Consider the following 72,089-nt stretch of genomic DNA (forward strand, 5'->3'; position numbering starts at 1 on the left):
TGCTACACCTCGTTGTGCATGTGTGCCATTGTGCCATCTCCCCCATCCCCCCAGTCCCTGGTTGTTACTCACCCTGTTGATGTTGTCAGGTTCTCTTGAGCTGTGTCCGTACTTCCTACTCCTTGCATCGCCTCCACACTGATGACTGTGGCCTCCATTTCCTCCAGCTCCGCCTGTGGCGCAGGACTTCCGCCTCCTGTCGCTATTGCTGCCTTCCTGTTGGCAGCGGGTTTGTGCCTGGTTTAGATCCGACTGCATTCCTGGTGGTCTACTTCTGGGTCCGTTGATGGCAGTGTTCTGTCACCTTCGTGACGCAGATATGGTTTTGCTGCGGACTGCACCCCGTCTTCCTCTGCCTCTTCTCCTTGGCCATCTCCGTCCCCATTGTTCCTTGCTGGTGGTCTGTGGGGGTTTTGGGGTTTGCGTTGGACTCTGCGCTCGGTCAGGGTGCACTCATGTTGCTACGCGCTTTGCATTGTTTCTGGTGTGTTGTTTCTGTAGTTCTTATAGTGCATTTTCCCGCCAGACATGTGGGATTTGCAGGCCTGTCGCTGGTTTTCGCTGCTTTTTGTACCGCAATTGGCCTCATTGCAAGATTTATTTTGTTCACGTTTCGCATTTTTGCAGCCAAGTGTTGATTTTAACGCGGCCATTTGATGCGTTATCTGGTGACTATCGCATGGTATCGCCGTGAAAGAATGCTTCGTTAACACAACATAATTTTCCTGCATTAGACTGCGATGTTGGAAGCTGCGTTAAGTCACTTTTGCAATGGTTATCATACGTTCTTGAGAATATGCCCCATAGATTTGATAATGCCAACACCACTCTAACTACTCCCCTTTCACAACTTCAATGTGATGAGCTGGCTGAAAGTTTTTTTAAAAACAAGTCCGCCATTCAGACCTCTTTCTCAGGTACTCTTGATGCTGGTGCACTCTCAGTGTACTCTTTTTCTCCTGTGTCCTGAGTTTTCTGTGATAGACTTGCTGTCTTTTACCTCACTGCTGGCAGCTACAAAATCAGACTCTATCCTCTTGATCCATGTCTCCCCTCAGTATTTAGCGAGCATTCTCTCCCAGTGATGGGGCAACAAATTTAATTGTTAAATGCTTCTTTGATGGAGGGCATTGTTCTTAATTCCTGGAAGCTTGCCCTTGTTACTCCTTTGCTAAAAAAAACACACATTTAGATCATTTGATGTAGTTGAATTACAGACCTATATCTCTCCTCCCTACTCTAGCCAAAGTGTTAGAAAGGCATGTAAACTTGCAGCTCACTTCATTTCCTGAACAAAATAGTCTTCCACACTCCTCACAAATGGGGCATTTGAACCAGCCACAGTACTGGTCTGCCCTCCTTGGGGTCATTAAACACCTGAGACATCAACTTGATACCGGGGTACAGCAGCATTGATCCTTCTAGATATCAGTGCTGCTTTCGACACTGTAAACCATGCTACTCTGCTTTAAAGACTGGGTGAAATGGGAGTACAGGACGCTGCCCTGGCTTGGCAGAGATCCTTTCTGCATAACCATAATTTCCATGTCCACATGCACTAACATAGGTCTAAACCCCACCATTTAGTCTATTTGGTGCCTCAAGGCTCTACCCTCAGTCTGTCTCTCTTTAACATTTATGTTTGACCTTTAGCTGAAATTGTAGAATCTTTTGGATTTACTCTCTTTTAATATGCAGCCGATACCCAAACTGTGGTATCCCTATCTGAGAAGGACAGTCGCAATGCAGAAGCTTTAAATAGCTGTTGTGTCCAAGTTACACTCTGGATGCCACTTCACTAAAATTAAATGGAGACAAGATGGAGGTCCTGCTGGTGGGTAACCTCCCTAACCTGTATGGTCTCCATGTATGGCCCGTGTGGTTAGGTAACACTCCCTCTCCAGTATCTGTTGGAAAGAACCTAGAGGCCTGGTTTGGTGACAATCTTTACATGAGTCATCAGAATAACAAAGTATTTGCTGCCTCTTCCTTTGGCATTCTTAAATGGCTAAGGAAAATTCTTGGCTCTATGCCACTTTCAGCACAGAGGACTGTAGTCCAGATTCGAGTCGTTTCTAGATTATGGCAATGTTCTCTACCTGGTTGTCTCAAAAGCTCTGCTCAAACAGGTTGAGACAGTTCAAAATGCCACTGAGCGCATTCTACTTCTCCCTCCCAAATTCATTTCTGTAGCCAGTTTGCTCCACAAACTCCATTGGCTGCCAGTAAAAGGTTGCAAACAATTCAAAGCATTACGCTATATGCATAAATTTATTTTCAACACTGGGCCTCTGTCCCTTGGATTTCCAGCGACTTGTTATGTGCCCATTGGCTTGATCCACTCAAGTAGTCGTGAGCTGACAGTGGTTCCCAGATTTAGAAATCCCAACAAGGAGGTCAGGCCTTTGCGTCCATAGGCCGAAACTCTGCCATACCATGCCTCAGTAAATGAGAGTTTGTAGCTCTCTTAAAACTTTGTGGGAACTGCTAAACACCTGGCCGTTTCAACCACCTTAACGCTTGGGTGTGACTTTTGGGGTTACCTGGACTGGACCTATGGTTTCCTAGGAGCTTAGCGCTGGGAAACATTTTTTAGATAGACATGAGCTCTACAAATCATGTATAATAATAATAATAATAATAATAACAGACCACCCATGTGAACTGAACCACAATAAGAATGCATGTGGAATTTAAAATAGGTTTGCATTGTGTGAGCTCTGTGGAAGCCTCAGCAGTGGAATAGTCATGCAGACTGAAGTTCATCTGTACTATGCATAAAATGTTGCAGTACGGGCGTACCAGTGAATTGAGCAAATCAGAGGATTGTAAATGTCTCGGGAATAAGAAATCTGGGCATGGGAAAAGTCATTAAACACACAAACAATGCATTATACTAGCAATATTTAAGGACAAGCAGCCTGAAGCTGAACAGGGTTTTTAGTTGTAATCTCCTTAAACTCCCCTGAGCTAGGCTTAGATCAGTCACCTCAACACCACCAGCTCCAAACACCCTTGCACAACTATGCCAACCCATGCTGACATGCCCCACAACCGTTCACATTTCTTGAAGGTTCTTGAAGGTTACTTCTGCAAAGTTTAGAAGGGTAGCAACAGCTTCAGCTGACTAGTTAAAGTGCTTGTGGAATAGTAAAAGACATAGGAGCAACTCCCTCACTTCTGTGTTGTGGGGTATTTCAGTCTGCCACTAGAGGTAGCTCAACGTTCATGTTGTGTACCAGTCCAGTGAGAGGGGGCCCTACAGCCAGAAGGATGGAGCACAGATGTCAAGAATACGTTTATACTTGTGTGGCTTGTTTATTTATTTATGAGTTTTTATATAGCGCGGACTTTACCCGAAGTGTCAGAGCGCTTCACAATAGGAACAGTAATGATACATGAGGAGAAAATTACAAGTGAACAAATTACAAAAGCAAACGTTAAGTTACATGAGGCAAAAGCAGGCCCGGACTGGCCGTTGCGGGCACTGGGCAATCCCCGGGTGCGCCGCAAGGATGGGGGCCGGTTTTGGGCCCCTGGGGGCCGTTTTTGTTACAGGGCCATTTCTGCAGCTCGGGTGAATTCTACCACAGTATGCGTGCCACCCGACAAGATGGCGGCCTGCTGAGTGAGCCGTAGTCGCAATATCTTTCAGTTTTGCTCTTGTACACAGGATAATATCAGACTCAAAAGAGAAGAGGGAATGAAAAATAGTGTCTGTGCTTGCTGTGCAACGGTAAGATGGGAACACTGCCATGGTACTATGCAGGGGCATAACAAAGGCCCACGCAGCCCACGCGGTGTGGGGGGCCCCGCTCTCCAGTGGGCCCCCTCACTCTGAGCAGAGCCTGCTAGCGAGGAGCCTAAATGGTGCGCACTCGGCCTCGTGAATTAAATGGTGGTATGCCGCACAAGGCATCTCTTCATCATCAATTAAGGGCCCTGGCCTTTTAATTACATGATGGCCTCACGGACTGCAATAGACAGTGTGCGTCCCGTGATTTGGCCAATGAGAATACAGAGAGAGAAGTTGTAGGCGGGCCTAGTGCCTGCGGCGTAAGCGAGCAAACAGTTTGTGGGAGCAGGAAGTTGTCGGAGCCCTCCGCTGTTGCTTGCACCGCTATTTACAGTGCAGCGAGAATGTTGGTGTCACGGCCTGCAGATTTTCATTAGATGGCACGATTCATCCCCCACAGCCTAATGACGCTGGTGGCCAGGATCGTGGCTTGCCAAACTTGCAGTAGACTTTAGACTTAGGTAATTATTTCCCTATATTTCTCTGACCAGAGACAGGATGCGCAGTGGTATGTGCCTCGGCGGGGCTGGGAAGTTCTCCTGGGGTTAGTAATTTTTGGTAGCAGTCACTAAAGTTCTTCAAAATATTATTGCAATGAACTGTATCCCGGTGCGACCACCCATTATGTGTGCAATCTATTCATAGAAAAAGGGAGGGCAAATTTACGTCATGGCAGTATTGGTCCCTCCGTCCTCGACACCTTCATACTTACAAGTGGAGATGATCATCTCCTGACAGAAAAAAACAAGAGGAATGCTGGGATACTAATACTGCCCCTCCCCCGGGAGTACATAAGCAGTACGTACCCAGCAGCCCTCCTGTTCTTTTTTTCTGTCTTCGACAGAATGGACTGATGGATGCTGTTGATGGTGCTGCACCTGCTCCTGCTGGGCTGGGGTGGCGTGCAGGTTGTTCTCTGCTTCCTCTGCCCGGCTGCCTGGCTTCGCGGGCCGTGGTGATGTTTCCTGATGTGCCTGCCTCCCGGCCTGCCGGGCTTGCTGGGAGGCATGGCTTCTTCCTGGCCGGTTTTCTGGATTCTTACCGGCCCTTTGCGGCTGGTGCGCCACCTCCCGGTTGCTTCCGGGTCGCTGTGCGCGTCTCCCCGAGCTTGGCCGGGTGGGAGACGCGCTGCGCTGGGTGTTTGGATTCCGGAGCCGGCTGTTTGTGTGGGGGCCTTGTTCATGATGCCCTGGCCCCCGCTGCGGGTGAGTCCCGCTTTGCGGTGTTTTTTTCCCTACGTGCGGATTCCTTCCTTGTGTGGTCCACAGCTGTTCCGGCTCTGGGGTGTGTTGCTGCTCCGACCGGTGCTACCATGGGCCTGCTTCGGAGATGGGTGAGCGCTGCCGATGTGCCTGGGTGGCGTGGAGCACTCGTGATCTTTCAGCCTTGGCGTCTGTGTGTTCTGGACCTGCAGTGTGCCAGCTTGTGCACATACGTGCATCTGGATGGATGGTTCATGGAAAGTTTGTCGCACACGTTGATCGTGATTTTTGACATTGCCGTATTTGGAATGTGATGGTGCTACTGCCTTTTTCAAATATGTTGCTGTGTCTTGGGGGGCCCTCTGGGGGGTGCACGGTGTTTTCTTTGTGTTATGCTGTGTGCTTTGCTCTGTGCCTGTTCTGTATGGGGCACTGTGCGGGCGTGCATACCCCGTTGGGGCTTCAGCCCCCCCCCCTCATTTGTGTCGGCACCCTGTTGCCCCGCTGTTGGAGTGCCCATGCGCTTTCCGCTTGCATTTGTAGCGCTGGGGTGCCGTGTTTCTTTCCTGCAAATGTCGCACGGGGCCGGTGGTGTTTGTGCTGTTTTTTTTTTCCACCTGGTTGCGGTGGGGGCCTTGTGCTGGTTGGCCCCCGCTCTGGATGTTTTCTCCCCCTTTTTTTCTTCTAAGGGTTCCTGTTGGCCTGCTGGTGTCTGTCCTGCTGTGGTGGCGGGCGGTCCTTCTGTTCCATGCCATGTTCCTGTGTCTGGTGCCTACTGGGGTTTCCTTCCTGTAGGGGCTAGGTGACGGGTGCTTCTGTGTGCCTATGGTCGCTCAGCCGCTCTGGTGTTTTTGGAGTACAGACTGCCCTTGCTTGAGTGTCTTTGCTTCTTTCTGGTTGTGCATGTCCATTTGTCTTTGTAGCATGCTTCTGTGGCGTGGTGCGCTGGAGTGTCTTGTTCCTTTGCTGCACGTGTGTGTGTTTTTCTCACATTTGCGGGGGGGCCTTGTTGTGTTGTTGGCCCCCGCTCTGGCTGTTTTCGCCCCCATTTTTTTTTCTTCTAGGTGCTGCAAGGCGCTGGGCTCCGTGCTCCTTCTTGTGCCTCTGGTTTCGCTGGCGCTCGTGGCCGTGGGTTCGAGTCCGGTGCTGGTGGGTCCTCTGTTCGCCTGCTGGTGCCGTTCCTGGGGTGATGACCGGTGTGCCTTCTGGCGTGTGTCTTGTCCCTGGGTCAGTGCCTCCTGGGGGTGCCGGGGTTTGTTGGGGCCTTGCGTTCGGCGCTGTGCTGCGTCCCGTTTTGCTTTTTGGGGTGTCCTGCTGCTGTCTCTGGAGTCCCCGCTGCTTGCCTCCTATGGGGCTTGTTCCTGGTCTGCGCCCTTGCTGCTGGCCCGCCCCGGTTCTTGCTGTTGTTGCTTGGGGGGCGTTCCGGTGGTCTGCTCCCTTTGGTTCTCTTCTTCTGGATGTGCCCGTGCTCTTGGCGACTCTGTGGGCGTTCGCCCTTTCTGTTTGTGGCTTGCCTCGGGTTGGCGTGGGTTCCGGTCGCCTCTGTGGTGGCTGGTTCCTTTTCGCTGGCTCTGCCTTTGCTTGCTCCTGGGGTTCCCTGTGTTGTTGGGGTTTTCCTGCGTGCTTGCTTGCGCCTTGCTCTCTTCTGCATGGCGTTACTCTCTTCTTCGGCGGCGGCCTGTGGGAGGTGCGTTCTGTTCTCCCTCTTCTTCGGGCTGCCTGCCCCGCCTGGTGGTGGGTCGGTGTTCCTGCTCCTCGGGCCGCTGCAGGGGTGGGGTCCTGTGGGCTCCCCTGGTTCAGGTTGGCCTGCCATGCTGTTCTCCCTCTGTGGCCTTGCCTCTGAAGCGGGCTGGCTGTTGTGCCTCTGCTCTGCTTGGGTGTCCTGGTTCTTCACTTCCTGGCTTCTGTGTGGTTGGTCGCCTTTGGGGCTCCTGGTTCCTGGTCCTGTTCCTCCCGTCCCTTGGGCTGTGCCTGGTTCCGCTCAGGGGTGCTTGCCTGTGTCTTGCCGGGGGCTGTTTGGGGTGGTCTGTCCTCTCTGCCTGCGCTGGGGTGGCTTGTGCTGCCTTGGGTTCGGCTGTTCTGTTTCGGCTCTGCTTGCTCCTGTTCTCGTCTGTTCCCTGCTTGGTGCCTGTTTGCGGTGCCTACCTGGGTCTTCCTGTTGGTGTGGGCTTCCCTTGCTCCCGCTTGGGGCTTCTGGTGTTGTCCGGGGGCTTTTTTGTGTGCTTGGCCTGGCTGCTTCTAAGCTGGCTCCCCCTGGGCTGGCCTTTGGCTGTCTGCCCCTCCTGTTTCTGCCGGGGTGCCTGCCTGGTTTGTTCCTGGCTGGGGCCTCCGGGCTGCTGCCGGTTCCTGTCATGCCTCCTGTTCTCCGGGTTGGTGTGCTGTCCCCGTGCTCCGCTCTCTGCTCTGTGTTGTGCTTGGTCGGGCCGGGTTGGTCCCTGCCTGGCCTTCTGGGGCTGCTGGGGGCTGTTGGCTTCCGGGTCCATCTCCTGTTGGGGGTGTTTGCTCCCTGGGTTGTTCTGGTCTCGTCTGGTTCCCCTGGTGGGTGCCTGGCTGAGGTTTTGGCTGGGGCGTGCCGCTCCTGCTTGTTGTGCTCCTTTTTGGGCTCTGCTTCCTTGCTGGTGTCCCTTTGGGTCCTGGTGGGGTGTTCTGCGTTGGGGCCGCTTCCTGGTGGTTCCTTCTGGGCCTTCTCCTGCTGTTGGTTCTCTTCCCGGGCTTGTTTTCCCGGTGTTGTGGGCCTGTGTGGGGTTCTGTGGCTGCGGTTCTGCCGGCTTCTTGCTGGTTGTGTGTGGCTTCTGGCTGTGTCTCCTGGGTTTTCGGGCTGTGCTGCCCTTTTTTGGCCTGCTCTGGGGGTTTGTTGCCGGCCTCTTCCGGGTTCTTTCCTGGTTCTGTGGTCCTGGCTCGCTCCTTCCTTCCTTACTCCCGGGCTTTGTTCCCTGTGTGGGTCTGTTTGGTTGCCCCTCCTTCTTTAGTTGGGGTGCTGTTCTGTGGTGCTCGTGCCTCTGCAGGTCCCTTCCTCCTGGCTGCGGGTTTTCTGTGGTTTCCTGCTGCTTGGTCCTCTGCTCTTCTTCTGGGGTTTGCTTGGGCCTGCTGTTCCTCCTGCGTGGTCGGGTTGCTTGGCTCTGGTCCTGGCTTCCCGGTTCTGTTGGGGTTTGTTGGCCTCTTTTTTGCGGTTTGCTTGGCTCCTCTCCGGCGTTACTGGGTTGGGGCCTTGTGGTTATGGTCTGGGTGCTGTGCTCCCTGGGCTTTCTTTTTCCCGCTGCCCCTGCCCTTGCTGCTTGCCTGGCCTGCGTGTGGGGTTCCTGGGCGGTCCTGTGTCTTTTGGGCGCCTTCTTTGTGCTGCCGTCTGTGCCTCGTTGGGCGGCTGCTGGGGTTTCCCAGTTGCTCTGTGTTCCCCTCCTGCCTTGTGTTCCTTCCCTTTGGGGTTGGGGTTTTCTGGGCTTGTGGTCGATTTCTCTGTTCCCGACCTGGTTGAGTTTTCTTTGTTGCTGGTTTCCGGTCTTGTTGGCCTCTCCTTGTTTGGTGGGCTTTCGGCTGGGTTCTGGGGTTCTTCCCCGTCCCTGTCTTTTGGGTCGGGTTCTCGATCCTGTTTGGCTCCTGGGTGCTTTTTGCTTCCTGGGCCTCCTCGGCGGGGTTTCCTCCTCGGGTCTCTTGGGCTCGGGTCCTTTCTTTTTGGGAGTTTGGCCGTGTTTCTGGCCTGTACTTCTCCTTCCTTTTTTGGCTGGGTGCTTGTGCCTGCACTCTGTTGGCCGTTTCTTCTTTGGCTTTCTTCCGGGTTGTCTCGTCTTCCTGGTGGGTCTGCCTGGCCCTGTGTGCCTTCCTGCTGGTTCTGACCTGGGCGGTCTTTTCCGGTGGGTTGTTTTGGCTGGTCTTGGTGTCCTGCTCCTGGTCCGGGTTCCGGTTACCGGTTTCTCGGGTTGGCGGCCTCCTTTTCTTTGGGGCCCTGGCCTTTTTCTCTTTGTCTCCGGTCCTTGTCCCTGTTGTCCTGTTCTGGGTTGCGGGCCGGCTGTTTCCTGCGGTCTTCCTTTCCTCCTTCTCGGTGCTCCCTTGGGTGGCTGCTTTTGTTGTGGTGTCCTGGGTGTGCTTGTGCGTGCGGAAGGCCGGGTTTTCTGCTTTGGTATTCTCCACTTGTAAGTATGAAGGTGTCGAGGACGGAGGGGCCTGGGGGTAATGTCCTATTACTTACCGGTAATCTACATTACTCCAGGTCCCGTAGTCCTCGACACCTTCATGCGCCCCTCCCTCCCTCCCGGGCGGCCGGCCTTCCTGTCTGGGCTTGTTAGTACAGGAGGGCTGCTGGGTACATACTGCTTATGTACTCCCGGGGGAGGGGCAGTATTAGTATCCCAGCATTCCTCTTGTTTTTTTCTGTCAGGAGATGATCATCTCCACTTGTAAGTATGAAGGTGTCGAGGACTACGGGACCCGGAGTAATGAAGATTACCGGTAAGTAATAGGACAGTACTCACTACTCCACTGTGACAGTCCCGAAGCTCTGCGCTTAACATCTTCTCTAAAGCAATCTCTTGAAGAGTGCCATACAGTACTGGCCGAGTGAGCAGTGAGTCATGTTCAGACCCGAGGGAGGAAGGGGAAGAACAGAGGTGTATAGGGTGCACCAGCTGGAAAGGCGTTGCTGCTTTCAATTGCACAAAGCAATTTATGACCATTCAGGACAGCAGTGCCGCACGAGCCGCCCGCCACTGGGTGCCCCAGCAGTGACTGCACTTCTGAAAAGCTAATGTTGACCAATGGCCTTCCCTTGAGAGGCTGGGACTAGAACCCACGCAGAAGGCAATGTCGAACTTTAATTTCGCCATTGCTGGTCGATATGCATGTGCGTTTTTGTGCTTTAAGTTCTTGCAAGGTTTAGGTTTGAAACTAGCGTGACCACCTCACTCTGAGATTAAAAGCATTGCCCTTACAGATTATTGCTGACGTCTTCTTCTACTTAGTTCAGTGGAAGACATATGTGTAGGAAGGATTGGGGTGCTACGGGACCTTAAAATAACTAATCTTGACTTAAGAAGGTGAATGAGCATTATCGTGTCACGTTGTAACCTTCCTAACGTCTCGGGGTTGAAGAAAGACACTACTATAGTACGAAATATGAAGATACACAGGTAATCATAGAATACTGATTTATTATGTCTGATGATCGTAAATAATAATGCAAAAGAAAACAATAGTAATCCGCTAATTCGCAGTAGTATCTCAGTCTTGAACACAAACAAAAAGGGAAGTTATTACGATACCCATAAGCAGCGAGCTACGCAAGTCTTGTGCGTTCCAACCATCCTCCGCATGAATACCGGTCCCGGTATTCGCCAATGGAGGGCACCATGCTCAGTAACGGCCGAAAATGCCGTTCGAATGCTGTAACCGCTATGGTGCTCTGTAGTATATAAGGCGTATCTCCCAACACAAAAGCGCGATCTGGAATGCCCAGCCGGGCACTCTCGCACGTAATTAAGGCTGCCTGTCTAGGGAGCAGCCGCTCTACCCAGGACAATGGAACCTTAGGGCAACGCACCTCCTGCGTTCGTCTTGTGCCCAATAAACAATGCGTGTAGGGCGGAGACGCGGCAGGCACCACCTTGGTTTGCGTCTACACCTTCCGATCACAAATGCCCAAAGTGTCCTTCCAGACGTGGAAACACCTCCTTGGTGTGCGTCTGAACAAAGCGGGTAAGGTCAACCCGTAAACCAAGACGCGGTGATCACCTCCTTGGTGAGCGTCTATACTTCGCGGGAAAAGCTTCCGCGATACGGGACCAAGACGCTGCCTTCACCTCCTTGGTGAGCGTCTAAGTCAAGCAGGGTTTCGGCGTAGAGAGAGCAGCCGCTTCTCTTCTACCAGGTTCAAAACAAGAGTTCCTGGAAACACGGAGCTAAACGGCCGGCGTGTATTCAAAATATCCGACGCCTTTCCTCCGTCGGCCATCCTCTTTATGGGCGTGTCGGCGAGCGTCCTGGCGCTATGCATGCTAGTACATGTGGTCCAGCGCGCCGCTCGTGATTTCTTCGCGTAAAAGTTAGCGAACCCGATAAAACACTGCACGCCTTTTACGCTTTGTGGTGTGGGCCACTCCTCCACCGCTCTCACCTTGCGTTCTGCCATTTCCTGACCATCGGAGCTGAGCATCACTCCGAGAAATTCGACCGAATTAACATGAAAGTCGCACTTGCTGAGCTTGCAAAACAGCATATGTTCTCGGAGCTTCTGGAGAACTGTGGATACGTGTTGCACATGTTCTTCCTCAGAGTTGGAGTAGATGAGGATATCGTCTATGTACACTACCACGTATAGGTCCAAGATGTCACGGAAGACCTTGTTCAAGAAGTACTGGAAGGCCGCAGGGGCGTTGCATAGCCCGAACGGCATGACGAGGTACTCGAATAGACCGAACCTGATCTTGAAGGATGTTTTCCACTCGTCGCCGCTCCGCATACGGACCAGATGGTATGCCCCCTTCAAGTCCAGTTTGGTGTAAATACAGGCTTTCTTTACCTGTTCCAGTAAGACGCTGATGAGCGGCAAGGGGTATCGGTTTTTGACCGTGAGTGCGTTCAAGGCCCTAAAGTCTACACATGACCTCAGTTCGCCATTGGCTTTCGGGATGAAGAAGAGGGGCGATGCTGCAGGGGACTTGGATGGTCTTATGAACCCTAGCCCTAGAAGCTTGTCTAGGTAGGAACGCAAATGTAGGTTCTCCGGCTCGGTTAGGGCGTACAGCCTCCCACAGGGTATGCATGCACCAGGAACCAGATCGATATGACAATCGTACATCCTGTGTGGGGGAAGTGCTTCGGCACGGACTTCGTCAAACACATCCTGGTATTTATGGTATACTCCAGGAAGGGAAACAGCTTTCTCAGCTGCTGTGGCGACCATGTGAACAGGGTCTGGCTTGTCGGTAACTTGCTTCGCCTTGCAATGCTGAAGGCAGTGCGCAGAGGACATACGTACGTCATGTGTCACCCAGTTGACTACTGGGTTGTGCTTTTGGAGCCATGGTAGACCTAGTATGATCCCATACTGCGGTGCTCGTATGACACTGAAGTCAATTGTTTCTTCGTGACGTTCCCCGAACTTCACAGGGACTTCTCCCGTGTGGTGCCCTATAGGGCCTGTAATAAGCCGTCTCCCGTCCACTGCATAAACATCCTCGGGGAACTCCTTGGGTATGAGGGTTATGCCCAGTCTATGTGCCTCGTTTTGATCCATGAAGAGACCGGTGGCCCCTGAATCGACCATGGCCACCACTGGAATCCACTGCGTGAGGATCCCCACATATACCGTGATGAACAAATGTTGTTGCAGCACCCTGTCTAGGCGCGTTAAGGAAGGGATGCTTGTGCGACTCCGAGAGGCCCCTTCGTTAGTCTTGGAGTCCACTAGTTTTCCGCCTGCACTTCCACTGCAGCGGATACAGTCCTGTTGGGCCGAAAGCGACTGGTTCTTGGCTTGGCTGGGCACTCTCGCACATAGTGCCCCTTCTTACCGCAATACAAGCACAGGCCTTGTTTGCGGCGGGACTCCTTTTCAGCCACGGTCAGACTGGCTCAGATGGCACCAATATCCATTGGCTCTGCTTTCGCTGCCATGCTGGTTTCAGGTGCTCCTATCGACACATAGGAGGGCAGTGGCTTTCCATTCCTTTTGTGTTCGCCTTTGCGCTCACCCATCCGATGGTCCAGTCGTAGAACTAAATTGATGAGCCCCTCGCATGTCTTGGGCTGGGGGTCTATCTGTGCTACCACATCTTCGAGTTCTTCGCTCAGTCCTTGGTGGAAGAGCGCTGTTTGTTTTGCGATGGGCCACTTTGTTTCCGCCACTAGACGTCTAAAGGCGTTCAAGTACTGCAAGAGGTCGTTATTCCCCTGACGGAGTTCCAACATTTCCCTGTCAGCGGTGTAAGAGTCGGCTCGACGGTCAAACACCTTTAGGAATTCCTCACGGAAATCTCCCCAGTCGCACAGAAGCAGGTCATCTCTGCTTACCAACGGAACAGCCCATTGGGCTGCGTTCCCAGCCAGATACGAGATGAGGAAGGCCACTCTTGCCTGACTGGTGTGGAAAGCCTTGGGCTTACAGGACAGATGTAAGGCCACCTGCGTCAGGAACACTTGGACAGTGTTGGGGTCCCCGCTGTATCTCTTAGGGCGTGGCCAGTGGGATGGCCACAGGCATTTCCACTGTTACCGAAGGAGAGGGAGACCCTGTCGGTGGTACCGCATAAAAGGGAAGCCTTTGCATATTATCCAACCGGGCCTTTAAGTCCGAGGTTTCCTGTCTGGATGCCGCAAGTTCGTTCTGTACCAATGCTACGGCGGCCAGGACATCATCCAGGGTAGCCATGGTGTCCTCTACCAACCAGGAGAAAGTTTGTAGTATAGGTTGGATATTGTGTAACCTTCCTAACGTCTCGGGGTTGAAAAAAGACACTACTATAGTATGAAATATGAAGATACACAGGTAATCAGAGAATACTGATTTATTATGTCTGATGATCGTGAATAATAATGCAAAAAGAACACAATAGTAATCCGCTAATTCGAGGTAGTATCTCAGTCTTGAACACAAACAAAAAGGGAAGTTATTACGATACCCATAAGCAGCCAGCTACGCAAGTCTTGTGCGTTCCAACCGTCCTCCGCATGAATACCGGTCCCGGTATTCGCCAACGGAGGGCACCGTGCTCAGTAACGGCCGAAAATGCCGTTTGAATGCTGTAACCGCTATGGTGCTCTTTAGTATATAAGGCGTATCTCCCAACACAAAAGCGGGATCTGGAATGCCCAGCCGGGCACTCTCGCACGTAATTAAGGCTGCCTGTCTAGGGAGCAGCTGCTCTACCCAGGACAATGGAACCTTAGGGCAACGCACCTCCTGCGTTCGTCTTGTGCCCAATAAACAATGTGTGTAGGGCGGAGACGCGGCAGGCACCACCTTGGTTTGCGTCTACACCTTCCGATCACAAATGCCCAAAGTGTCCTTCCAGACGTGGAAACACCTCCTTGGTGTGCGTCTGAACAAAGCGGGTAAGGTCAACCCGTAAACCAAGATGCGGTGATCACCTCCTTGGTGAGCGTCTATACTTCGCGGGAAAAGCTTCCGCGATACGGGACCAAGACGCTGCCTTCACCTTCTTGGTGAGCGTCTAAGTCAAGCAGGGTTTCGGCGTAGAGAGAGCAGCCGCTTCTCTTCTACCAGGTTCAAAATAAGAGTTACTGGAAACACGGAGCTAAACGGCTGGCGTGGATTCAAAATATCCGACACCTTTCCTCCGTCGGCCATCCTCTTCATGGGCGTGTCGGCGAGCGTCCTGGCGCTATGCATGCTGGTACATGTGGTCCAGCGCGACGCTCGTGATTTCTTCGCGGTGCTCCCATATGCTCCGGGAGGCGGGGAGATCATGACGTTTACTGTGTTAAAAGACAGCAGGCCAACAGTGTAAGGCAATCTCATCTAACAAATTACTGCTTAAACTTTAAACATGGGCCCCCATGTCTGGTCGGCACTGGTACGGGCGGTGTCCGGGTGTGAGGTACAAGCTGAGTACATTTGACTGCATATAACATAACGGGGGTACACACACTTTAAAATGAAAGACAATTTAAATATTCAGTATGAAATACATCCTTTTACATAACAAAGCCTTTACCTTTCCCTGCACGGAATATTTTATTTTATCACAGGCACCATACTGCATAAAAGAATCAGAAGAAAATGTACATCATCTGTTTTTTATTTTGTTTTACATCTGAAATGTCACGTCATTCGGAAGGTTATGAAGTGTTACAATCAAGTGCTGGCTGCAGAGCTGCCCCGATCTTCGTGACGTTTCTCTGTGTACTTTTAGTTAACATTTTTAATAGCACTAATGTGCACACTGGTATTGTTGTGAGCATGGAAGATGAGACTTACTACTATGTAGCCTGCTTGGGGCCACAGTTCTCTATGTTTCATGTTGGTTAGTGCCCTTCCATTTATGGTGCTTTGAAATTTTATTAAGATCTTTTTAGGGTTTCTGGTTGTTTAAATGGATCTCATTTCTGATATTTATATATTTCCCTCATCTTCATTGCTTGATGTTTGCTCGTGAGAATGGACTGATGGATGCTGTTGATGGTGCTGCACCTGCTCCTGCTGGGCTGGGGTGGCGTGCAGGTTCTTCTCTGCTTCCTCTGCCCGGCTGCCTGGCTTCGCGGGCCGTGGTGATGTTTCCTGATGTGCCTGCCTCCCGGCCTGCCGGGCTTGCTGGGAGGCATGGCTTCTTCCTGGCCGGTTTTCTGGATTCTTACCGGCCCTTTGCGGCTGGTGCGCCGCCTCCCGGTTGCTTCCGGGTCGCTGTGCGCGTCTCCCCGAGCTTGGCCGAGTGGGAGACGCGCTGCGCTGGGTGTTTGGATTCCGGAGCCGGCTGTTTGTGTGGGGGCCTTGTTCATGATGCCCTGGCCCCCGCTGCGGGTGTGTCCCGCTTTGCGGTGTTTTTTTCCCTACGTGCGGATTCCTTCCTTGTGTGGTCCACAGCTGTTCCGGCTCTGGGGTGTGTTGCTGCTCCGACCGGTGCTACCATGTGCCTGCTTCGGAGATGGGTGAGCGCTGCTGATGTGCCTGGGTGGCGTGGAGCACTCGTGATCTTTCAGCCTTGGCGTCTGTGTGTTCTGGACCTGCAGTGTGCCAGCTTGTGCACATACGTGCATCTGGATGGATGGTTCATGGAAAGTTTGTCACACACGTTGATCGTGATTTTTGACTTTGCCGTATTTGGAATGTGGTGGTGCTACTGCCTTTTTCAAATATGTTGCTGTGTCTTGGGGGGCCCTCTGGGGGGTGCACTGTGTTTTCTTTGTGTTATGCTGGGTGCTTTGCTTTGTGCCTGTTCTGTATGGGGCACTGTGCGGGCGCGCATACCCCGTTGGGGCTTCAGCCCCCCCCTCATTTGTGTCGGCACCCTGTTGGCCCGCTGTTGGAGTGCCCATGCGCTTTCCGCTTGTATTTGTAGCGCTGGGGTGCCGTGTTTCTTTCCTGCAAATGTCGCACGGGGCCGGTGGTGTTTGTGCTGGGTTTTTTTTCCACCTGGTTGCGGTGGGGGCCTTGTGCTGGTTGGCCCCCGCTCTGGATGTTTTCTCCCCCTTTTTTTCTTCTAAGGGTTCCCGTTGGCCTGCTGGTGTCTGTCCTGCTGTGGTGGCGGGCGGTCCTTCTGTTCCATGCCATGTTCCTGCGTCTGGTGCCTACTGGGGTTTCCTTCCTGTAGGGGCTAGGTGACGGGTGCTTCTGTGTGCCTATGGTCGCTCAGCCGCTCTGGTGTTTTTGGAGTACAGACTGCCCTTGCTTGAGTGTCTTTGCTTCTTTCTGGTTGTGCATGTCCATTTGTCTTTGTAGCATGCTTCTGTGGCGTGGTGCGCTGGAGTGTCTTGTTCCTTTGCTGCACGTGTGTGTGTTTTTCTCACATTTGCGGGGGGACCTTGTTGTGTTGTTGGCCCCCGCTCTGGCTGTTTTCGCCCCCATTTTCTTTTCTTCTAGGTGCTGCAAGGCGCTGGGCTCCGTGCTCCTTCTTGTGCCTCTGGTTTCGCTGGCGCTCGTGGCTGTGGGTTCGAGTCCGGCCGCTGCTGTCCTGCTGTCCGGTGTTGGTGGGTCCTCTGTTCGCCTGCTGGTGCCAATCCTGGGGTGATGACCGGTGTGCCTTCTGGCGTGTGTCTTGTCCCTGGGTCAGTGCCTCCTGGGGGTGCCGGGGTTTGTTGGGGCCTTGCGTTCGGCGCTGTGCTGCGTCCCGTTTTGCTTTTTGGGGTGTCCTGCTGCTGTCTCTGGAGTCCCCGCTGCTTGCCTCCTATGGGGCTTGTTCCTGGTCTGCGCCCTTGCCGCTGGCCCGCCCCGGTTCTTGCTGTTGTTGCTTGGGGGGCGTTCCGGTGGTCTGCTCCCTTTGGTTCTCTTCTTCTGGATGTGCCCGTGCTCTTGGCGACTCTGTGGGCGTTCGCCCTTTCTGTTTGTGGCTTGCCTCGGGTTGGCGTGGGTTCCGGTCGCCTCTGTGGTGGCTGGTTCCTTTTCGCTGGCTCTGCCTTTGCTTGCTCCTGGGGTTCCCTGTGTTGTTGGGGTTTTCCTGCGTGCTTGCTTGCGCCTTGCTCTCTTCTGCATGGCGTTACTCTCTTCTTCGGCGGCGGCCTGTGGGGGGTGCGTTCTGTTCTCCCTCTTCTTCGGGCTGCCTGCCCCGCCTGGTGGTGGGTCGGTGTTCCTGCTCCTCGGGCCGCTGCAGGGGTGGGGTCCTGTGGGCTCCCCTGGTTCAGGTTGGCCTGCCATGCTGTTCTCCCTCGGTGGCCTTGCCTCTGAAGCGGGCTGGCTGTGTGCCTCTGCTCTGCTTGGGTGTCTGGTTCTTCGCTTCCTGGCTTCTGTGTGGTTGGTCGCCTTTGGGGCTCCTGGTTCCTGGTCCTGTTCCTCCCGTCCCTTGGGCTGTGCCTGGTTCCGCTCAGGGGTGCTTGCCTGTGTCTTGCCGGGGGCTGTTTGGGGTGGTCTGTCCCCTCTGCCTTCGCTGGGGTGGCTTGTGCTGCCTTGGGTTCGGCTGTTCTGTTTCGGCTCTGCCTGCTCCTGTTCACGTCTGTTCCCTGCTTGGTGCCTGTTTGCGGTGCCTACCTGGGTCTTCCTGTTGGTGTGGGCTTCCCTTGCTCCCGCTTGGGGCTTCTGGTGTTGTCCGGGGCTTTTTTGTGTGCTTGGCCTGGCTGCTTCTAAGCTGGCTCCCCCTGGGCTGGCCTTTGGCTGTCTGCCCCTCCTGTTTCTGCCGGGGTGCCTGCCTGGTTTGTTCCTGGCTGGGGCCTCCGGGCTGCTGCCGGTTCCTGTCATGCCTCCTGTTCTCCGGGTTGGTGTGCTGTCCCCGTGCTCCGCTCTCTGCTCTGTGTTGTGCTTGGTCGGGCCGGGTTGGTCCCAGCCTGGCCTTCTGGGGCTGCTGGGGGCTGTTGGCTTCCGGGTCCATCTCCTGTTGGGGGTGTTTGCTCCCTGGGTTGTTCTGGTCTCGTCTGGTTCCCCTGGTGGGTGCCTGGCTGAGGTTTTGGCTGGGGCGTGCCGCTCCTGCTTGTTGTGCTCCTTTTTGGGCTCTGCTTCCTTGCTGGTATCCCTTTGGGTCCTGGCGGGGTGTTCTGCGTTGGGGCCGCTTCCTGGTGGTTCCTTCTGGGCCTTCTCCTGCTGTTGGTTCTCTTCCCGGGCTTGTTTTCCCGGTGTTGTGGGCCTGTGTGGGGTTCTGTGGCTGCGGTTCTGCCGGCTTCTTGCTGGTTGTGTGTGGCTTCGGGCTGTGCCTCCTGGGTTTTCGGGCTGTGCTGCCCTTTTTAGGCCTGCTCTGGGGGTTTGTTGCCGGCCTCTTCCGGGTTCTTTCCTGGTTCTGTGGTCCTGGCTCGCTCCTTCCTTCCTTACTCCCGGGCTTTGTTCCCTGTGTGTGTCTGTTTGGTTGCCCCTCCTTCTCTAGTTGGGGTGCTGTTCTGTGGTGCTCGTGCCTCTGCGGGTCCCTTCCTCCTGGCTGCGGGTTTTCTGTGGTTTCCTGCTGCTTGGTCCTCTGCTCTTCTTCTGGGGTTTGCTTGGGCCTGCTGTTCCTCCTGCGTGGTCGGGTTGCTTGGCTCTGGTCCTGGCTTCCCGGTTCTGTTGGGGTTTGTTGGCCTCTTTTTTGCGGTTTGCTTGGCTCCTCTCCGGCGTTACTGGGTTGGGGCCTTGTGGTTATGGTCTGGGTGCTGTGCTCCCTGGGCTTTCTTTTTCCCGCTGCCCCTGCCCTTGCTGCTTGCCTGGCCTGGGTGTGGGGTTCCTGGGCGGTCCTGTGTCTTTTGGGCGCCTTCTTTGTGCTGCCCTCTGTGCCTCGTTGGGCGGCTGCTGGGGTTTCCCAGTTGCTCTGTGTTCCCCTCCTGCCTTGTGTTCCTTCCCTTTGGGGTTGGGGTTTTCTGGGCTTGTGGTCGATTTCTCTGTTCCCGACCTGGTTGAGTTTTCCTTGTTGCTGGTTTCCGGTCTTGTTGGCCTCTCCTTGTTTGGTGGGCTTTCGACTGGGTTCTGGGGTTCTTCCCCGTCCCTGTCTTTTAGGTCGGGTTATCGATCCTGTTTGGCTCCTGGGTGCTTTTTGCTTCCTGGGCCTCCTCGGCGGGGTTTCCTCCTCAGGTCTCTTGGGCTCGGGTCCTTTCTTTTTGGGAGTTTGGCCGTGTTTCTGGCCTGTACTTCTCCTTCCTTTTTGGGCTGGGTGCTTGTGCCTGCACTCTGTTGGCCGTTTCTTCTTTGGCTTTCTTCCGGGTTGTCTCGTCTTCCTGGTGGGTCTGCCTGGCCCTGTGTGCCTTCCTGCTGGTTCTGACCTGGGCGGTCTTTTCCGGTGGGTTGTTTTGGCTGGTCTTGGTGTCCTGCTCCTGGTCCGGGTTCCGGTTACCGGTTTCTCGGGTTGGCGGCCTCCTTTTCTTTGGGGCCCTGGCCTTTTTCTCTTTGTCTCCGGTCCTTGTCCCTGTTGTCCTGTTCTGGGTTGCGGGCCGGCTGTTTCCTGCGGTCTTCCTTTCCTCCTTCTCGGTGCTCCCTTGGGTGGCTGCTTTTGTTGTGGTTTCCTGGGTGTGCTTGTGCGTGCGGAAGGCCGGGTTTTCTGCTTTGGTATTCTCCACTTGTAAGTATGAAGGTGTCGAGGACGGAGGGGCCTGGGGGTAATGTCCTATTACTTACCGGTAATCTTCATTACTCCAGGTCCCGTAGTCCTCGACACCTTCATGCGCCCCTCCCTCCCTCCCGGGCGGCCGGCCTTCCTGTCTGGGCTTGTTAGTACAGGAGGGCTGCTGGGTACATACTGCTTATGTACTCCCGGGGGAGGGGCAGTATTAGTATCCCAGCATTCCTCTTGTTTTTTTCTGTCAGGAGATGATCATCTCCACTTGTAAGTATGAAGGTGTCGAGGACTACGGGACCCGGAGTAATGAAGATTACCGGTAAGTAATAGGACAGTACTCACTACTCCACTGTGACAGTCCCGAAGCTCTGCGCTTAACATCTTCTCTAAAGCAATCTCTTGAAGAGTGCCATACAGTACTGGCCGAGTGAGCAATGAGTCATGTTCAGACCCGAGGGAGGAAGGGGAAGAACAGAGGTGTATAGGGTGCACCAGCTGGAAAGGCGTTGCTGCTTTCAATTGCACAAAGCACTTTATGACCATTCAGGACAGCAGTGCCGCACGAGCCGCCCGCCACTGGGTGCCCCAGCAGTGACTGCACTTCTGAAAAGCTAATGTCGACCAATGGCCTTCCCTTGAGAGGCTGGGACTAGAACCCACGCAGAAGGCAATGTCGAACTTTAATTTCGCCATTGCTGGTCGATATGCATGTGCGTTTTTGTGCTTTAAGTTCTTGCAAGGTTTAGGTTTGAAACTAGCGTGACCAACTCACTCTGAGATTAAAAGCATTGCCCTTACAGATTATTGCTGACGTCTTCTTCTACTTAGTTCAGTGGAAGACATAGGTGTAGGAAGGATTGGGGTGCTACGGGACCTTACAATAACTAATCTTGACTTAAGAAGGTGAATGAGCATTATCGTGTCACGTTGTAACCTTCCTAACGTCTCGGGGTTGAAGAAAGACACTACTATAGTACGAAATATGAAGATACACAGGTAATCAGAGAATACTGATTTATTATGTCTGATGATCGTAAATAATAATGCAAAAGAAAACAATAGTAATCCGCTAATTCGCAGTATTATCTCAGTCTTGAACACAAACAAAAAGGGAAGTTATTACGATACCCATAAGCAGCCAGCTACGCAAGTCTTGTGCGTTCCAACCATCCTCCGCATGAATACCGGTCCCGGTATTCGCCAATGGAGGGCACCATGCTCAGTAACGGCCGAAAATGCCGTTCGAATGCTGTAACCGCTATGGTGCTCTGTAGTATATAAGGCGTATCTCCCAACACAAAAGCGGGATCTGGAATGCCCAGCCGGGCACTCTCGCACGTAATTAAGGCTGCCTGTCTAGGGAGCAGCCGCTCTACCCAGGACAATGGAACCTTAGGGCAACGCACCTCCTGCGTTCGTCTTGTGCCCAATAAACAATGCGTGTAGGGCGGAGATGCGGCAGGCACCACCTTGGTGTGCGTCTACACCTTCCGATCACAAATGCCCAAAGTGTCCGTCCAGACGCGGAAACACCTCCTCGGTGTGCGTCTGAACAAAGCGGGTAAGGTCAACCCGTAAACCAAGACGCGGTGATCACCTCCTTGGTGAGCGTCTATACTTCGCGGGAAAAGCTTCAGCGATACGGGACCAAGACGCTGCCTTCACCTCCTTGGTGAGCGTCTAAGTCAAGCAGGGTTTCGGCGTAGAGAGAGCAGCCGCTTCTCTTCTACCAGGTTCAAAACAAGAGTTCCTGGAAACACGGAGCTAAACGGCCGGCGTGTATTCAAAATATCCGACGCCTTTCCTCCGTCGGCCATCCTCTTTATGGGCGTGTCGGCGAGCGTCCTGGCGCTATGCATGCTAGTACATGTGGTCCAGCGCGCCGCTCGTGATTTCTTCGCGTAAAAGTTAGCGAACCCGATAAAACACTGCACGCCTTTTACGCTTTGTGGTGTGGACCACTCCTCCACCGCTCTCACCTTGCGTTCTGCCATTTCCTGACCATCGGGGCTGAGCATCACTCCGAGAAATTCTACAGAATTAACATGAAAGTCGCACTTGCTGAGCTTGCAAAACAGCATATGTTCTCGGAGCTTCTGGAGAACTGTGGATACGTGTTGCACATGTTCTTCCTCAGAGTTGGAGTAGATGAGGATATCGTCTATGTACACTACCACGTATAGGTCCAAGATGTCACGGAAGACCTTGTTCAAGAAGTACTGGAAGGCCGCAGGGGCGTTGCATAGCCCGAACGGCATGACGAGGTACTCGAATAGACCGAACCTGATCTTGAAGGACGTCTTCCACTCGTCGCCGCTCCGCATACGGACCAGATGGTATGCCCCCTTCAAGTCCAGTTTGGTGTAAATACAGGCTTTCTTTACCTGTTCCAGTAGGACACTGATGAGCGGCAAGGGGTATCGGTTTTTGACCGTGAGTGCGTTCAAGGCCCTAAAGTCTACACATGCCCTCAGTTCGCCATTGGCTTTCGGGATGAAGAAGAGGGGCGATGCTGCAGGGGACTTGGATGGTCTTATGAACCCTAGCCCTAGAAGCTTGTCTAGGTAGGAACGCAAATGTAGGTTCTCCGGCTCGGTTAGGGCGTACAGCCTCCCACAGGGTACGCATGCACCAGGAACCAGATCGATATGACAATCGTACATCCTGTGTGGGGGAAGTGCTTCGGCACGGACTTCGTCAAACACATCCTGGTATTTATGGTATACTCCAGGAAGGGAAACAGCTTTCTCAGCTGCTGTGGCGACCATGTGAACAGGGTCTGGCTTGTCGGTAACTTGCTTCGCCTTGCAATGCTGAAGGCAGTGCGCAGAGGACATACGTACGTCATGTGTCACCCAGTTGACTACTGGGTTGTGCTTTTGGAGCCATGGTAGACCTAGTATGATCCCATACTGCGGTGCTCGTATGACACTGAAGTCAATTGTTTCTTCGTGACGTTCCCTGAACTTCACAGGGACTTCTCCCGTGTGGTGCCCTATAGGGCCTGTAATAAGCCGTCTCCCGTCCACTGCATAAACATCCTCTGGGAACTCCTTGGGTATGAGGGTTACGCCCAGTCTATGTGCCTCGTTTTGATCCATGAAGAGACCGGTGGCCCCTGAATCGACCATGGCCACCACTGGAATCCACTGCGTGAGGCCCCACATATACCGTGATGAACAAATGTTGTTGCAGCACCCTGTCTAGGCGCGTTAAGGAAGGGATGCTTGTGCGACTCCGAGAGGCCCCTTCGTTAGTCTTGGAGTCCACTAGTTTTCCGCCTGCACTTCCACTGCAGCGGATACAGTCCTGTTGGGCCGAAAGCGACTGGTTCTTGGCTTGGCCGGGCACTCTCGCACATAGTGCCCCTTCTTACCGCAATACAAGCACAGGCCTTGTTTGCGGCGGGACACCTTTTAGCCACGGTCATGTCGTGTTTTGGCAGCTCCTGAGTTAGCGTTTAGCACAGCTACACGGTCTTTTCTGTTAACTTGACCAAAACGAACGGGGGCCATTTTGAATCCTTCTGCCTTCCGTTTCCTATGAACACGCTGCCTCGTGGTCAGTATGCCCTTTTGTCCTTTCTCGATACCCATGGTCACTAGTCTGCTCGGCAACAGGCTATTTTTAGTACTGGTCAAGCGCACATGCGCATTACGCACCAATTGGTCACTCTTCAGGAATGTTCATGCTAACTGACCAGTGCTGTCGAAACTCCTCCCACGTGTTGGCTGTGTTCCAAAAATGACCTTATATGTACCTAAAATGTGTAAACTTGTAACCGCCTATCTTTTTATTGCTATTAAACTATATAAAAGAGGTCGCGCACCGATGTTCGGTGTGCTACTTCTTACATTACCGAAGGGTGCTGTTGGAATGTATCACCACCCCATGGGGTCTTAATAAACTTGTCTTTTACCTTTTCCAGTGTCCGTGCCAACTTCTATACTAAGGTGTTCGAGAGTTTAGCAGAGTATGTAGGCCTGATTTGAACCCAATACCACAGTCAGACTGGCTCAGATGGCACCAATATCCATTGGCTCTGCTTTCGCTGCCATGCTGGTTTCAGGTGCTCCTATCGACACATAGGAGGGCAGTGGCTTTCCATTCCTTTTGTGTTCGCCTTTGCGCTCACCCATCCGATGGTCCAGTCGTAGAACTAAATTGATGAGCCCCTTGCATGTCTTGGGCTGGGGGTCTATCTGTGCTACCACATCTTCGAGTTCTTCGCTCAGTCCTTGGCGGAAGAGCGCTGTTTGTTTTGCGATGGGCCACTTTGTTTCCGCCACTAGACGTCTAAAGGCGTTCAAGTACTGCAAGAGGTCGTTATTCCCCTGACGGAGTTCCAACATTTCCCTGTCAGCGGTGTAAGAGTCGGCTCGACGGTCAAACACCTTTAGGAATTCCTCACGGAAATCTCCCCAGTCGCACAGAAGCAGGTCATCTCTGCTTACCAACGGAACAGCCCATTGGGCTGCGTTCCCAGCCAGATACGAGATGAGGAAGGCCACTCTTGCCTGACTGGTGGGGAAAGCCTTGGGATTACAGGACAGATGTAAGGCCACCTGCGTCAGGAACACTTGGACAGTGTTGGGGTCCCCGCTGTATCTCTTAGGGCGTGGCCAGTGGGATGGCCACAGGCATTTCCACTGTTACCGAAGGAGAGGTAGACCCTGTCAGTGGTACGGCATCAAAGGGAAGCCTTTGCATATTATCCAACCGGGCCTTTAAGTCCGAGGTTTCCTGTCTGGATGCCGCAAGTTCGTTCTGTACCAATGCTAAGGCGGCCAGGACATCATCCAGGGTAGCCATGGTGTCCTCTACCAACCAGGAGAAAGTTTGTAGTATAGGTTGGATATTGTGTAACCTTCCTAACGTCTCGGGGTTGAAAAAAGACACTACTATAGTACGAAATATGAAGATACACAGGTAATCAGAGAATACTGATTTATTATGTCTGATGATCGTAAATAATAATGCAAAAAGAACACAATAGTAATCTGCTAATTCGAGGTAGTATCTCAGTCTTGAACACAAACAAAAAGGGAAGTTATTACGATACCCATAAGCAGCCAGCTACGCAAGTCTTGTGCGTTCCAACCGTCCTCCGCATGAATACCGGTCCGGTATTCGCCAACGGAGGGCACCGTGCTCAGTAACGGCCGAAAATGCCGTTCGAATGCTGTAACTGCTATGGTGCTCTGTAGTATATAAGGCGTATCTCCCAACACAAAAGCGGGATCTGGAATGCCCAGCCGGGCACTCTCGCACGTAATTAAGGCTGCCTGTCTAGGGAGCAGCCGCTCTACCCAGGACAATGGAACCTTAGGGCAACGCACCTCCTGCGTTCGTCTTGTGCCCAATAAACAATGTGTGTAGGGCGGAGACGCGGCAGGCACCACCTTGGTTTGCGTCTACACCTTCCGATCACAAATGCCCAAAGTGTCCTTCCAGACGTGGAAACACCTCCTTGGTGTGCGTCTGAACAAAGCGGGTAAGGTCAACCCGTAAACCAAGACGCGGTGATCACCTCCTTGGTGAGCGTCTATACTTCGCGGGAAAAGCTTCCGCGATACGGGACCAAGACGCTGCCTTCACCTCCTTGGTGAGCGTCTAAGTCAAGCAGGGTTTCGGCGTAGAGAGAGCAGCCGCTTCTCTTCTACCAGGTTCAAAATAAGAGTTACTGGAAACACGGAGCTAAACGGCTGGCGTGGATTTAAAATATCCGACACCTTTCCTCCGTCGGCCATCCTCTTCATGGGCGTGTCGGCGAGCGTCCTGGCGCTATGCATGCTGGTACATGTGGTCCAGCGCGCCGCTCGTGATTTCTTCGCGGTGCTCCCATATGCTCCGGGAGGCGGGGAGATCATGACGTTTACTGTGTTAAAAGACAGCAGGCCAACAGTGTAAGGCAATCTCATCTAACAAATTACTGCTTAAACTTTAAACATGGGCCCCCATGTCTGGTCGGCACTGGTACGGGCGGTGTCCGGGTGTGAGGTACAAGCTGAGTACATTTGACTGCATATAACATAACGGGGGTACACACACTTTAAAATGAAAGACAATTTAAATATTCAGTATGAAATACATCCTTTTACATAACAAAGCCTTTACCTTTCCCTGCACGGAATATTTTATTTTATCACAGGCACCATACTACATAAAAGAATCAGAAGAAAATGAACATCATCTGTTTTTTATTTTGTTTTACATCTGAAATGTCACGTCATTCGGAAGGTTATGAAGTGTTACAGTCAAGTGCTGGCTGCAGAGCTGCCCCGATCTTCGTGACGTTTCTCTGTGTACTTTTAGTTGACATTTTTAATAGCACTAATGTGCACACTGGTATTGTTGTGAGCATGGAAGATGAGACTTACTACTATGTAGCCTGCTTGGGGCCACAGTTCTCTATGTTTCATGTTGGTTAGTGCCCTTCCATTTATGGTGCTTTGAAATTTTATTAAGATCTTTTTAGGGTTCCTGGTTGTTTAAATGGATCTAATTTCTGATATTTACATATTTCCCTCATCTTCATTGCTTGATGTTTGCTCGTGAGAAAGTGTCACTCATAGTCACTCATAATTACAGTGAAATTATGACAATGTCGCACATAAGCAATCTGAAACGTTGGCAGCTATGCACTGGTGCACAGGTCTGGGCCTCGCCGCCTCGGCTGGCAGCCGGCCTCTGGGCTGGGCTCTTCATTTAATTAAATTTTGGGTTGGGTGCGCAGCGCGCAGTTGTCTCCGCTCTGTGCAGTCCTCAGGGTGAGGCTGCGGCATAGAGGGTGTGCGTGTAACCAGTGAGGTGAGAGGCATCCCAGGACCCAGCCACGCCAGAGACTGTCTTGAGAAAGCCTGCCTTTCACCATGCGGCGGCTGCAGCCACCGGGCATACTTTATTTCTGTTGCCTCTTGCACCTGCCTGCTCCGAAGCTGCAGGCTAGGCCTCAGGTAAGTCTGTCCGAGGCAGGAGTTGTGCGTGGATGGTGGTGGCCTGTAGCCATGCTCGTTCAGGGTGTCGCTGCCGTTTTCTATCTTGCCCTCCACGTCCCTAGCCTAACGAGGCATCGTGGGACCAAATGGAAGCATCCACAGCATGATATGGGCCAGGATTTCTTTGGATGTGAGGTGAGCGCACAGTGCTTTATTAAAGTGCGGCCTTCCCCACCATCAATTTTTATTATAAAAACTATTACACAACACCGTAAATATGCAGCAAAAAGTACACAAAGCCAATTAAGATTAAAATATCAGGATGCTCACATCTGACTGGGGGCGTTTTTGGTTGCTCACCACCACCAGAAGCGTCACCGTTTTGCTTTCTGCCATACAGGGATCCCTACCACAGTGTGACATATGGAGAGAGAGAAAACCTTGCACACAAGGACAGAGGAGATGTAGCTTGAGGCATATAAATAAATGATGCAAGGACTTTGTGCCACATGGATAGACAGTGTGTTGTATTGCATTGTACAAAGCTGCATTTATATGGCGCTTCATGCCCTTCTGCAGGATGCCCTATTGCACTGTCGGATGGGTAGCTCAGTACGCCATGGGGAAGTGCTTGGCTGGAAGGATGTGCTTAATGTGAGCCTATGTGGGCAGCATGTTTGTTGTTTATGTGTAACCAGAATAATGCTGTTATCATGTCTTAGGTCGCAGCTCTTTGCAGTGTGATGAGAGAAAGGATAAGTGAGGCACAGGACCGTGGCTATAAATAGCTGACAGCTACAATATACTCTAGAAGTCCAATGTGTAGCATATGATGATTACAAACATTTTTCTTTCAACTTCCTCTGTTGAGCACACCAGTTAAGTCTTCCGCACTCTTGATCATGTATGTCTAGTAAAGAGAAAGAAAAGACAACAAAGAAAGAGAGCTGCCTGGTTTAATTGCGTTATATACATGTCCTATGAGCCAGTGATCACGGGTAATGGGAAACTTCTGGTAGGAAGGAATATATTAAAGTGTTCGAAGATGGTAGCCTCATATGGCAGATCTCTTCCTGCATTAGGCGCTTGTCCTCTTTGGTATTGAGTGGTTTGGTTCCGGTGGATTGGTGGTGGTTTCCAGACAGTGTCCAATTGCAGTTCCGATCTGTTATGGTAATACTTAGCTGGACTACAAGTGATTAATCACCATGTGCAATCCATATACTTGCCATTCAGCCTGTAACTGGCAGTGCAATGGTTATGGTCCTGTGACATTTTGGCACCACTGAGAGGGTATAATTAGCATCCAGCCCGTAATCATTACACTCAGCAGTGATAGAATCAAATTGTGTTGACTCCAGTGCTACCTGAGCACTATTCTCCTGTACCCTGCGCGGTGTGCAGCCACCACTCGTGCAATCTAATGGTGGTGTTTCTGGCCCACATGCATCATTGTGTCTTTTTGCATTTCTTAATTTGCGAAAAATAAGGAATCGCAAATTAAGAAATGCAAAATGATATGCATCAATATTTTCGGTATTCTTGTGGGATTCGGTAAAAATCGCATTTTTTACCGAATCCCAAAGAAATACCGATTTCTTAACTTAATTTTCGCAATTCCCATTGATTCTTATGGGCCAAAAGGCCCATAGGAGTCAATGGAAATTGCGAGTGGCACTTAGAAAATTTCATGGGTGCAGGGGGGGGTCCAACGGACCCCCCCATGCACCCCTGAAATGTACTTTTCAGCATAAGTTACATACACACATGTCCTAAGGACATGTGTGTGTGTGTAACTTTACAGTTTAAAAAATGCATTTTTGTGCATTTTGAATCAATTTCGCAATTTACCACGAAGTTGAACTTCGTGGTAAATTGCACTTCCAATTTAAATAAACGCATATTTTTCTTTAATGATGCATAGCATTTAAGAAATCGCACAATTGCGATTTCTTAAATGCTAACGCAATTTTAGAAATCGTAAAAAAGATGCGACTTCTAAAATGGCATGATGCATCCCAACAAGCACTTTTGCATTCGCAAACGGCCGATTTTAAGGAATCGCACCGTCTGCGACTGCAAAAATGCTTGATGCATGTGGGCCAACGTGACTTCCGGAATGCTTGACTGAAGTGTTCTCTTCTGCTAATTAGTTTTGAAGTCAGGGGAGACCCATATATTGTGGTTTTCAGCTTTTGGAAGAAACAGGTTTTTTCTTCCTCCCTGAAATTAAGGTGGACTGTAAGGTAATATTTTATTTTGCTTGATTAGTTAAAATCTTTGCAAATGCATAACAAAAAAGATTCCCATTGTACACAATTAGATACAATTAAAAACAGTTAAAAGCCGCATAATGTAAAAAAAAAAAAGATCTATTACATATTCCTGATTTGTACAATAGGCTGTTTTAAAAAGGATTCTCATAGACTCGTGCATCTCATGTAGTGCTATCTGCCAATGACTACAACAACTTCTCAGATCAAATGGCACAGCTTAATCAAGTCCACTGTCCAAGTTAAAGGTTTGGTGATTAAAAAACAGATACAACTAAAACAAGGTATTGAGTTAATATTGTACTTAAAAAGCATATCAGCATATTTCGGATAACAACAAGGTTTTAAATCTCTTTGTTACAGTCTCAACATTTTTTGTAGATTTTGTATCTTTGCTGGCAAGTAGGTTGAGTGTTTTCCACCTGTACTGAGAATGTAGCTCTACCAGTGGTCTTTTTGTAATTAGCAGATGCGAGGAGTTGAGGTGTTAGTTTCAACAGTAGTGCTGTATCATTGGAATTTCACTTGTAGCTACTGTGTGCGTTCCCCGCTACTGTGTGCCTTCCCCGCTACTGTATACCTTCCCCGCTGCTTTGTGCCTTCCCCTTGAAGGTCTCTGTGGAACTGTAAATTGCCTTATAGACAGAACATCTGACTATTGAGGCATGTAGGGCCTCCTAGTTATAGAATAATCTACATGTCATCTGCACAGTTGTAGCACGTGAGGTTGATTGATCTGATCAGGTAAGGTAGAGGTTGAACAAGACTGGTGAAATGAGTGACACTTGTGGGATGTCGAAGAGCAGGATGTGAGCAGCTGAGGTACATATTGATTTAGATACCAAGTTGTATCTGTCGCTGAGGGGTGAGGTGATCATTTATTTATATGTCCAGCTTCTCAAGTCACAGTAGTAGGGTCTGATGATTGTCAGTATCAAAGGATGTTGATTAGTGTAAAGGTACCAGTCCCAAAAAGAAGGGGGTTGAAGGCAACTGCCTCGAGGCCAGAGACCATTTGCATATTTACATAACTTTGTAAACTGGTTACCAAGGAGTAGTTTTTTCTGGTTCCAGTACCCTCTGGGCCCCCACTCTGCCTATTCCTTACAATTGAAATTTACATTTACTAATGTAGTGTGAGAATGCATTTCATGAAAAGGAATATAAAGTATGGTTGCCAAAAGAAAAATGCCAGCCATGTGTTGTTTAAAGACACTGAAAGACCTCATCTTGATACTAAATAGTGTTTTAAATAAAAATGTATATATTCATTTGCAATGTGACTTTTGTTCCCTTTTAATTATCAGTCATTGATCATTCAGGCAGCCCTAGAACACAATTACACGTGTTTTTTATTTATATTTGCTGTTCGAAGTATGCACGAATAAGTGCTGAAAATACAGTTTTAGGTGATTCTTATTTTTGTCCTGTAGGGGCATCAAAATAATGAGCTGGCACCCTCAATCATAAGACTGGAAGTTTGTTGCACAATTAGCACATTATTTCCTACACCCTCAATCCCTATTAATGCCAGAATAACAATACCTGAAACCCTACGCCGCCATCAATCATATACTGAGTTACGTCAAGCGTCCGGGAATGTACCCTGCATTCAGACATCTCACTCCTCATTCGCACCCTTCACTTTTACGCTGAACATGCACTCACAGCAATCACAATGCACTCACACTGACCACCTTGCAGTAACACCATTCACCCGCTCACCCTGTACTTAGTCATCACTCTGCACTCGCAGTGCACTTGTGATTTGGGCTGTTCACGCTGTACCTCACCCTGCAGTCACACAAGCACACTACTCACCCTGCAATCATGTCACACTTCACTCACCTGTCCCCCTCACTGCTCAATCTGCAATCTCGCTCAAATAAGCCCATCAATAACAATGCATTCTTTCGTCCAACTCTGCACTTACATATGGTCACCTCACTCACCCTGCTGTCGCTCCTCTTACCAATTCTCACACTGTTGCATCATTGACTGTGCACTCTTTAATCTATGCCTACTCAGGACCATTAACTTTACACAGTAGGCACAGTATTTTCAGATTGGACGACTGTGCAGTAATCACCAAGGTGGGATTTGAACAAAATAAATACCATAAAGGGACCTGCAGAGAGATGAAAAACAAAATAGTGTGCATATCTCTCACCTCATAAGCCAATGCTAAGCGCTGCTTCCTATTGCACAATAAGCTGCATGCACTCCAGTCAGTGGTCCTCATGCACAACATGGAATGGGAACACTTCCAACATAGAGTCAAACAAATACAACGCTCTTCCAACCACACACCCTACACATATTGTAGCTTGCTACTCATGTACACAAGCGCTTCAGTGCTCCACATACGGGTAGTAGGCCCTCTATAAATTTAACAATACAACACATTCAAGACCGCTCCATTCCCTGCCTTCTTGGCTCTGTCTGTCCTTTAGCTGCTGCCTCATTGCCTACATTTCTGGGTGGTAGGGCAAAGTGGTAGGTGGTGGGCCGAGCCTCTGGGAGAGGGGGGCCCCCTCCATGTGTTTTGCAGGGGGGCCCCCTCAAGGTTCGTTACCCCACTGGTACTATGACTATCACTTTAATGAGAAAAAAAAAAAATACTGTGCCCGCAGTATAAACTGCATCATTTTGAGAAATAGGGGTACAATTACATAACATGCACAGGGAATAATTCTAAAATCCAGCCAAGCTGTCTCAATGTTAAAATGCCTGTGTTGAACAACATTGCAACATATGATTTTCTTCACCATTGTTCGCTATATCTATTGTAATAACCTGTTCGAGAAATGGTGAAACATGTTATAGCAGTTCGTCAAAACAAACGGCCGGCCCAGCAAACAGAATTTGTTTGTGAATCCCTCACTAAGGAAACTGCCACATCATCACGTAACTTCGCTGTCTATCTTAGATGAGGGGATACACCTCTCATGGTGCAATGTGGATCGTACCTAGTTTTCAATGTTGTTCATTTTTTGTAGCTTGCGTAGTCAAGCCATCCTTCCAGCTCCTTGCAGCATGCAGTGGTATCAGACACACATCACAAGTAGCAAGAAGACTCTTTGGGGCATATGTAGAAGAACTTAACTCCGCTGTAACGTCAATTTTTTTAAGTTACAGCAGCTTTTTTTATCGCCTTATTTACAAGTTACCGCTAACTGCAGTAAGCTGAATTATTCCAGTGTAAACGTGAATTTTCAAGATCGCCACTTCTGTTAGGGTGACTTAACGAACATGAGATGCAAGGTAGGTGTTCCTGTACAAAAACTGCAGCTAACCCCACTTAGCGATATTTACAAGGAATTCCTAATATGGTGCAAAACAAAAAAAAATTGCCTCTAACTCCAGTTAGAGGCAGTTTTTTAATCACAAAATAGCTGGTCTTAAAAATGGTGCAAACACTTGGGCCTTATTTCAGAAGGTTTTGGTGCTGGACAGCGCTGCAAGGAATGTTGCTGCACTGCCCTGCGATAAAACTATAGGGCAGGAAAGCGCACTATCAACAAGATAGGACGTATTCCTGGGCCTCATTCATGAAAAGTGTTGCATCGCTGTGACAAAACAGTGTTGAAACACTTTTCATTACGCCCTTCTTGGGACACCATGGATGCACTGTATTCACTGTACAGCGCTCCATGTCACAATTAATGACAGATACGTCTGGAATCCTGACGTATCTGTCAGCACTAAAGTCATGCATTACTGCAGTTGTGTCACAAGCATGAAAAACTCCAGCAATCCATGGGGCACTGCGTCACCCTTACTCCTGCGATGAGGCAGGCATAAGGTACTGATGCAGTGGCATCCTACAATTGTTGCAGTGAAATCTGATGGATCCATGAGGCAGGCGTAAGTTACTGATGCAGTGGCGTCCTACAGTTGTTGCAGTGACATCTGATGTATTTCACTGAGTCACTCCTATAAGGCTTTAATGCGTGGGAATGCCCACCCTGCATACATCATACCTGATGCAGGTATAATGTGGCACAGGTCCCCCATATGCCTAGATGCATCACTTTGCAAATACGGATTAACGTGGTGCAAGAATCATGCTGCAAGTACGTCAAGAAAATGATGCACTGGTGCGTCAGAAGGGGCTCATGAATAAGTCCTCCTGTCTTTATCCCCTACTTTGGTGCACAATGGCTGCCATGTGCCAATGTAGGCACCCTTGTGCCATGGTACAAGGGTGACTGTATTGCGGAGTTGATTGATGTGGCTCCATCTCCTTGAGATGTCTGCAGGTAGGGCTGCACTAGTGGAGGGCAGGAGTAAACCAGTTGGTGTTCTTGGAGTATTGGTGGTTGCCTGATCTTTTCTTGAGGGATGCCAGGGTGTTGGCGCAGTTGTAGATCCATCGGTGGAGGTTCCGCGCTGTGGTGTTGGAGTCTGTAAGCGTTGGCCGAGTGGTGGTGCTGACCGAGTGGATGGGAAGTTCTTTTGTGGCCTACATCCTGCTGCGACGAGGGGAAATGATAGCGATGGTGTACGTTATGCGTGGTCAAGGCGTGATGTAAACAATGGTGGTCCGTACAGGACAGTCCTGTGGTGTGGCTGTAGTTGAAGTTCCCGCTGGTGGAGAAGATGGGCTCGAGCGTGTGTCAGGCTATGTGGACTGATGTGGTGAATGGCTGCTCTAGTCCGATGTTGGTGAGGTTCCTTAGGAGACGGGTAGTGTTCTGGTCACTGATATTGTCCAGGTAGAACTTGAGGCCTCCAAGTAGGATGTAGTTGGTGGATGGGAGAGCTTGGGGTGCAATGAGGCCTTCAATGGCATCAGTGAATTAGGGTTCATGGCCTTGGGGACCTGTTTATGAGGGTGCCACCAAGGGTGATGTTTGGGTGGGTCCGGATCTGGAAGTGGAGGTGTTCCATGGTCACCATCAGGTCATTAGAGTACGTGGTCAGTCGGAGTGTGCCTTTTCAGACAGTGACAATGACTCCTCCTGGCCACCCGGGGTGGTCCTTGCGAGTGAATTTGTAGCCGTTGGGATGGTGATGTCTGGTCTGGAGCAGAGGTTGGTCCAGGTTTCTGTGAAAGATGTCTGAAGAGGTGGCATCAAGGAGGTCCCAGATTTCTGTTCCATGTTTGTGGAGGGACCGCACGTTGAGGAGGATGCATTTGAGCCGGTCTACTGCGCTGTTGGTTGGCTGGGCGGCAGGAGGTGCTGGTGTGCTGATGTGGTAGAGGGTGCATTTGCATTTTCAACAGGTGTAGAGTGCAATAGAATTCTATAGTGTTGCTAGATAGCAGGCGGTATGGCATTTAGGGCTGATGGCGAGGAGGTTTCTGGCGTTGTATCTGTGTAGTGTCTGAGAGGAATGGTCCTTGATGCTGGGCGCGGTCCTAGGGTAGACGGACGCAGACCGGCTTGCATTTGGCACACCAGTGGTATGCCCGCTGGGCATGGGCACACTGTGGTCACCATTATGTAGTGCAGTGGGGGGACTGGACAGATGCAAGGGGGGAAAGGCGGGAAGGACACTCGAGGGGGCAGAGACATGGGGGAGCGGGTATTGTAAATATACATATTTTTTAATTCTTACCTCAAAGTCGGGTCCTGCATCTTCTGCATTCCTGGTCTTCTGAGTCTGATTCCAGGAACAGGTGGCAGGCAGCCTGGCTCCCTTCCCTAAGCCAATCATAATGCTGCATGCAGCATTGTGATTGTTCTTGAGCGCCATGAAAAGGCGTTCAGCAAGGGGCTGGAGGGGTTGGCATGTTCTTCATGCTGCATTGCAAACAGAGATGCGCACATGACTGCTTTGGGTGGCCTGAAAGGGCCGACCAAACAGTCATTGCGAACTTGATTGGACATACCACTCCACTCCTGCTCTGCTCTGCGAGTAGAGCAGTAGCCCACAAAGGAAACATATCATGAGTACATCAGAAAGTTATCCTCATGGTATGTTTCCTCTTCTTGCACTGCTTGAAAGCAGTTGGGTGACGGTCTTCCGCCATAGCGCATGAGCCGCCACTGGGGGTGTGTCACCCACAGGTGCTAGATCTGGGCCTGACTCGACGCCCGGGCCTCCTCCGCTACGTGTACCACCATTTCCTCACCTGGACATTGACACCGTGGCACAATCCACTGTACTCTCTCTAAATTTGTGCCTCAGGCCAAGCAGGATTTCACAAGCCTGGGTACAGCAGTCGCTGCCAAGTTAGCTGGGGAACCTCCCGATGCAGGTGATGCAACAGGGCCGCCATAGGAGTAAAGTTGGAGTGCTCCCATCACACAAGTTCGGCTCAGCTCATGGGCCCCACCCTCCACAGCGTCCGGCCAGTGCAACATCCTCTGGCCTGTGTTGCAGAGAGGCACGGCCCACCATTGGTAATCTCCTTCGTGCACCATGGTGTAGTGGTGGCACGTGGTATGCGATGCAGACCTCCCTACGTTGGTGCGAAGGAGCACCTCTACCATTTACAGCTCCAAGAGGCACCAGGCGGTCTTCTCACACAGGTCACAATGTGTCTCCTTGCGACCTGGCAGACTTTACCACCAGGTAAGGGCGAGCACCGTTGCCTCAATGTCTACCGCCACGGCCCAGCAACTCCACAGCACCTCCGCATCCCAGTTCCCAGAAGCAGGCCCAGTGAGGCCTTCAAGCCCCGGGGACTGTCTGTGCTTTTGGATGCAATGGTGTTGCATGGAGTGCACAATGATAAGTGATGCATCACTGGTTTTGCCCAGTGATGAGCCTCTTTTCATGATTGTAACCCTGAATGTCTTCTTCCCTTGGGACTCTGGCTGGTCATTCAGGCTGCTGGGGGGCTTAGGTGGGTTGTTGATCTGTGCTGCACTTGGCCCTGGCCGCTCCATTCTGCATTCCATTGGTTTTGTTTTCTGTTTTTCATTGGAGGTGGACTTACCGGCTATTTTTGCCTCACTTTAGGCTGACTAACGTGAGTTTTTTTTGCCGCTAATGGGCCTTTCATCAGTTTTCGCACGCTAACGTCAGAATTTGTATTGCCTTCACGCTAGTGTTAGCAGCAGTTTTCACTGCTGCTACCGGAAAAAATTGCCATGCAGGGACGTCTTGTAAATACATTGCTAACATGGCAATGGGTTTTGGTGATAGGCTCATTAAGAATACTGCTGCTAACTAGCATTAGTGTCAGTTAGCAGCAGTTCTTTTACATGCCTAGTTGAAGCTCCACTTCAATAAAGCAGAAACCATCCTAATGTCTTGGGCTTGGCAAAGGTAAAGCGAATGTGTTTCATCTTGTATTCCACATTGAAAAACAAAAAGAAATCCTTAATGGAGGTGAATTGATTGTTGATCTATTGGAGCACAATATGATGTGTATTGACAGTGTTGAGTGTTTTCTTTCTTCTTGTCTCCATTAATCCGTAGAAACTGCACATTTGTGAATGACATAAATGTAGGATGGTGCCAGACTAATTCCATGCACCCTCCAGGGTATGTCTTTCATTGGGCCAGCTAGCTCTCAGTGCCACCATAAGCCCATCTAAACCTAGACAGTGAGAGAAACAATCTGGCAACTACTGAACAATTACAACTCTGTTCCCTCTGGACCCATGGTGAAAGACCTTGAACCTTTTGCTTTGACACTGGTGCTCTATTTTGCTCAGAGAAATATACAAATAATACACAAAGAGACGTTTTTCAATATATATTGAACCAAAGCAATTCTTGTATAGAAAATAAGTACTTCAATGATCAATAGACAGAAGCAGGCAACATTTGCAATAAGTGTCAAGACTGTCAATAAAATGAAAAGTTCCACCATCTTGTTGAGGCAATTCATACACAGTATTATAACAGTCTAGTGCACTCCTACCATGCAAACCCTAACCTACATGTCTAAGGTGTAAATGTATAGTCTGCCAAGAAATCCCCTTCTGAATGATGCAAACCTGGTGAGTAAGAGTGGAGGACCATCTCTTGGTCACAAACTGGATACCCCTCATGGAGATATCAGTCAGCTGCTGAGAGAAAGGTTTAAGCATGTGGGGACCCTTCAAAGTCAGCATAGTGTCTCCTCCGATTATACCTGGAAAACAAAAGGTTATATATAGAAAAAGGCATCCTTGCCTTGGGCCGAGATTGTGATCAGGCTGCCATTGTTTGTATTCCACAGATAGCTGTGTTGCCATATGGATGTAATCACTAACACATTTGTATAACACATGTGAGGGTGTTTTATTCAATGCCAAGGCAGTCTGAAAGTGTTTCTACAAAGCTCTCTGTGTCAGCAAGGTTGGTGTTTCCAAGAAACTATCCTAAGTGTCACAAATGCGTATTTGTGTCAAAAGTCGATGTGACAATGTGAAGGCAACTTTAGGAAAGAACAGTGTACATGTAAAATAGCACTATTTCCTACCTGGCCTATCTTGGGCACATGACACCCACTCCTCATACATAGATCAGCTAAGAAGATTTTAAACTAATCCTTTCATTTAATTATGCTTCAGTATATAGAAAGGAAAATACTACCACTTGTATGATTATAGGATGATAAAATCCCCAAATGGCCAAAATGCGTAGCAGCACTCACACACTCCATCACAAACATACACAGGCACTCACACACCCGCTCACAGACCCTAACAGGAACTCAATCACCCACTCACTGACCTAAAAAGCCACTCACACAGCCACTGCCAAACGTTTGAGTTACTGTTAGGAAATAAGCTTTTTAAAAACCTCTGAAATTCATTAAAAAAGCCAAATCAATCAATCAATCAGTGAATTGTAAGTGCACTACTCACCTGTGAGGGTATCAAGGCGCTAGAGGGTGGGGGGTTGAGCAGCTCAGTTCCGCCAAAATGCCAGGTGTCTTTCTCAAGATGCTCAGGGAAGGGGAGCGTCTGATGCCAAAGGTTACACGGTCGGTATAGTTAGGAAATAGAAAAATAAAAAACTCAGAAATTCACTGAAAAAAACAAAGGTTACAAGGACTTCATAGTAAAGCTCATATTTCACTTGTTCAAAACCATAGAAATTCAGCAGTTATAGCCAACATTAGCGTGTGCCCAGCAATGCACTGCTTATGACCTCACATATTATATCACTCATGACTTAATCATTGACTTCACTGATGAAATCACTAATGACATCATCCACAGAACCACTCACACACCCACTCACAACCCCATAAATCTCTCATAAACCCACTCACACACACACATCTACTCACATAGGCGCTTGGACACCTGGCTTGCCACTTGCCTGTGGCCGCCAGTTACTGCTTGTTCCATGCTGATTCCGTGACACGCAGCTGCCCTGGTTTTCACACTGGGGTTTTCCCGACCGGGTTTTCTCACTCACGTTCTTCCCATCAACAGAAGCCCCGCCCACCCCAGGACCTACTTAATACAGGCCGCAGGACACTCACATCAGCTTGGACACCTAGCTTAGTACTTGACTTTGGCCTTCCGTTTCTGCTTGTTCTAGACTGATCCAGTGACAACTCAGCTACCCAGGCTTTCACACTGGTGTTTTCCCAACCAGATTTTCCTGCTAACCATTCTTCCCACCAACAGAATCCTAGCCCACCTCAGGACCCACTTAATGCAGACTGCAGTGCGACTGTGGTGCTAGCACGCCGAAGGCTTGCCAATGGCAAGCCCATCAATACCCGTCTGTGGCTTGCCCGCACCCAGCTCCATGACCCCTGGCCCTCTAACCCCCTCCCTGCTTCCACTCCCTGGGAAGGTACTGGAAAAGATTATCAACAATCAACTCATGACACCCCTGGAGCAGAACCAGCTACTCGATGACTCCCAATGCGGCTTCCAGAGCAATCACAGCACCAAACCGCACTGATCGCAGCCACCGATGACATTCAAACCTACCTCGACTGAGGAGATACAGCAGCGTTCATCCTCCTCAACCTCTTGCAGCCTTCATTACCATATCCCACCACACGCTGATCGGAATACTCCCCCACATCGGCATCCAAGGGAATGCGCTCAGATATATCACCTCCTTCCTCACCAGATGAACCCAGAGGATCCACCTCCCACCTTTCACTTCTGAACCCAAGGAGATCACCTTTGGGGTCCCTTAGGTGTCATCAAACAACCCCACACTCGTCAAAGCATATATGACACCGCTGGCCAACATTGTCAGATCCCACGGTCTCAACATAATTTTCTACATAGACAACACCTAACTCATCCTTTAACTCACTGACGACCCTACCATCACCAGAACCAACTTTGACAGATGCATGACAAACGTGACCAACTGGATGAAGAACAACTGCCTTCAGCTGAACACAGACAAGATGTAAATAATGACCTTAGGCAAATGCAGCAACATATGGAATGACTCCTGGTGGCCATCAAACCTAGGACTCACACCCACTCCATCCGACCATGCCAGAAACCTAGGAATCATCATTAACAACATGCGCACCATGAAATCACAGATCAATGTCATCTCCTCTGGCTGTTTCCTCACTCTGCGCATTCTACGTAAGATCTTCAAGTGGGTAACCCCCCACACGAGATGCACAGTGACACAGGCCCTCATTACCAGCTGACTGAACTATGACAACGCCCGCAATGCAGGAATCCCTACCCACCTCCCACAGAAACTTCAGACCATACAGAACGCAGCAGCCACAGCCATTCCCTTATGAACCTACATAACACCCCACCTCAGGCACCTCTACTGGCTCCACGTAGAGAAGAGATGCCAATTCATGCTACTGACTAATGCACACAAGGCTCTACACAATCTAAGACCTGCATACATTAACTACTTCCTGAACTTCTACCAACTGTCAAGAAGACTACACTATACCTCCTTTTCTCTTGCCCATACTCACTGCATCTACCAAAGCAGAAGTGGAGGATGCTCCTTCTCCCATATCACAGCAAGGATCTGAAACAGACTCCCCATGCACCAGTGGACCATTACCTCATTTCCAGAATTCCAATTGACCTTTAACACCTTGACCGCGGCGCCGATTCCGCCCCTGTGCTGGACATTCCAGAACAGGGCGCGGTCGTGACGGAACCGTTCCGTCATCAGCACAGCTCAGCCGTGACTGATGACGGAACGGTTCCGTCATCAGCATCGAAGGGGTTAAACCTGGCTTTTCGAATAAGCCGCCTAGACCTGCAACCGTCTCAGACACCCACTCCCACACTGATACAGACAGTCACAGAGTCACTCAGATGACATATATTAGAAACAGTATCACTCATTAGTAGTACAAAAAGAATAGTAATTTAATGTGGGTTAAGGTCAACAAGGGGCCCCAAGTGAGTCAGCATAGGACCTCGGGGAGCATACTCTTTAAAACAACAACGGTCCCATGCATAAGAAATATATGCTAAGCAATTAATATAGACGAAATCAATTCTATATTTGGAGCGACATGTCCAGCCGGACAGAGGTCTTCAATTTTTACTCAATTGAAAGTTTTATATACAAAAGTAATACCTTAAACAAATCACCAGTGTGGGGCACAAGCCTGAACCCAGACACAATCAGATCAGTACAGAAGGTTGACAGAAGACAAAACAGGGCTTTTTAAGGCAATAGCAGCGATTTCTGTAAAAATTCAAGTGTACAGAAATATCAGACAAGCACCATTACATATACATAACATATAAATCAAGTTTTTGTATAAGGTGCACAACAGGTCGACGGCGTTTCGGTCCCACTACTTAATCATGGGGACCATCATCAGGACATTTAGTAAATGCCTTAAGGTTATAAGTCTCTAATGCCAAAGGAAGGGGAAAAGAGAGAAGGCATACATACAATTAGTTGTGGACATGTATATAGCAATGTTTACATTGTTTTATAGGTGGCTAAGTGAATGGTTAACCTAACTAAGATTAAGAAACAAGGTGTGTGTGGCATCAGGCGCTTAATTATGACGGTGGGTGGACTGTGTATCTAAAAATCCCAGATACAAAGTGGTGAATAGGTTTTCTGTAGGAGTAGAGTTAGCTACTCAATTCTACCTCTGTACAGAGAGTTATTGACAAAAAGTTGTGATGATGATCGACCAAATGGGGTGTGTTGGAAAAAGCCAGAACCAGAGTAACAGGAGAATTCCTGTTGGGGTGAAGTTTAATACTCGGTTCTGCGTAGGTACATCGAGGAGTGACAGGGCAGTAATCACCTGTGTCTAGGTTCCTGTACTATTGAAGAACCGATAGTATAGGCGGCACACTAAACAGGGAGGGCACCCGGAGTGACAAAATATACTACATAAACATGCTGTGAATTGAACCAGTACATTCGGTTTATCGGCGAGATTAAAAAGGAAGCGAGTGTAAAGATTCATGGCGCAGTGGGGGAAGCTAAAGGAAGGCTCACCGAGGGGGATAACCCGGTAGGCTCGTGCTGCGAGCGGGATGGAAGGCATCCTTTAGCTTCCCCTACTGCGCCGTGAATCTTTACACTCGCTTCCTTTTTAATCTTGCCGATAAACCGAATGTACTGTCGCTCCAAATATAGAATTGATTTCGTCTATATTCATTGCTTCGCATATATTTCTTATGCATGGGACCGTTGTTGTTTTACATAGCATAATGTGGGGGCATACATTATAGATAGCTCAGGAAACTATAACTGCTTAATTTCACTGGTTTTGCACAAGAGAAATCTGAACCTAAATATAATAGCTCTGTAACCTGTGTTTTTTTAGTGAATTTCTATGGGTTTTTTTATTCGAATTCCTAACTATAATGTCCCTATAACCATTGGTTTTTAAGTGGATTTCTAAGGTTTTTCAATTTTATTTCCTAGGTGTAACGTGGAACCTTTGAGAGTGAGTGTGTGAGTGAATGCATGAGTGTCTCAGTGGGTGTATGAGTGAATGTTTCAATGGGTCTGTCAGTGGGTTTGTGAGTGTCTTAGTGGGTCTGGGAGTGGCTGCATAAGTGTCTCACTGAGTGCTTGAGTGAAAGTATCAGTATTTGAGTGTTTCTGTAAGTGGGTGTGTGAATCTGAGTGGATCTGTGAGTAGGTGCATGAAAGACTGAGTGGGTCTGTGAGTGTATGTGTGTGTCTAGGTGGGTCTGTGAGTGGGTAAGATGCTCTGTGAGTGTGTGTGAGTGGCTAGGCCACATTTGAATGGGAAGGGGAGCTGCATGCCCCCTCCCTGTGACAATTTTGGCCCTGGGGATGCCATGCCCCAGGACGGGGCCATAATTAAATGAGGGGGACCACACGGCTCCCCTCCTGAGGCCAATATTGGCCCTAGGGACCCATTCCCCAGGGTCAGGTGATAATACTATGAGGAGGGGTTGTGTACCCCCTTCCCAGGCCGATATCTGCCTCAGGGATCCTTACCCCCAGGGCCCGACCTTTGATTTGTTCAATTATTATTTGGAAAGGAAGGACCACGCAACCCCCTTCCACGGGGCCCAGCCAATATACTATGGGAGCGGGCTCACAACATATCTCACCCTTGGCCCTGATGCATCTCAGAACCACACAAGTCTTTGCAGCCCCAGCGGCTTCCTCATCGATGATAGAGGACCCCATAATGCAAGCCCCTTTGCTGCTATATGATGCATCTCAAAGCACCTCGCTTCGCAGCTCCTTGTTGATGACTTCTTGATGCTTGCCCATACAGCTCGATGCCCAGGCCACAAGGGACTTTGTCAGTGGAATAAACTTAGACTTGTACCCGGCTCGTGCTCCATCTGGTTGACCTGCACTTTTGACTTGGACCCAGTCTACCATGACCAGAAAACCATGGTTGTTACTTTTTGCTTCTTTTCACTTGATTTTTACTTAAACCTTTAAAATTGTATTTCTCCAGTTCTACTAATTAGAATTTTGTCATTTTGGTTTCAATTAATTTATTCAAATGTAATCTATTTTTCCAAATCAGTTTGGGATTTTTTCTTGTGTTGTGCTTTCACTTTATTACTGTTGTGTGCTGCAAAAGACTTTAAGCTTTGCCTCTATGTTAGCCTGACTGCCTTTGTGCCGTGCAACCAAAGGGATAAGCACAGATTACTTTAGTCACTTTAGTGGTTCACCCTGATAGTGATATTGGCTCCACTTGAAGAGGGTTCACATACTTTTAACCAACAACCCAATTTCTCACAGTGATGGACATGCACCCCTGCATTGAGTATCCCAGCTTCATGTATTTCTGAATTCCTGGTACTAATTGTTGGTCATGGATGACCACAGATCATGCTTATGCACCATGACCTAAGCATGTCTCTTGGTGATGTTGTCTTGTTAGACCGGGAGGGGTGCACCAACCGCTACCCTTAAAGTTATAGAGGGCTACTGTGCTTACCTGGAGTTAAGTGACATGAGCACAATGATGCCAGCATACCCTTTTTTGTGTTTCATAGGAATCAGCAGCAGAAACTGTGACTGTGTACTGAACTCACCATTGGTCTGTATGGATTTTGCATTCCAGGATGTATATGAGCCTGTAGATAGTACATAACAAGGGGGCCTATGAGTAAAATTTTAGAAACCAAAGGCCTGTAGAAGCTAGTAGAGGTGAAGACTGCAACCCTCAAACAAGAGATATGGATTGATGACATTATTGAGGGCTGGGGTGGGCACACACACACTAGAGGAAAGGTATCAGAACATTCTTTGTGCACATCATAGGCTTCTTCGACTCCCGGAAGAGTTAGTGGTCAATAGATGCTGGGCTCTTTGTCAGGGAGACAGTTATACTGAGAGTGGTGGCTCTATGGACCAGCAAATTTTAATTGAGAGGGAGGCTGAGGACTACACCATTATGAGGCATATTTCATTGGAGGCTAACAGCCAAGGGTGATCCCCAGTTAATCCCTTAGTCTGTGTTATTGGTCAATCAGTTTGGAGCAACACCGACTGTGACGAACTGTTCTTTTTTTTAACAAAGGACCGGGCAGAGGAAAGAACACTCCAGAGAAGCTGACACCCACAACCCAAATTTAAAAGGCTGAGACGCTAAATCACATAAATGTCTGGATTTGGACTAAATGTGGGAGACTCAGTCTAAACTCTTTACTCAACAGTACTGATTATCAAGAGAAAGAAGGTTGTCAAGCCTTCAAGCTGCTACATCCAGGACTGGGTCCACATTATGTCAGTCTCCCAGCTGGGTGAGAGGCATCACCCAGGAAGCCAATAACACTTGCCCTTTGCCCAAAGCACAAGTCTTCTGCCTGCCAAGACTTGTGTACCCTGTGAGGAATAGGAGAGTGCCTGGAGAAAGCAAGGATCAACAACAATCTTAGCGAGTGATTCCTGGTGAGCAGAATGTGAGCCACCCTGTGAAGTTGGTATTAATGTTGTTAGAATTGATTTGATTTTAAAATGTATATAGCGCACATATGCCCGGGGGCGTCTAGGCGTTGTGCTGAAAGGTTTACCGGACATAACAGAGACAAGTGGCTTTAGTTGGAGTATAGCCATGTTTTAGGGATTTTCTGAAGGTGTGAAGTATTGTAGGGCTGTTTTTGATGTATATCGGAAGTGAGTTCCATAGTTTCACTGTGGCCAGGGAGCTGTCCACTCTCTGTCAGAAGTTGGTAAACCCCCATCGGGCATACCACAAAGTTGTGGGTATGCCTTGGTACAGCAGAGTGTCAAGTGCCCCATATGCCTCACAAAATATAGTGTCGGGGCACTGGAACTGTTAGGCCCATTGCCCTTTGCTACTCAGCCTGCTGGAGCTGTCCCCTGAGACAGATGGGTCATTACCAGTGTCCTTGATCCTTGTATCCCAGAGGTGGGCCACTAGGGCTCTTGGGACATAACCTGGTGCATCTGACCTTGTTGGTTTGTTGCCCGAGCCCATGAACTCTGTAAGCCAGGAGGAGGCCAATAGGGCTGTTGTGGTCAGTACCCATATTGGATGAGTCCCTGTAAGTAGAGGAGGGACTCAGAATCAAGGTCAGAAGATGCCCTGTTGGTCGTATCTCGCACCAACCTTGTCTATGAACTTCACAAAATGGAGATTAAGTCAACAGTCCGTGCCCTTGATGCAGTGACTGACAAATGTGGACATTCATTTCTCAAAATAAGGGTTTTAACAAAAACTGTCCTTCCCACTCAAAACTAGGACAGATACACATGACATGGGACAAAGATTCCTTCAAAAATGGACAAAAGCGACAAGAGCTATCATCACACTATTGTTTCCATATTTGGGCAACTTTCCTTATGTCAGATAGGCCCATCCATACTCTTAGAAACCCTAACTTGTAGTGTGTTGACAGTAGTAGTGACATATAGAATTGAGGCTTCAACTCGACATAGGTTGCATCTGCTTGTCAATTATGATCTTTTGTTTGTAGGGCCAGAAGATCTTTTTTTACTGACAAGATTGTCTTTACCTTTCCTAAAAGAAATTTGATGGCCCGATGCGAGATATTCATGTCCCATGGATGATTAATTTGAAGAGTTTTGCAAAGACTTCAGAATGGCCTCCTGCAAAGGCAACACAGGTAAGTTAAACAGGTCTTTCCCGAAATTAACTTTAAGGCTCCTATCTTCAGCCTTCTTTAGTGTAAAACAGAATTTCAATAAGGTGGTCCTCTGTACCAGTGTTTATTCTATGCAGACAAATTCTAGTCTGAATATTTGATGAAAGATTAGTTCTTGTTAACCAACTTCCAAATTTATCCAGAAATATTTCGAGGTCATAGACTAATGAGGGCAGACGTTTGATTTGTATGACTTGCAATAGCTATAAGAGCCAGGGGCCTCTAATATTATTTGCTATTTTGCAAAGACCTGTATCCAGCCCTACAGCTCGTTTTTGCAGATCTTCCATGTGAATGCTTAAAGTGCCATAGGACTGAAACTCGATGCCTAAATTTGTGCATGAGTAGGACCTGTTGATTTTATGCTCCCCAAATATCCATGACCAGGAATATTGCTTGTGAATCGTTGTAAATTTGACAATTTTCTTTTTCCTGGATTTATTTCTAAATCATTACTCTTACAGTAGGAGGACAATTGTTAAGAGAGTGTTGAAGCCCAACAGCCAAAAAATTCAGCGGTACCATCATCAGCATATTGCATAATGTGCAGGTTTTGCCATTAAGTCTCTGAGGTCATGATTTTAGGTTTTTTGAATCAGGTTTGATACCAGCAGTGATTATATTTCAAAGGAGGAGGGCCAAGACATAGCCCTGTTTCAGCCCTTTGTCAATGGAGACTCTATTAAAACGAGTGCCATCGCTTCTAAGATTAATTGGAACCCAATTGTTGGAATACAGGGCAATGATGGTGTTTAATATTTTTGCAGGTAGACCCCCATGGCTCAGCTTCTGCCCAAGCTTATCACTGTTAACACTATCTAATGTTTTTATAAGCAATAAAGAATGCATGTAGAGCTTGTTTGTTGAAAAGGGTTTAATGGACTGAGAGGGTGAGTGCTATGATGTTATCAGTGGTTCTGGAATGTGTACGGAAGCTAGACTTAAAAATTGAGATGAGTAACCCAGTCTCATTGATATTGCAGGATCAATGAGACAAACATTTACATACACATGGACCAGGCAGATCAGTCTAGAATTTGCTGGGTCACGCCTACTCCCTTTATATGTATGGGGACTATGTACACTCCCTAGCACGATGGAAGGGTCGAGCTAGTTAGTAAAACATTATCAACGACACCACTCACTGCATTGGTCCAAAATTGCGGCCCCACATTGAAAAATGCTGTGGGCAGGCCATCAGGCCCTGGCGCTCCATTACTTCTCCCTTTAACAATGATATTTCTTAAAGAAAGGGGGGCCGCTCGGCCCCCACGTATGCATGGCGGGGCGGGCCCCCACCCCCTCCTGCAGCCATTGGGTCGCGCCCCCCGCGACCCGGAAGCACTATCGTGTTTCCGGGCTGTGGGGGGCGTGGCTTACAGTTTTAAATGCCCGGCGAGCGCGCGAGACGGTCTCTTTGTCCCCGCGCTCGCCCCAGAGAACAGCTTCGCTCCCCCCACCAGGGCCGGGGAGCCTTCTAATTTTATCTTTATATTCCAGGTTAAGGTTCCCGACGAACAGGAGATTGGGAGTGGGACCGGCAGGTTGAGCCGAGCAGTCCGACGTGGGACCCGGTTTAATCCCGGTGGCTGCAGTGTTCGTGGTGTCAGGGGGCGAGCAAGCGGTCAGCAGAGCGGTAATTCAGGACGGGGGAGCATAAGCCAGATTCTTTATCCCTTCGTGGGGAGGCGAAGGGGAGGGTCGATTTGCGTGTTCTCACTGAGGGGTTTAGGACACAATTTCCGTCATAGAAGCGAAGCAGGCTTCTCCCCGGCAGCAGTTGGATGGGAGACCTCCAGTAAGATACTCTAGCAGGGGGATAATTGTACTTTTAAACGCTGGGAAAATTTTAACATTGGTTGGTTTTTAAAAAGGGCAGCGTTTTTGGTGCTAGAAGTACACGAGGGACATTGTTAGGGCTGGTATTTACAACATTGTGTGCGTAATACAGAAAGGGTTGCAGATATAATTTAGTTATGGCTACATGGGGCGCGAGAGGTTCTAAAGTAGAACGCATGTTACAAACAATGATGCGCAGGAAGGAAGCAATGGACAAAAGGTGGGGGAAAGTGGATGCGCTGGGGAGGACTGTGGCTGAGATGGGTGAGAGGCTGGAGGCTAGCACGGGGAGCAGGCCTAAGCGAACGATAGTACCACCTAAACCTAGAGGAGACTGGGAGGTCCCCCCGCGCGCGGTAGGGCCAAAAAAGGATGCAAGGGGCGTAATAACCCCAGACCGGGTGGGGAGTCACCGGTAACAGGGCCAGTCGATGCGCCAGCACCCGCCCCAGCACCCGCGTACCCCGTGATTACCCCGGTAGTGCCAGCAACCCCAGTGATTGCACCGGCGGAACCGGCTCCAGCCACGCCGCCGGTGATAGTGGTGCCAGCAGTGGTGCCACAGGGGAGTCCAGCAGGCCAAATCCCTGGAGTGGGGCCGGTTCCCCCAGAATTGGAAGCCCAGATAGCGGCGCTGGTCCCATGGTTGGGGATAGGGGGTGTTTTACCGGCCACAGCAGATCCCTTAGCAGAGGCACAGAAGGTGGTGGCCCGAATTATGGCGGCAAGGGCAGGGGTTAACATGTCAGACACTCCGATTTCTCCCCTAACAGGCGCAGCAGATGACGGGGGAAAGAATAAGATTATTGAGCCTACACGCAGTGCGGAAAGTGGTAAGGAAGTTGCTTTACCCCTTTTGGGGGTAGGCTCGCTGCCATGCAGGGGGGAGGACCTGGCCCAACACGTGGCCCAAGCTGTGAAAGAGTGCATCTGGGAAGACAAATTTATCAATATGTTTTCCTTGCTCATTGATAACAGAGAGTGGGAGTACGCAAAGACCCAGAAGGATATGTTACTGCCTAGCGATTGGCGATCCCAGTTGTTGAAGTTTAGGGTGGAAGAGACCCTCAGTAACTGGCTCAAGGCGTTTTCAGTATTTGTAGCAGTAATCCCTGAGCATACACCAGGGATGCAGGCCCAATTGGCCTGTTACCAGAGTAGGATCATAACATTTAGCGAGAAGCATGGGGAGGCATGGAAAGAATATGATATTGCGTTTAGGAAAGCCAAGGAATTTAACAAATCTTTAACCTGGGACAAAGTTGACTCGGCATCATGGCACTCGCAGTTCTCGGGAGGGCAGGCGCCGGGTGGGGCCAATACTTGGAAGAAAGGGTACCCCTACAGGCCGCAACAGCAATTCCAACAGCCAGCCCAACACTCTGGCCAGCAGCCCTTTCGTGCGGGGCTTGGGTGGGACCCATCCAGCAGACCTAGGGGCAATGCGGGAGGAAAGGGGGTATGCTGGGACTTTAATAAGGGGGCATGTACTAGGGCCCCAGGCACATGCAGATTTAAACATGCGTGCGCCAGCTGTGGGCAGGCTTCTCACACTGAAGCCAACTGCATGGGAAAAGGTCCTCAGAGCGGTAGAGGGAGGAGGAGACCAGAGTAGGTCTTGTCACACCCAGGTTGCCCACACCCCTATTGGCATATCAGTGATGATCCCATGGCTGAATAAATACCCAGACCATGACTCTGCCAGGTTACTACAGGAAGGTTTCACGCATGGCTTCAGGATTCCAGCCGCAGGCTATGTGGGTAGGCCACAGTGCAGGAACCAACTCTCAGGTAAACACAACCCGGGCGTAGTGGAGGAAAAAATTGGAAAGGAATTGCGCCTGGGCAGAGTGGCGGGCCCCTTTGACGATATCCCGTCAGCAGATTTTGTGTGTTCACCGCTGGGGGTGGTCCCGAAGAAAGATAGGGGTGAATTCAGGCTGATCCATAATCTCTCAGCACCCAGGGGCAATTCATTGAATGATGTAATTGATGATGACATATGCAGCGTGAAATATGCCTCTTTCGACCAAGCAGTGGAGATGTTGAGAACACTGGGGCATGGGGCATTGATGGCGAAATCTGATATTGAATCCGCTTTTAGACTACTCCCAGTCCATCCCGAGGATCAACACTTATTAGGTTTCACCTTCCAGGGGAAATACTATATGGACAGATGCATGCCCATGGGTTGTTCCATATCATGTTCATACTTTGAAACTTTTAGTTCATTCTTGGAATGGGTTTTGAGGCGGTCCACGGGACACCGACATGTAATGAATTATCTGGATGACTTCCTCTTCCTGGGGGCGGCGGGCTCACGGGAGTGTGCAAAGGCATTGCAGGACTTTTGCGTGCTGATGCGCGCTTTCGGAGTCCCGCTGGCTCAAGGCAAGACGGTGGGCCCGGCTACTTGCCTGGAATTCCTAGGCATCGAGTTGGATTCAGTAGAGGGCTGTTTCAGGTTGCCAAGGGAAAAAATTGCCAAATTCAGAGCAGCCTTGCAACAATGCTTAAGTAAAGAGAAAGTGACATTACAGCAGTTGCAACAGACGGTGGGCCAACTTAATTTTGCATTGAGGGTCATACCCATGGCACGCCCCTTTTTACGCTCTATTGCCCAGGCCATGAAGGGTCTGAGAGAGAAAAACCACCGGACCAGGTTGTCAGCAGAGGTTCGCCAGGACATGCTCATTTGGATAGCATTCCTGGAGGATTTCAATGGCAGGGTGGTGTGGGGGCCCTCACCTGCGACGTCGGTGGAGTTAGGTCTGTGGACCGACGCCGCCGGCAGCGTAGGCTTTGGCGCCATCCTGGACAATAAATGGGTGGCGCAGAAATGGCCGAAATGGTGGGAAGAAAATGAGCTGACTGCCAACATAAGTTTCCTGGAACTATTCCCCATTTGGGTGGCATTGATGGTGTGGCCCGGACAATGGTCCAACCGGTCAGGGGTATTCTGGTCGGATAACATGGCGGTGGTCGAGTGTATCAATCAGCAGGCTGCACGTTGTCCCTTGATATTGCGCCTCATAAAAGAAATTGTCATTGCATGCATGAGGTTGAACGTTCAATTCAGAGCCACACACGTCCCAGCGGTGCTGAATAATGCGGCTGACGCCCTTTCTCGCTTCAAGATGCAGGTGTTCAGGGAGCAATTACCAACTGCAGAGGCGTCACCGGCACACTTCCCCACAGCGTTCGGGCAGATTGGTGCCCCCGACTACAGAACCTCGTGGCAACGAGCCTAGCCCCCAGGACCAGGACGGCCTATGAAGGGGCGTTCAGGTCGTATTGTGAATTTCTGGGGCAAGAGTGGGAAAAGACTTGGGAACAGGAAGCGAGCTTCACTCTCTATTTAGAATCAATGCGCGAGGGGGGGCGGTCAGCAGCCACAGCTAATAGACACAAGGCGGCGGTGTCATTTTCGCACAAGTAAAGGGCGTCAGGGATCCCACAAACAGCTTCTTTGTGCGAAAGGCATTGAGAGGGTGGCGGCGGGAGCGACTGCGACCGGCGGACGGCCGGAGGCCGATAGGGCTAGAACGATTGGCGAAAGTACTGGTTGCCCTACAGGGCATATGCAGCTCTCCTGGGGAGGTACTCTTGTTTAGGGCAGCTTTTACACTGGCTTTTTATGGGGCACTGCGGATTGGTGAACTGGTGTCAGCCAACAAAACAGACATGGCAGGCGGCATTCAAAGGTGCGATACAACGATCCGGGGCGATGCATTATGGATTACAATTAGGAAGTCGAAGACGGATCAGGAGGCCCGGGGGGAGAGTTTGGTGCTGCATAGGGCACGCAGTAACCCATGCTGCCCAGTAGCCAGCATAGAGGCATTCATTAATCAGAGGGTAGCAACACCAAGTGGACCTTTACTGGTCCACGCGGACGGGACCCCTTTGTCCAGATTTCAATTCCAAAGGGTATTGGCAATGGCTATTAGAGAAGCAGGATTGTCCTCCAAGGAATTCGGTACCCATTCATTCAGGATTGGGGCGGCGACGGAAGCCGCGGCTAGAGGTTTGCAGTCAGGCAGTATAAAAAAGATCGGAAGATGGTCTTCTGACGCCTATAGGCGCTATGTGCGGCTGCACATGCTGTGAGGTGGTAACATTTCCCAAATTGACATTTGCCTTGTTGTGTGCTTCCCTTCCAGTTTCCCGGATCTGCCACGCAGGACGGGAAATTGCGCAAAGTCACCCGACGCCCACACCAACAAGGATGCATCGCCAGGAGGAGCAAGAGAAGAAGCGGATAATATGGGTCGTAGGTCATTCTTATGTGCAACGTGCTAATCATGTTTTTATTTCAGGTGGGTTTAGACGGCGGGCGGAGGCACAGGGGTCCACGGTGACCTTTTTCGGTAGAGGGGGACTCTGCATTAGTCAGCTAAGGGGCTATATGACTCAGTTGTTGCAAACACACACGCCACCACCCTCAGTGGTAATACTGCATTTGGGGGGGAATGATCTGGTGAGACTAAACAAAAGGGTTTTGGTGGAAGAGATAGTCTCCGCGGCTGGGTGGATAGCTAGGAAATTGCCAGGGTGCACAATAGTGTGGTCCCACCTCATACCACGACTACAATGGAGGGGGGGCAACTCAGTAGCGGCATTGAACCACTCGGTAAAGAGGGTCAATAACAAGTTGGGGAAACTCTTTCGCACCACAGTACTACAGAACATACCGCACGGATGCATCTGGGGCAGCCAATTTTACTTGAAGGACGGGGTGCACCTTACTGAGGAGGGCAATGACTTATGGGTGAGAAATATAATGGCATGGATTGAGAGTTCTGGTAAGTAATCATGACCTTATAAGCGCATGGAGGTTTTGTGGGGGGGCCAGATAGCCGGTTGACTATGCTGGCCCGTGGCGGTAAGGTCATAATCGGTGAGCCCAATTGGAGGTCCTTAAGGGGGGGGCGGCACCATTAGCATATGGGCTCGCCCAGGGGGAGGGGCCACTGGTATCTCCCAGGGTACCTCTCAGAACTCCAGGGGCAGGATATACGTTGGCTTACAAGGGTGCGGGGGAGGGAGCAACGCTCTATCCTTTTGTGGAGTAGCCACCCCGCACATACACTATGATGTCGGCAAATGACGCGAGTGTAAGGGCCCTCCTATCAGGGGTTAAATGGAGTTCCCGGTGTGTCTGAGGGTAAACAGGGTACAGACTCTCCCGGTGAACGGGCCCTCGTGGCGCATGCGCACTCGGTCGGGAGAGCGCAGCAGATAAGGATCGGACACCGGTTAGCGACCTTGCCGTAGGCCCAGTAATTATAAAACTGCAAATGATGTGAAATTAGATTCGGTTAGGAACACGCTGTATTAGACTATTTGTTAAGGTTAGCCCTTTCAGACATGTCTATCACACTGTAATCTATTGTGGATATTTGCAGTTTTATAATTGTGTAAAATACCGTTTTTAATTTTGACAATTTTAATTTTGTTTTCATATTTAATAAATACGGCCGGGGGATCATGAGATCCCCCGCCTTCCAAAGACTCCAACTGTTTCCTCCAGTTCATGTCATTGTGCTTTATCTGTGTCAGGTGGGGGGGGTGGCCGGTAGTCCCTGCCCATGAAGAAAGGGGGGGGGCCGCTCGGCCCCCACGTATGCATGGCGGGGCGGGCCCCGACCCCCTCCTGCAGCCATTGTGTCGCGCCCCCCGCGACCCTGAAGCACTATCGTGTTTCCGGGCCGTGGGAGGCGTGGCTTACAGTTTTAAATGCCCGGCAAACGCGCGAGACAGTCTCTTTGTCCCCGCGCTCGCCCCAGACAACAGCTTCGCTCCCCCCACCAGGGCCGGGGAGCCTTCTAATTTTACCCACCCACCATCCCTGATACCTTTGGATTGGAGTCTTTTGTTGTGGCTAAACATTAAGTAGTGTAAGGAATAATGGTTGTTGGCATAGGTTAACGTGCAATTTTCATTCCTTAGGCCTTTTTTCCTTAGAACAGGCTAAAGTTGATTTACCGTGTGCAGTGGTTGTGTGATTAATTAAAGTTTTTTCCTCAGGCCTTTTTTCCCAATTAGTAGCAATATATTGTCGTATTTATTATATAGGTCAGGCGGTAAGGTCATAATCGGTGAGCCCAATTGGAGGTCCTTAAGGGGGGGGCGGCACCATTAGCATATGGGCTCGCCCAAGGGGAGGGGCCACTGGTATCTCCCAGGGTACCTCTCAGAACTCCAGAGGCAGGATATACGTTGGCTTACAGGGGTGCGGGGGAGGGAGCAACGCTCTATCCTTTTGTGGAGTAGCCACCCCGCACATACACTATGATGTCGGTAAATGACGCGAGTGTAAGGGCCCTCCTATCAGGGGTTAAATGGAGTTCCCGGTGTGTCCGAGGGTAAAGAGGGTACAGACTCTCCCGGTGAATGGGCCCTCGTGGCGCATGCGCACTCGGTCGGGAGAGTGCAGCAGATAAGGATCGGACACCGGTTAGCGACCTTGCCGTAGGCCCAGTAATTATAAAACTGCAAATGATGTGAAATTAGATTCGGTTAGGAACACGCTGTATTAGACTATTTGTTAAGGTTAGCCCTTTCAGACATGTCTATCACACTGTAATCTATTGTGGATATTTGCCATTTTATAATTGTGTAAAATACCGTTTTTAATTTTGACAATTTTAATTTTGTTTTCATATTTAATAAATACGGCCCGGGGATCATGAGATCCCCCGCCTTCCAAAGACTCCAACTGTTTCCTCCAGTTCATGTCATTGTGCTTTATCTGTGTCAGGTGGGGGGGGTGGCCGGTAGTCCCTGCCCATGATGCTGAGTGCATAATCCTGAGGTGCTGGCGTGTGCCCCTCGATTCAGAGGTTGGATCGAGTGCAGCGTTGTGGAGTTTCTCTAAAGGAGGCAGCTGGCATTTCTAAGGCCTAGGTATTGTTCAGTCCAGACTAACGATATAAGTCTCGCAAGTTGCGCTATCCAGTGGGTTGTGCTGAGGCAGCGAGAGAGTTCACCCAGTTCCAGAAATTTCGACTTTTGTCTGTTGATTTAGCTTCAAATAAGAAAGCCCACATTTGCTCATTCGCAGTTTGCTTAGCTTCACAAAGTAGCTTTTCCTAGTGTTTCTGCAGCACAGAGTTCAGCAGTGCGTTGCTCAGCACCTTACCTTGCCCGGGAGACTGAGCTGGCCAGTTTAGCAATGCGCCTCTTTTCATTACGCATACTGACTGTGTACCATGATGTCACAGGGGTTAAGAGACCTGCTAAAGGGTTATTCTGTTTACCCGTCAATCCCCTCAGCCCCCGGTGCATGTCAGCCATTGATCTGTCCCGGGTTCCCAACTGTGACACGATTGTATGTGAAGTTTCATAAAGAACTGACACCAATCTTTCTACAGCTCAAAAGTTACGAGTTCGAGCACTGACTTTTCCGATGCACTTATCTTTTTTACCAGCTATCAAGCATGACTGACCAACCACAAAAGGTGTGTCATAACGGGAACACTTCTGTCCCTTCTGGATCCTGCTTGAAGCATTGATCTAACCTGCCATATCCTTCAGCTCAATTATTTTGCTTCACTCATTTCAACTAGCAAACGGTGAGTGGGATGCCCATGCCTGTTCAATCTACACCGAGTGGGTGAGCGCGGTCATTACGGGGACAGCCACCTTTCTTTGTTGGCAGCATCTGTTTCATAGACCTGAACCAAACCATTCTGTTAATCAAATCCACACCACCTATCAGGACTACCATAGTTGGCAAAGAGTGCATGTCCGAAGAGCAGTTCAACCTGATAGCCCTCAAGTGTCAGCAACAATGCCGTTTGTCAACGTCTTGGCTGCTGAGAGTGCTGTTATTAATAAGGGTGGGTGTGACATGCGAAATTTGCTGGAGCATAATTATTCGATATTACAGCAACATTACTTGAGATTGCGCAGAATTACCCAAGGAGCTTAATCTTGCAGTATATTTTAGTGATAACATTTATCATCGCATTCACAATGGACCCTAGGATGTATTTTAGAGTAAGAAAATAGCACTAAATACAAAAGTCCACAAGCAGCAGCAGCCACTCCACTCCAATTCTGTTTGTGTGCTCTTGTAGTATGCATTTTCCTCCAATAATTCTACATTTTGCGAACGGGGGTAATTGTGTAATTTTCAGCAACTTTGGCATGACTAACGCATTATTACCGAAAATACTCCGTTTAATCCGGCTTAATTAAAATTTCACCCAGGTCTAGTTGCTAACCACCTGCTATTATGGTTGTTCAAATCTATCACATCTGTCGTGCTATGTAGGGCTGATAGGTGTTCTGCTATGTGAGTTTAGGGCAGTGTCTTATTGGTGACAGATATGTGTCCATTAATTGTAGATTGAGAGGCAGTGCCAAGGAATTTGTACTTTATGCCTCTTGTTCCAGCACTCACTGTGTGCTAATAACCCTGCCTTGTGCAAGTTCACAGGAGACTGATGCCAACAACTGGAGATTTTGATGTATAAAAACTTAAATGTAGCTTCTGCGATGTGCTTATCATGACTATTCAGTGAAGCAGAACAGTCATCTATGGGGTGTTCCCGTCCCGGAAATCTTTGCCAGTGGGTTCTTATTAGATGGGAGATGCATGACAGTTCGGATAGCTCACAGCCCTCATTATAACGGAGTCGAGACTGCAAGGCACGACCCATGAGTCACAAGTCGCTCCTAGTCCAAAATCATATTATGCCATTGCCACCTTCTGAGTAGGTGGCTATGGGACTATCTTCCCCTATGTTTGATGTTCATTTTTTGCATGCTTTAGGTTCTTATAGGAAAGACAGAATCTGTCTGAATGTTTCTACACATACTGAGTTAAGGTTTTTCTTTTTTTAATCTGACTTACATTCAACTGATTCTAATATATTTTACATCAAGAAATGAAAGGCCTGATTGTTTATTTTTGTTTTATTTTTTTTATTTCAGTAGAATTTTATTGAAAATTATATTTACATGGTACAGAGGATATACAGGATATACATGGGAGATAACTGAGACGGCTGAAAGGCCTGATTGTATCCGATAGATTACTCTGTCACAGCCCTCATGCATATCATGTATGCTTTATTGAAAGTGCCATAGGAAATAATGCACTTATAATAAGTATGATGGGATACCCTTTACTTTTGTGATGAACTAACCAATCTCTCAAACTCTAAATCAAGCCTTACATGTTTTTTGGTGTGTTTAATTTTTCTCTAAATATTCTAATTTTATTCTTTATGTCTGAACACATCCAATTTCTTTCATAGAAAAGAGCCACACAACAAGGATGTAAGCGGTTTGTGCAAAGGGTGATGGTGTGAGTGTGTAGTATACGGAATAAACTATTCCCTGGTGTGCATTTTAAGGATATTGTAGTACCTCAGGGTTTTGTGACCTTTTAAAGGGACTTGACCTCCTGCCTCCTTCCTCTATATGGTCACCGAACTCCACAGTGACTTGCAATATCTTTATAATATACAGAGTGGGGTACTTTATCCCATAAATAATTGACGTTAAAGTCAAAAGAAAGACCTGGTATCATCCATTTACATTTTTAGAACCTTGGTTTGTGTTTGCAACAATGAGGTGAGTAGTGAAGAATGCTTTGAATAATGTTTGATGTGATTTGAGAATGCTGCATCCTCTAAAGCCGAACACAAATGTCGAGGATGTCGTTGGCGCTTCGCCGGGTGGAACGGGTCCCTCGCGGCGATAACCCTCAATAAAGCCCCACCAGCCTCATATCAGAGCACACGGAAGCTGAAGGATGCATTCGGCTCGGAGCCTGTTTGCTGTTATTCACACTGGGATAATGAGATTATTGGAATATATTTTTTTTCTAATGAGAATTAGATAGAAACCCTCAGTCTCTAAATGATTTAGTCACAGAGGACAGTCATTAGTCTTCGCTTGATTGCTGTCAGATGGTGGAAAATTGCAATATTATTCTGATGCGCTTCGTGATGGAGCAGTATTTTTCTAGGCCTCTTTGGTGTCAAACGAGATGGGAAGGGCTTCTCTGAAGTGGCAGATCCGTTACACTTACGACGGGGAAGACAGATAGATGGTCTTGGGAGATAAATGGAAAGAACTTTGGATGGAACGCTAAATGCAACTTGGCAGAAAGACGGATGCTTCGAGAATGGTCTTTGTCACACCTCTTTACATCACTGGCATTGGTACATGCTGTACAGTTTTATAAGCACCCGTGAAACGTGCTGAATTGAGAGAGAAAACAGTATAAAATCTGTAAGGGGTAGTCTGGCCTGAAGGGAAATCTGGTGAAGCTGCTACAAGGCCCATGGGGTTGGGGATCCTGGCAGCTGAACATGACCAACCAGCTAATCCACAATGGCCTTCCAGCGTTGCGGGCCTGTTGCTTGGGGAATTGTGTGACAGCCCTTACCACATTTGAAACAGTGACTATGGGCACTGTTTCACTTCCATGAGCCTTTGTCACAAGAACTGCGCTCAAAGTCTAGATGAACCCAGTCCTGCCCTGCTATGCTCAAGTCCTTCCTTCAACACTTCATCGCACACTTCAACTAAAATAATCAACATTTTGCCCGGCGTTAGGTGTGGTATTCATTGCAAGTCATAAATAAAATACTAAAGGGTGCATTATTTATCAGGTGCAATAAATACCACCAACTAAAACAATTCCCCCCTGAAATGGGGCATGACAAGCAAATGTTGCCACATACGGCAACCCACATTTCACTCTAAATGCTTCAATTTGTATGGAATTTTGCAAGATTTCACAGGAAAAAAATATTTACCCAGCATTGCTGGAAATTCCGCCATGTTTTTCCTGCTTAAATCACTGCTAGAGTGTATATGGCGCTGTAGAAACAAAAAATCACAACACTCATAATTTTTATATAGGCAATAACAGGGGTTACCTCCTAATACCTAGGACATTTATGGACTACTCGTATTGAGGGCCTTTATCTTGCAATTTTGTTCAGTACAAACAAGTTTTCAAGTTTCAGCACTTAGAAATAGTGTAACATTGAATTAATTGCAACACATAGAAATTGCATTAAAAGACGTTAAACAGGGAGGAGGAGCTTGGCGGGCATCCGAGATGGCCGCTTGAGCACAGCGCTCTCCGGACCCTCGCCGCTCCCGACATTTTATCCTGGCTGAATCCTGATTTCTTGCAAGAATTCGTGTAGGGGACGCTTGGCTGATTACCCTGGCACTTTTCAGGAATCGATTTGGATCTCGTATTCCTGAGTTATGGTGCTCTGAACTTTTGGGCTCCGCCCTTGAGGTGCGCCCGGGACGGGGTGCGGTACTGTAGCCGTCCTGCAATTGAACAACAACGGCAGGAGATCTGGCCTTGTGGGTCCCCCCTTCCTAGGTTTCGGTTTCGATTCTGTTCCGACTTGGGCCACGGCTGTGGATGTCGTGTTGCGACTGAGACTTGGAGGCGGATCGGCTGTTGGGCTTTCATGTGACCTATTTGCTGGTTTGGCGACCTCCACCCGAGTTGTGCCCCCTTTTTATGTACTTTTGATCCTGTACTTTGGGTGTCGGGCCCGTCGAACCTGGTGGCTCGTCCTGTGACGCATCTTCAAAATGGCGGGCAGAGGGGACAGAGAGACGCGCAAGACGAAAACACCTCTGCGCGGAGCTCCAGTTCAATCGAATGTCATGGACCGTTATACCCATTCTAAGGGGTCCCCCGGAGCTGCCCTGCCTGGTTCTAGTATTGCGTCCGAACGAATTTTGGAAGAATCGGCGGAGCCCTCCTTACAGGATATCATGGGCGCCATCTCGGGTGTGAGAGAATCCATCGGCCTACAGTACGAGGCCTTGGCCCACAAACTTGACACCGTGGCTATTGAGGTGAATCTGATTCGTGCTGATCTCGGCAAGACGAATGAGAGGGTACAATCACTGGATATTAAATCCTCTAGCCTTACGAATGACGTCTCGGAGCTCCAAACTGAGATTGGAAATCTCCGTCGGGGGAATGACTTCATGACCCGTCGCCTGGAGGACTTTGAAAATAGGGCGCGTCGCTGCAATGTTCGCCTGGTTGGTGTACCGGAAAACCCTGAACCCCACTCGGTGGATCTCCTGGTTGAGGATCTGGTCTTGAACCATTTGGCCCCTTCTGGTCTCACAAAATTTTTCACGGTGGAACGTGCACATCGTGTTCCAGGGGGCAAAGTCAAGCCGGGAGCCCCGCCGAGACCCATTGTAGCGAAGCTTTTTCATTATAGAGACCGGGACGCTATCCTGCAGGCCTCGCGGGTGAAGGGCCCGGTGGCCTTTGAGAACGCTACGGTGAACTTTTACCCGGACTTTTCCCAACAGGTTCAGAGACAACGTATGGAGTTTCGTGGTGCCAAGAAACGTCTCCGGGATCGGGGCCTACGTTACGCCATGCTCTTTCCCACTAGACTCCGGGTTGAATACAATGAACGTACCCTTTTCTTTGATCGGCCAGATGCTGTTAATGACTGGCTGGACTCATTGCCTGACCGTCCTCCTGAGACAGACTCCGCCGCTCACCCTGGCGGTGCCGAAGGTGGTGTGGAGATCTAACTGTTCGGCTCTTATGTCTTATTTTGAATGCATTCTCAGGGGTGTTGGCCGGCGTCCCTCTACATTGCGATCATTCTGTCTTTTCGTTTGTTATTTTTGTTCTTGCTGAGGTCGGGGGGTGGATGGAACGGAGACCTTTCCTCCTCCGGGGTCTTTGTGTAGAATAGGGGTTCTTGGGCGACAGGCACACTGCAGGTTGGGGTGGCTCTTTAGCTTTTTGCAGGGGTGCAGGGTGGGGGGTGTTTCTCTTCAGTTTGGGGGAGGGGGGTTGGGAAGTTTTTTCTTTTCTGTGTGTTGTTTTCAAGGCGATTTGCTCCTGTGTTTGCTGCTGTTTCTGATGTCTAGCTCATGGACGAGGGGTCTTGGCTCGGGTGGTTGGGATGGGGGGTAGAGGGTTGAAATTTCTTTCCTGGAACGTTAATGGCCTGGGTGATCGTATTAAGCGCAGTGTGGTCTTAAAATGTATTCGACGTTTGTCACCGGACATTGTTTTCATGCAAGAAACCCATTTGATTGGTAATGTTTGTTATGCGATGAATAGATGGGGCTACCGCCTTGTGGCGCACTCAGGGTTTACCTCCGGATCTAGGGGTGTGGGTATTCTTGTTCGAACCTCCCTCCCCTTGGCTATTGATGAGGTGATTCATGATGACCGTGGGAGATATACTGTCCTGGTGGGTAGATATGAAGGCCGCACCCTATCTCTCTTCAATGTTTATGTTCCCCCGGGTTTGCAGGCCTCTACTTTTACTGACTTGGGCCGTGTTCTGTTGGATCTCCCTGATAGCACTCTCTTTCTTGCCGGTGATTTTAATTCGGTGCTTTCCGGCCTTCACGATCGCCATCCCCCTAGAGATACCCCGCAGGCTCAGCAGTGGTTGGGTGGGTTTTTGGATACCTTTGGCCTTGTGGACTGCTGGCGACTGTTGCATCCTACTCAACTCCAATACACCTTCCATTCTGGGGCCCATGGCAGTCTGTCCCGGCTGGATTATTTCCTGATGCCCGCAGCCCAATCATCGGCGGTTCGTGAGATTTTACACTTGCCGAGGGGTATTTCTGATCACTCGCCGCTCTGGCTTCGTTTTGAGGTTGGGGTAGAGGCGGCGGGCCGAGTGGCTCCCATTAACCCTTGGTATCTTTCCTCCCCTGAGACTCGTACCCTCTTGCTCAAGTCCATGGATTCATATTTCCTGGAAAATGAGGGGTCGGTCTCTTCGGCTGTGTCCCTGTGGGAGGCTTTTAAAACCGTGATTCGTGGACAGGCCCTTTCCTTGATTGTTGAAGCTAAGAGGGCAGGGAGGAAGGAGGTGGTGGAACTTGAGGGGGAGATCTCTGCTTTGGAGGACGAGTTGGAATCTGGTGTCACGCCTGACAAACTCCATGCCCTGGGTCTCAAACAGTTTGCGTATAAATCTCTGGTCACTGACGCTGCAAAGGTGATGTTTCGTGAGCAGCAGGGCAGATTGTATGATGTGGGTGACAAAGCGGGAAAACTCCTAGCGTGGTTGGACAAGAAAGAAAGGGTTAATCGTGTGGTGCCCGTGATTCAGTCTGCGAGTGGTGAGAAAGTGATGGATCCGACCGCCATTGTTGATCGTTTTGCGGAATATTTCCGTGTGGTATATGCTCCCGTGTCTGTGAGGGATGTTGACGACTCCCGCCTTCTTCTGCGTGATATCGCTTTGCCCTGTGTCACCGACTTGGACCGTATTGCTTTGGACTCCCCTTTTACGAATGATGAGATAGCCAATGCAGTTCGATCGCTCCGTTCGGGCAAAGCACTGGGCCCGAACGGTTTGCCTATTGAGTTGTACAAATTATGCCCCGATAAGGTGGCGCCGTATCTCCGCGCCATGTTTCTAGAATCTCGTGAGCGGAACATGCTTCCCTATGATCAGCGTCTGGCGACAATCGTCGTCATTCCCAAAGAGGGTAAACCACGTGACCTCTGTTCCTCGTATAGGCCCATATCCCTATTAAACGTTGAACCTAAGGTGTTGGCTAAACTTTTGGCGACCCGTCTCCTTTCGGTTCTTGGAGAGTTGGTCCATCCGGATCAGTCTGGCTTTATCCCGCATCGCAACACTGCTCTGAATTTACGTCGCCTTCACGGCGCGCTGGCGAGGGCGGGGCTTTTGACTGAACCGGCCATTTTGGCGTCCCTAGATGCCTCCATGGCCTTTGATACTGTGGAGTGGCCCTATTTATGGGCGACACTTGAGAAATTCGGATTCGGGTGCGAGTTTATTAGCTGGATTAGGCTGTTGTACGCGGAACCTCTGGCGCAAGTTGTAGTGAACGGTAGAGTGTCGGCCCCCTTTTCCTTGGGCAGGGGTACCCGTCAGGGCTGCCCCTTGTCCCCTCTGTTGTTCGCGCTCGCTCTTGAACCGTTGGCGGCCTGGCTCCGTTGGGAACCGTCCCTTAAAGGTATTCGTTGGGCCCCGGACTTCGAAGACCGCGTCTCGCTTTATGCGGACGACATCCTCTTGTATCTTACTTCCCCTCGCAAGTCTCTATCTGTTTTATTTGACGTTCTTGCGTCCTTTGGCGCTAACTCAGGCCTCGTCATCAACTGGTCTAAATCCTGTGTATACGTTTTGTCTGGTATCTTGCCTCCGTTGCCGAGTAGACTTCCTCTTCAGGTGGTCCGGGATGGTTTCAAATACTTGGGGGTGTTCGTTACCTTGGATCCGTCCCTTCGTTTTGATCGTAATCTCCTTCCCCCGTTGCTTAGGCTCCGTTTGGACGTTGCCCGCTGGCGCAAGCTTCCCCTGTCTCCACTGGGTCGGGCGGCCCTGTTTAAGATGATGTCACTACCGCGGTTTCTCTACGCTCTCCAGAATTATTATGATCCTATCCCCAAGACCTATTTTCGGGAGATTGAGAGCCTTCAGAGGCAACTTATTTGGGATGGGCGACCGCGCATTGCTCTCGCTAAACTTTCCATCCCGTGGTACGATGGGGGCATGGCGCTCCCCGACATTAAGAGATACTACTGGGCTTCCCATCTGTCCGCTATTAATCACGCTATGTTCTCTCCGGGTCGTAATCCGGCGTTTGAGATGGATAAACTTCAGCTTCCGGGAGGTGACTTTAATAGAGTGCTCTATTCTCGCTCCGCTGGGCGCCATCTTGTGGGACCTACTTTGACTGCTTTGACTGTGTGGCGTGCTGCGAATGTGAGCCTGGGCTGGGAGGATCGCTTGACGTTGGCGACGCCGCTTTATGCTTCAGAACGTCTGGGCGGTCTTTGGTCTTCCAAGGGTTTCGACCGTTGGGACTTGATTGGGATCTCTAAAGTGGGGGATGTATATTCGAAGGGTTCGGTGCGCCCGTTTCAGGCCCTCCAGGCTGACTACGGCCTGAGTAGTCGGGAATTCTTTTGTTATTTACAGATCAGGCACGCTTTGGTTTCGGTGTTTGCTCCTGGTGAGATTCCGCCTGACTCTTCCCCACTTGAAGACCGTATCCTTGACGAACATCTTCCTGATAGCACTATCTCCCTGATTTATAAAAAGTTGATTAACAATCGGACTGACTTATTGGCCCGGCTTCGGGAACAGTGGATGGGAGATGGGTTGGAACTTGATGATGAGGATTGGCAATCGGCCCTCTCCTCTCCGAAGGAGGTGGCTATACCGGCTCGACTCCGTTTGGTCCAATTGAAGATCCTTCATCGGGTGTACGTGACGGGACCGCGACTGATGGTGATGGGCTTTTCCTCCGATGGACTGTGTAAGCGTGGATGTGGTTTGCGTGCCACTTTCCTGCATATTCTTTGGGAGTGCCCGATGGTGGCTGCTTATTGGGTGGCCGTGCTTGATCTGATGACTGTGGTGACGGGGATATCCTTGCGACCGGAACCTCGTCGCTGTCTTTTGAATGTTTGGGAGCCCACGGACTATTCGGTGGCACAGACTAGATGGGCCACCCTGGGCTATATGATCGCGAAGCGAGATATTGCGCAACTCTGGGGGGCCTCCAGGCCCCCTGCCCTCTCGCAATGGGAGGATAATATGGATTGGTCCATGTTCCGTGAGAAAACTGTTTATGTGGCCAGGGGTAGACCCAGGGCATGGGTGAAGGTGTGGGGTCAATGGAACGAATACCGTGGCGACATTTGTACTCCTCCCCTTGAGGACACTGTCGAGACTACTCTATCTCCCTAGGCTGGCGTTCCCGGAATCTTCATATAGGGACTGAGCTGGTGTCACCGGCTCTTCCCCCCTTCTTCTTCCTGGTCTCTGCCCCCCTCCCCCCTCCCCCCCCCGCTCCATGCTCCTTAGTGCTTAGGATATTATTATTGCACCTCCGTTGCTGTCCCCCCCTTGCGTCCCTTGGGCTGACCTTCAGTGATACACTCTCGCCTTTTTGTATGTTTGTTCTTTCATTTATATAAAACCTGTTTTGGTCCTGTATATAATGTGGAGTATTGCATTGTTGATTGACGGTTACCTCTGCGGGCTTATGTGATATGTCTCTCCTCCTTTTTAGCGGCTGGCCCGTGTGGTTGTAGGCCCATCCTTGTACATTTCTGCTTGCTCAAATAAAGGTTTTTAAAAAAAAAAAAAAAAAAAAAAAAAAAAGGACGTTAAACATAATATAAACTAAAATAGAGCAACACTCATAAATGGATTCAGAGAATGGTTAAAACAAGAATATATTCATTTCACAATGACTGAGGAAAATATCTTTGTAGTCTTCCAAAGAGAAAGAAACTTGTTTTAAAGTCTGTGAAAATGAGAATGGCAGCCCATCAATGTTAAGCCTTAGCGTTGGACGTTTTATATGGGAGTCTGACTTATTGACATATTGGGGGTCATTAGGATGGCGGATTTCCCGCATACTCCGGGCCGGCGGAAGCCACCGCCGGCCCGGAGTATGCGGGAAATCCGCCGAGGAGGCCTGAAAGACCCACCGCCAAATCAGGATGGCTGGTGGGTCTCCCAATCCGTCCGCCGCTTTTCCGCCGCGGTCGGAAGGCGACCACGGCGGAAAAGCAATAACATGGCTGGCGGTGTCTATCAGACACCGCCAGCCATATTAGGATGCAGGGTGAGTCATGCTTTTCCGCGGCGGCTTTTCCGCCGTGGAAAAGCATACGGACAGTCACTTTGGGGGCCCGTTGCGGGCCCCCTGGGTGAAGGTTGCGTGGGGGGTGCACATGGGGGGTACCTATGGTACCCCCCTGCCCTTGCGTGCACGAAGCGGCAGGCACCGCGCGGTGCCTGCCGCTTTGTGCATGCAAATGCACACCTTTGGTTTTTTGCATTGCGGCGGATGCTGCTTCAAGCAGCATCCGCCGCAATGTAAAACATACAGGATGTGACCGCCAGGCTGGCGGTCACATCCTAATTGCTATGGAGGGACCGCCGCTGCCCATGCGGACGGTCCCTCCAACTTAGGGGTGGCGGACGGACGCAAGTCCGTCCGCCATCCTAATCGGCCCCTAAGTGTTGTTCATAGAGTAGGTTGCCTTCATGTAAGTAAGTGCCTACCAAGTAATTCAATAACAATTCCATATTCCTGTGTTCACGTCTTGGTAGGCAAGGGACATAGGATTTTTACTTGTTCAAATTGTTTATGGGTGTCTTTTGGTCCAGACCAGTCAAAAGGTTTTGTGGAGCCTTGAAAAAAAACTAATTAGGAGGGCCTGCCCAACAACATCTGCTTTCAATCCTGGCTTCCAGCTTGGGCCAAACTGTTTGCTCATGAACAACAATTTTTCTTCACTGTGTCTCCATCTCAACGACCATCATACTTAATATCACTCTGAAAAAAAACAGTACAGGATGCTGACTGAACCATACCTCTCACGAGATTGATTTAGGAAATCAAAACGTTGCTTTATTTATAACAACAATAAAGGCCTTATGTTAATGTCACAAGAATAATGACTTGCATCTTGGGCAACTAATACATTTGTCATACAGGTGTAAGGGGGGAAACCTGCAATTCTCATTCAGTGGTTGAATTGAACAATGTAAAATCGGAAAACCTAGTTTTACTACCATCTTCCCAATTTAACATTAATATGTGACCTCGGACAATTCATTTCTGCACTATGCCTCGTTTTCAATCACTATCACATATATGGGCACCTTGAAATATTTAGTTCAGGGTGGGCCCTGTACAAATGTTTCTATTGTTTTTTGGTTTAATAGACCGTAATTTTGCAATATCTCCTCCAAATGCTTTCCTCCCAGATGTTCTAGAGCGTCTTCTACATGCTTTCTTGGACAATTGCATGTTCCTCACCTTATTCGGGGACTGAATGAAAGAGGAGATGCAAGATGTGGCCAGAACTCGTGCAGTTTATGTATTTATTTTCAGTCTGAAGTACTCTAAGCTGCTACTGAAAGGCTTGTTTCCGGTCCAGGGAAGGCATGGCTTGGCGGTTCGGGCTGGACTGTTCCCATGAGGCACAGGGTCAGACTGATTTGCATATAGCCATGTCTGAACTTGGGTGGCAGAGTGGGCAAAAGAACGGTGATGGATCAAACCCAGATCTTTTGACTGGGTGTGAGTGTTTGATTGGTTCAGATGCTCCGTCCATCACCACCCCCTTTACCACCACCTTTTGTACCACTGAAAGGCCATGGGGCATTTACTTTTTAACTCTCTGATGTCGATTCTCTGATTTTCTTATTTTTTGCAGCATGAAAGTGTAAAGGGGAGCAACATTTCATAAACTAATTTAGTACACATTGAAACAAATTTGTAGATACACAATAACCCAATTTGACAACCAAATGTAGGTTAGTCAATATTTATTACAAATTCAAGAATAGTTGGATATATAACAATCGTAATAAAAGAGTATAAAAGTACAGGGGGAACAGAAGAAATCCACGTTATTGGAAAATATTAACTTGATGCAGCAGCGAAAGAGGAATTTGTTCTATGATAATTATGCAAGTAATCAAAAAGCAAGAAAGAATGTTTCACTGCAACGGCACTTCATTGGAGAAAACCATTTAGTTCTGTCTATCCCTAATCTAACTCTGGAGTGGCATCCCTACTTAGCATTTTGGGCAAAAGGTTCCGAAATGGAAAATGTGTCAGAGTCTTCCTAAGAAGTCATTCCAACATCAGATGGGTCAAACAGCAAAAAAGCAAATAACAGAAACAAGCAGGATAGAACTCAGGTGCTTTCGGCCAAAAAGGCAAGATGAAATGGGAGCTCCTATCCCTCACTCCAGTGGATCATATACACCAAATCCCATTCAACACAATTCCCATAATGCTTTTCTCAACTTTGTCAGCAGTAGTTTCAGCTACAGGATTTTCCAATGACATTGACTCCTTTCACAGCCTTCTCCATGTACCCTCCCTTGCAACAATTCATCCTTGGTTTTTAACCTTCTCCCGTGCGAATGCACCTCCTTCCACCTTTTCTTCGCCATGCCAGGCTAATTGTAACTCCTTTATACCTCAACTATCTAATGGAAACAATAATCTTTCTATTCACCAACTAAGCGCGTGTCCAGTTGTAGTACAAAGCATTAAAACAATTAACAATATACAAATTCACATGGAAACCTAAGCATTGCTTTCAGGAACGAGAACATCCATCGTTTTGTGAACTCAGGCCCACGACTTAGGCTAAAATAGCAAATGCACCATGCTATTCATGTTAACATTTTCATAACTGATTTGCATTTTCAATAGACACCGTTACTAAACTATATTAATAGAATATGACACTTTACAACGCACGCGCTACAACGCATGTCATTACAACACATTTTCTACATCGCAAGATCCATTACAACACATGTCGTTAGAACGCATGTCTTTACAGCGCATAATCCATTACAACGCAATTACTATTCTAACTGCGTTGAAATGGATTAAGTAGTGCAATGACATGCGTTGTAATGGGTTTTGCAATGTAAAAAATGCGTTGTAATGACATGCGTTGTAACGCGTGCGTTTTAAACGATGTTTCCCATATTAATATACCTATTGAACTACATCATTAGCATAATAAACATTCAAATGCATTTGATGTATCAGTGTGCCACATTACTAATAAACCCAATGTATGTGTGTTACATTATTTTATATGCAGTCATTAAAATTCTACTAAACATGTGTTAAACTCACATTGAATCAAATTAATATTGCATGGTATTTGTTAATTAGTTCACAATTCTTCTACCATCTACTAACGTGAATGACACTGAATAATTTGAAAGTGCATACTGCAAGCGGTTACATTGCCTTCCTAACAAGTACCACAAGTAGGATACCCATTTCTGCTCTCTCACTACCATTGCAGGCCTTCAGTTCATAGAGCCCCAATTCAGCACAGATCAATACACTATATATTTTTTCAGATATGAGAACGTAATCATATTTCAGTGCTTCTTTAACATGTTGCTAACCTGGCCAATGGTTGGCTTCAGTTCCAGAAATGGTGCATGAGTCAGACTCTGCATTGGCCCTCTCTCAAGATTCTATGATTCTAAAAAACAAGCTTGCAACAACGTGAAACACTAGTTCCAGTGTGCGCAGTGAAGTACGAAGACATGCCTATTGCACTCAGCCTGTATCATTCCAGCATCTCCCAGTTATCCAGTGAGAAATAGGTTTAATAATCGGATTACCTCCGGTGAAGCATAGGGAGCGAGTCACTAAGAATCATAAATCTGTCCCTGGTGTAAGGCTATCAAAGTACCCTTTAGAACACCACCTGTTTGGGGGGTATCTTTGACAGAAGATTCTGTCATCCTTCGTACTCTGTTACATTTTAGATGACATTGAGGACTGTTCAGCCATTTGGGCAGTGGTATTCACAGGTCACGTGCAAATGTGAGTCGGCTACTGGCGTGATTATTTCCTTATAATCTTCAGTACCCCGATGCTTCCTTCCTCGTTCCGGTAACTTAATTCCTGTCCTCCCCCCACGCCCCCTCCCCCGAATCTCCGTCACCGTGACATCACCTCAAGAACCTTTGGTCCTTATATCTCAATTAAAACGTTTGCATGCTGATGAGAATAGATGAACGCGTTTAGCTATCTTTCACTGGCTTATAATTCCAGATATAGATGTGGGTCTTTATTATGTAAAGCAGCGAGTATCTTTTCCGAGTGAACGTCCTTGGTCTCCAGGGATATGGGACCAGACCTTATTTAAGTGTGATTCAGAATATGCCAACCAGGCATGTTGCTCGTAATTAATCCGCAGCCAAGCAAGGACTCGCGCGAAGCTACATCAGCAGCCGGATGAAACTGTACAGCCATCCGGCCTGATTCCAGCTGCGGCTGTCCAATTAAAGCCTGAAGGGTCCTGGGCCGAACAAGAAACGGCGTCTGAAGCGCTGCTAACTGCGGTGGTTTGCAGTCTGGGGCTCGGCGCAGTTGATGATGCGCGCCGCACCTCGTTTGCTCTTGTCTCTCTCGATTCCGACTTGCAGGCTTGTAGCTAATTACGAAGCGCCCAGCTGTTTCCCTTCCCGACACCAAGCAAGCCGCAAAATAAAGAGGAAACAAAGATGGCGGAAGAGCTCTGCTGCAGGCGACTTCAATAAAGTAATGGAGTTACACAAGACTGACTATTCGCCTCAAAGGCGTCTGTGTCAAAAATAGCCACACATTTCTCGATGATGTACAGTTTTTTAAAAATAGATTCAGGAAATATTCCCACAGGTGCAAATTGAATGCAAAACACTTCTATTCAGACATAAGGAATTTCTGAAGCAGATTGCATGCGATGCGTTGCACTATGTCAACACAATGTATGGTGATCAGCGGTCGAAGTGCATTAAAAAAGTATGGAAACTACTGCATGCAATGGGGGCGTGGTCAGTGAATGGGGGTGCACAAAACAAAAGAGTCTGTACTTTTTTTGGTCTTTCGCCTTCAGGTAGCTGCTACATATAAAATAACACACAGCTTATATGAGAAATAAATAGAAAAACAAGTTAAAATGTGGGATATGCACTATACTACATTATGAAAACTTTATTAGTTAATGCACAACAGAGGTCTAGGTGTTATCCGAGAGCAACACAATTAAATCTTGGTTGGTGCAGTAGAGAATAGTGGTGACTTGTGCATTTTTAGCTCTACGTGGTCCCATCTATGACAGATAGCACTGTGAATATGTAAGTGACTATGTAAGTTGTTATTTTAAACTTGCATTACACACAGTATAAGGTAGACTGCTACAACATGTGCAAACAGTTTTAAGATGAAATGGTGTTTCCAAAATATAGATTTTAGTTACACACAGACTGTACGTAATGCAATTTTTTATACAGCTGTCCCTTTAAAGCAAGCACTTCACAGCTCAGCTGGTAACTTCTTTGCATTGCCACTCAAAAATAATAAATCTTGGTCATCACAAAGCATCAAGTGAATCCATCAATTAAATCCAGTACCGGCTCCCAAGCACCCTTTACATTTGTAAATTAACCAGTTGTATACATTTGCATTTCTTTTGGGCAAGCAGGCACCCTAGCAAGGAGGCTTGTTTACTGTTTAGCTGTCTGCCCACCTATGGTTACATAGCACTGGAGACTCCCTGAATGACACTTCACCTGAAGCATTCAAACTATTGGAAATAACCATCCCTGGATGGTTGTCTTTTCACAAAAAGTAGGGGAACAGTTTTTATAAATTAAAAAAGTATGGGCCCATCGTGCCCCTCCAATTGTGCCCACTTTGACCTCTGAAGGTGTCAAAAATAAAGTGGTGAATTATTTTGTGGAAGAAAAACCGTATCCGTGTAATTTACAGAGATCACTGCTTTAACCAGTGTGGCCATGAATTGTTGTTTCCATGCCCTCGGATTGCATGCAGTGTGATCCTTTGTTATAAAGGCAGGGTTTTGGCTTGCATGATTGTGAGATTTGGCCTCCTTGTTGTGGTTTCTCCTGACTTTCTACCTTCGGACCTCATGTTATGCTGGCTTTAGGATTCTGGACACTTTACCACTCCTATCCAGTGCTAAAGTGCATATGCTCAGTGCTTGGTAACATAGGCTTATTCACAAGTGGCATATTTATTTAACTTATAAGTCCAGAGTAAAGTGCACTATATGTGCCACCCACTCAGTAGTCATTTAAACAAGGCTCAAACCTGCCATTGCAGAGCATGTGTGTGCATTTTTAAACTGCCATTTCAACATGACAAGTTAACCTACTTCCCAGGCTCAACCCTTACTTTTTAGGTTTCGCCTGCACAGTGCTTGCGCAGTGCTTGAGAAATCTATTGTTTTTAATATAAACTTATAATGGTCTTACATCCAACCTTCTCTCTTTCCTGGCTTCTTATTGGTTCCTGTGCGAGCCACTTACTTTTCCTCCATTTCTATTGGCTGTAGCATATTTTCCAGCATTTACCAAAGCTTGTTCCTGGTTTGCATCTCATCAGTTTCCTGCAGCTGAAATATTGTTAACATCCACTTTGGTAGGAATATTTTCTCACAAAGTTTTGCCTCTTTTTGCTTTTCGAGTGCAGCCGATTTATATAGCGTAGAGAGATTAAGTGATTTGCCCAGAATTACAGGCTTTTGCACCAACGCCGAGACTCGAGCTGGGATCCAAGCTCTCGAGCCAGCAGCTCTGGCCACTGTGCCACATCCTCTCCACTCCTGTGATACTTGTCAGGGAGCCCATGTTCACTCGTTGTTGTCAACCACTCCAATGTCAAGAGTATAAATAGCAGCTGGTGCTGTTTTTTGCTTACTCGATAGCACTGTGCTTGTGGAAGAGACACATATTTGTGATCGGAAAAATGATACTACAAGCCCCAGGGTGCTTTATGCTGGTGGGTAAAAACCAGATTGGAAGTCTACTCCATTACATGATTTAAAAGTTCCCAGCAATGCACAGCTATCATATACTATGAAACAATGTGCTAAAACAGCAGCAGCATTATAAATATAACCAATCCGACGTACAACTTCAGCAAAGTGTATGTTTTGTGTCGCATTGCGACTTCAAGTATTTGGAGTAGTATAAACTGATATGGCTGCGGCTGATTGTGTAGCAAGAACTCTGAACAATATTCTACCTCCAATGTCAGCACTGATGCCCTGCTCCCTCGCTCACTCACCCTACAAGATAAAAACATTTTGTTTCAGGATGCTGCACCGCCGAGACTCGAACCGGGATCACCAGCTCTTGAGTCAGTAGCTCTGGCCACTGCCCACAACCTTGCTACACCTGTGATCCTTGTGAGGGAGCTCTATCCTTCGTCCCCGACTCTGATTCATGTAAACAGCTTCTTGTTAATCACAGGAGAAACCGATGCATTAAAAATGCTTGTTATTACATGTAAGTCACCCCTAATGTAGGCCCTTGGTAGCCCCATGGGCAGGGTGCAGTGTATTAAAAAGGTAGGTCATGTACTTTTGAATTTTATATATCCTGGTAGGAAAAAAAACTGCTA

This window comes from Lissotriton helveticus, chromosome 5_1, assembly GCF_964261635.1.
Source record: "Lissotriton helveticus chromosome 5_1, aLisHel1.1, whole genome shotgun sequence".
Lineage (NCBI taxonomy): Eukaryota > Metazoa > Chordata > Amphibia > Caudata > Salamandridae > Lissotriton > Lissotriton helveticus.